The following is a 61,201-nucleotide window of genomic DNA, read 5'->3' as shown; positions in this document are numbered from 1 at the left end:
ATCATCATTAATCCTTCTTCTAGGATGAATAACGATTTGCCATTATTTCTATTATAATTCATCCATATTCCCCACTCTAGAAAGAATCATTTGGGTTGTTATCAAAAGCCCCCTTAAAAGTCAGAAAAACTCTTTAGGACTGTCCAAAGCGTGTCTTGCATTTAATGCTTTTCTATTAAACATACTTCCCCCATACCAATAGGAATGAGACATGTCATTTAAGTTTTACTACTTCTCTAAGAATCATGTTTAACTCGAAAACATCTTCCTACGTTTCATAAGCTAATGAAAGTGCTCGGGAGTCTAACTCAAATAACTCTCCTTTCTCGACTTATCAAAATATACCAATATTTTTAACTTGGACTTGATAATTTCTTATTATCAAGCTTCCTACGTACTCCATCAATTCTTTTACCGTCATTCTAGACATTCGCCACTTTAGGCTTTGTTCACCATTTTAAGCTTTATTCGCCCTTCTAGGATTTTGGGACTCTAGGCACTAGCCTTTTTAGCCTTTACTCATTTTCCAAAGTGTCTTTACTTTGTTGTTTTTTGTGAATGGGGATTTTTCCTAATTCGTTTAATTATTTGTCTTTTGAGCAGAGAATATATTCGTAGGTGGCGAACCTTATATCTCTTGCCTCTATTTTTGTTTGCAAACTTTATAATTCTTCATGTCCTTAAGGAGAAAGATTCGCCAATTAAGGCTTAAAACTTTTCATATCTTTGAGGAAAAAGATTCACCAATTAAGACTTTTTATTTTTCTATCTTTGAGGAAAAAGATTCACCAATTAAGACTTTTTTATTTTTTTAAGACTTTCGTTATTTTCTTATCTTTGAGGAAAATATTCACCAACTAAGACTATTTATTTTCCTATCTTTGAGGAAAAATGTTCGCCAATTAAGGCTTTTTATTTTCCTATCTTTGAGGAAAAAGATTCGCCAATAAGGCTTTTTATTTTCCCATCTCTAAGAAAAAAGATTCGCCAATTAAGACTTTTTATTTTCCTATCTTTGAGAAAAAAAATTCGTCTCGTCGGGCTTTTTATTTTCCTATCTTTGAGGAAAAAGATCCGTCAATTAAGGGTTTTTTTTTCTAAGTATCTATTCTTTGTGAAAAAATCACTTTTCATTTGCCAGTTGTAGATACTGGAATTCATACCCTATGATGATATACAACAATACGGGGATCAATGGAAGTATTTTGGAATACATTTGAATGAAAGTTGGAAAAGCCATAGAAAAGGTCAAACTATTTGAGGTAAAAATGTCAATATTTTAATTGGAGTCAAGTCAGGTCACAAATATCAAAGAATATCATGGTACTTTTCATAAGCTGTCCAACACCGTGTGGCACGTCTAAATCGGAGGTCTAACAGAAAAGTTATGACCTACGAAAGTTTTGGTCAAACTCGATATTTGATCCAAAACTTGACTTTTTATACAGTTGGAATGAGCTCTAGAGGTCTCATAGAGTAGTGCTCTCCTGGTCTTAATGGTTTCAACGCAATTAACCGTGCATGATTCCGATGTCGGACAAGAAAGTTATGACCTAGCGAAGATTTCTGGTGGTTCAGGCCCTATCGGAACTACACCATGTCGTGGCAGGGTATGTCCTAGGGGACACCCTGCCGTGGCAGTGTGTATGCAGTTTTGATAAAAAAAAAATCGAATTCTAAATTTCCCACCTATTTTAAGCTTATCTAATTAGCTTCCTGATCATAAAATCAAGGAAAATCAATCTATTTTCGGTTGTAGATTGATTTTAGGAGTTTTAATGAGATTTAACTCCATTTAATTGGATTTAAATGCCTTTTATTATCCTATAAATAGATAAGAACGAATTAAGGTTAAGTTTAGCTACATTTAATCACCTTCTAGTCTTCCTCTTTCCAGCTCTAAATTTCTTTAAGTCAGAAACACATAAGTTAAGAGGGTATTGAGTTTTAAAGTGAGAAATCCTAGGTTGAGTGACTAAAATCTATTCTTTAGGTTGATTTAAGATTTCGATTGTATCTATACACTTCCATTATGAATCCTCGGTTCTAGAGAAGGTAAATTATGAGGGTAACTCACGACTTTAGAATCAATTTTTTTGTACATTTTTAGCATCTCAGAGACACACCTTGCCACGGCAAGGTGCCCTATGAGCACTCATTTCCATGGTAGAGTGCACCCTGCCACGGTAGGGTCCATGTCTACAGGCACCCTTCCACGATAAGGTGCTGCGCAGAATGGGCCAAATCTCCCATTTTTGTTCGTTCTGCAATTTCTACCGAGCGTTTTTCATTCTTTTGATTTTTTAATGTTCATTGAGTGTTTTGAAGCATGCATGACATGTTAAATATCATTTTTGTTAACTTTGGTGGATGAAATTATTCTTAAATAAGGAATCTTTATGTTTCAATGGTTTTTAAGTATTAATCTTAACATGTTTAGTCGTTTGATTCCTTATCGTTACTTATATGTTGGAAGTTTACTAACATGTTTATTTTGGATAAGTTAAGGACGAATCAGAGGTTGTGGTACAAAGTCTTGCTCGTAGACAAGACCCTGCCACGACGGGGTATGACTAGAATGTAGATTTTTGCTTTATTTTTTTGTGTTTAGTATTGTTAATGGTTTTCATGTGTAGCCAAGTTTATTTCAATAGTGACAAAAGGGAAAGAAGGCTCGAGAATTCCCAGGTTTATTTGTAAATGTCAATTTAATTTTGTTTTGGTAATTTTTTGTAGGAGTTTAGCCTTTCTACTTGTTTCATCCGCTTTTAATTTGATAATTTCCAATTAAGATGAATTTGCAACTTGATAAAACTTACACATATCACACATCTCACGAATTTAAAAAGTTTCGTTTACAGGGAAGGTAACAGAGCAGCAGACTGGTTAGCGACCTACACATGATTTATACCCCTTGGACATCATGAGTGTGATGTGCCTCTTATAGGCATCCAGGATATTCTGCGTAACGACATCAACGGTGTCAGTTTAAGTAGATTTGTTTCTTCTTACTTTTTGTTCTTTTTGGGGATTCCCCACGTAGTTTACCAAAAAATTAATAGGCTGATTGTATTTAGAAATGCTAAGCAGGAGGTCGGTGGGTTCACCGGACACTTTTGGGGGTGCTTAATATTTCCTTTCGAGGGGATATTAATCTTCCACAGACGTACCTAACTTCCTGAACCCACTTACTTCCTGCAAGAAATCTCAATAACATTCTCGGACCTAAAATCTGGATGATGACTCTTTCTCCGACACCGGCTCTACCGAGCTAGTCGTTTTATTAATTGGACCCCGAGTCCAAACATTGTAGTAGTCATGATGGACCTCCCCGCAGGTGAAAGCATGTCGAGGTAGGATTCGTTTACAGTGACGACTATGATGGGGATATAGAGAAGTTGATTCCGAAAAGCAATTTCTTCTGTACATTTTGAACTATTCTTACTCTCTTTTAAGCTCGCATAGCATTCACATACAAAAGAAAACCTTTTGGGCTATTCTCATGAAAGTTCTCCAAGATCCATTCGATACTTGGGGCCTACCTAATGTCAATTCCCGCTTGTAAAAAGTTTTGGACTATTCTAACTCTGTTCGAAAGAAATAGTTTGATCTTTTCGCAATGGTCCCCATGTCCATTTGAAAGGAATATCTTGACCTATTCCGAAAAGCTTGTAATGGTCCCTATTTTAATCATACAATACTTGAACTACTTGGTGTAAGATCCCCACGAGGGTCTTCAGAGTATGTCGAAAGGCTGCACAAGACAATGATATAGATTTGTCAACTTAATGTAGATGGAGATGTAGAAGCCATGGCTTTCAACTACTGAAGCAAGGAAATGTCTAAATAACTTACAATAAAAAACCCAAAATATTTTATGATCTTATATGACGAGCTAAAAACTTTATGAAACGGGATAGGCACCGTCTAAATCCACTGTTACAAGATAGGTTGAGCCTAGTAAATACTCCAAAGGAATCTATGAATGATAAGGGCAATAATCAATGAAAATTTAGGGAGCAAGTGAGACTTCGTACCGATGAACACCCATCGAAAAGAGATTCTTTATTGGGTTGAGAAGAATAGGCAATACATCTAGTACCTAACAAAGCTAAAAACCTTTAGACATCACTATAATGGGACATATTGTGAGTTCCACAAGAGCGAGGGACATGATATGGAGGATTGTCATTGATTAGCCACAATGCTTAACAAAATGTTAGAGCAAAGCAAACTGGATAAGTTCTTGAAAACCCCCAAAAGGCACTTGAACAATATGATGGAAGCCCAATCGAACATGCACCGATGGGGGGTCATCGATGTTATTGTTGGGGATCACAAAAAGACAGATCAGTAAACCGAAAGAGAATTTTCGAAGGTAAGGAGAAATTTTTCCCCATTGTAGGGTCGATGGGTTCCATCCTAAAAGTTTCTTTGATCATCATCGAAGGATCCTTAATAACTTCAACCTTCTCTAGATTAGCTTCCTCTAAGGCTCGCAAATAGGCTAGCATGATTTCACGAACACACATGTTAGTAGAAGTATTTGTGTCAAAAATCGAAAAGAAAAATAAAGTAAAATCTAATCACATTCGTTGAGCTTTCGGCACCCTTTGGTATCTTTGTAAATAATCTTCCCCTTCTTGTTGAGAAAGGTTGAAGGGATTTTTAATCGAACCATATCCAACATAGTAAGGTAAAGCCATTGAGCAGAGTATTCTATCAAGAGCTTTGACTTTCTCTTCCTCAACGAAACTTCGTCATGGCTCCCAAGTACTCAAATTGCACCGATCTTCATTCCACTTGGTTTGAAAAGGAAACCATTAGAATAAACACTTTCGGAAAGGGAAGGATTAACCTTCAGCTAAAACCATTTTGGCTTAAAATATTTTATGATTTGTATCTCCCTAGAAAGAAAAGCTATTTGACGGGTGCTCATCTGCCAGTAAATCATATAACCCGTCGTCCTTTTCAAAGGCTTCCAACACGACCGATATAAGGGCCTTGTTAAATTGATGTTCAAATCTTCGCAAACCTTCACGAAAGCAAATAGCTCCAACCAAGTGTTTGGAGAAATTTGGCAGGGGCAAAGATTGAATTCCCTGAGCATATTCACCATCCCATAAGGGAAAACACAAGCCTTAATTCAAAAGTTGGAGAAAAACCCCAAGTATCCATGGGGAGGTCAAATGCCCTTTGGTCCTTAATTGGAAGACGTGCATCCATCTCATTCAACTCAGGGTAAGAATCCATGATCTTTATGAGACCTTTCGCTTGTCAAAGTTGAGGGTTGGTCATAAACCAATAGGTTACTTGTTTTTGAAGAACCAACTTTCTCAGATGATTAATCCTAGTTTTTCTTAACAACTTTGGCAAACTTAAATTTCCTAGGAGCAATGACAATATTTTATATTCAGAAAAGGAGTGGAATCTTCAATACTCTCAAAATCAAGGGTTCTGTTTGAGTTCTTTCGTCTCAAACCTTTCATACAACGAAAATATAAGAAAGAAAAAAAGTAGAGACTTACTGTTTAGAAACTCGGAAGAAGGAGAAGAGAGATGCAAGAGAGAGCAGAAAAACCTTCAAAAGGCCTTTCTCCACATTTTATAGGCTATTGAGGAAGATAAAGATGCGATGTAGTTAATTAAAGGGATTATAATAATCAAAGTAGCCCAAAGGCTTAAATAAGGGTAATAATGAGATTGATTAAAACTAAATGGCACGCGGAAGTGACACCTGTCAATAATTTAGAAGGACAACCAGAAAAATAGCAAAATGACATTATGCTTCTACACTCACGTGGTCGGATAGAACTTGATGACATCACATCACATATCCACCTATTACCCTTACCTTAACTAGGGAGTAAACAAATAATTAGTGATGATGTGTCACATCTCAAGAAGCAAAAGATAGAAATAAATGACATGTCACCTCCGATAACACACCTATCAACATCTAAGGAATTCACTTTTCGGTCACATCGTGAAATGAAACCCTAAAGCGCTTCAAATCGAAAGCTTTAAGGGATCTGATATCACACCATTCATCATGAATACACGTGGACTAATAAAATTGTCTTCTTCTTCTTCTTCTTCTTCTTCAGTAGTAACTGTCAAAGCAACGTGGACTAGTCAAAAGAGGTCTTAATGTCATGTACATTATGACCCACATTGAGCATCGTAATTAGCGGAATTACAGATACAACTATTGTAACCATTATTGACTTCATGATTGTATGACTATGACTTTTTACTCACATTTATTGAGTACATCATAGATCTTCTATAAATATAAATTACATAGTAGTCAAAAGGTATTCTGTCATTCTATTTATTGACCTAAAAGTTTGTATTGCCTTAGGCATTGGGAGGGAGAGTGAGGTCGATAAATACTAGGGATGTAAATGGGGCGGGGATTACCCGTCCCCGATGGGGCCTGTCCCGTTTTATTATGGGGCTGGGACGAGGACTAATATGTGTCCCGTTAGCTGGGACGGGGCGGGGATGGGAAACGGTATCTCCGCCCCGCTGGGATCTCCGAACCCGTCCCGTATTGTGCCCCGTGGGGATTCCCGACGGATTACCCGTTTAATCCCCGATAACATATTATTAATCATAGAAAATAAAAGATACACATAGAAAAACTTGAACCTATGATTAATCCGATTCAAATGCTTTACCTCTATTTCACTCTATATCTATTTGTTCATATTCTCTTTTTTTCTCTATTTTTTTCATTTATTTCTTTTTCCATATATTCTTTTAAACTTTAAATGGATAAACGAGGATACCCGCCGGGTCGGGGATTTTGTCACCATTTGTTTCGCGGACGGGTATAGAGATTCCCAGTTTAGTCGGGGAACTGGGATGGGAACTCCAATCCCCGCCCCGTCCTCTTTACATCCCTAATAAATACTATGGAATTTATTAATAGTAATTATCATTGTTAGACAGAGTGAAGTAGTATTAATTTAATGTTAGGAATGGCGCGTTTTTCTTGCTAAAATTCAAATTACATATTTACCTTTTCCATCAGAAGAAAGAGTTTTTATTTGTGCTCCCAAAGATGAAAATTCAGAGATATGATTTCGTTCTCAGCTGCCTCAAATTTAGGTATGCGTATCCCTTCCCTGTTCTTCCGTCTTGTCGTGTATTATTTTTTCTTTTCCTACCTTGTATCGTTTGAATGCTTGATGACATATGATAACTGTTCGTACATATCATGAGTTTGTTTACCTGAGATTTTTAAATCAAACAAAGAGATCTCCAATTTCGTTGATGGATTAGTATCAGATTCATTTTGCAATTTTAAGTTGAGGTTTTAAGCTACAATTAGGTATGACCTCCAAGATTCTGAAATTTTGAATAAGTCGTAAGCAACATCTCAAAACGAGTTGAAGCGAATGTGTTGTTATGGAGGAAGGATGCTTGAGAATCTCAAAACCAATTGATTGATTAGCATTTTAAAAGTAACGACCAATTAAGCTTTTAGAATGTCAGAAAGTTCCAGATCCCTCTGTTATATGTGTTCCAAGAAGTGCATTGAGAAATATAAATCAAGCAATCTTGAGGGGAAAGTGTCGGAATCAATATACTAGCAGATCGTTTTTGGTCAGTAAATAGTTTAGATATGTTAGGATATTGTGAGGTTATGCTCAAGAACAGGCCAGACTAGTCTACCTGTGTATCGTTTTTCTATCACTCGGGAATGCGAAGATTTTGAGTATTCCATAATCATCATCCGAGTGCTTAGTAGATTGTTGAAGGATTGACCTGGTAGGTCGACCTAATTTTATCCAGTCCTTTCGGATGAACAAAGAGGTTGAGCAAGAAGGGAAATGTGGTTTACCCTCTAGCGGGCAGTATCTTGTTGCCTTTCACTATTCAGTGAAATGTAATGCAAAAGGAAGAGGAAAATTCGCACTCCAACTATATATTTTCCACTCAAAGCTTAACTTCGTCTCTTACTGACTAAGTTCAAACCAATCAACTTAAAGAGTTTATGTTGATTGCATTAATATTTTGGTTTATGTTTACAATTTTAAAGTGACATATTTAATACTCAAATTCACAAGTACGGGAAGGGAAATGAAAAGCGAAAAGAACCCCAGTGTCATAAGAATTAAGGAAATGAAATGCTTATAGTGTCAGAAAACTCAAAGATACGTATTGCCCTAAGAATTAAGGAAGTACTAAATGAGGGTGCTCTCTAACTGAAGTTGGAGCAGCTACCAATGGTTCCTCTGTTTTCCTTGGAGTAAAATGTTTCTGAATCTGCATAGAGTCAGCTCAAAAAAGTTATAGCCTAGGCTTCCAAATTGAGCATTTCGCAAGGCAACGGGTTTTCCATTACTTTCTTGTGCATTGTTCAGAGTGGTGAAGGGTATATGCTGCCAGAGTTGGCATTGCAGTCCATTTGTCACAAATCTCATTGTCTAGTGGGCTTGGGCTGCAAGAAATGTGTTCTGAGAAATTCTTCAAGGTAAGTGGGAAAATGAAGTATTACTTTTGAGGCTTATTAAAAAAAAAAAAGTATTACTTTTGAGGCTTTGGAGAATCAATGCGGAGTAAATGCTATATTTTTTGGTGCCTTCTTTTACTATTTCAAATGTTGAAGAGTTGGAGTAAACAAAATTCATCAGTGTTTCTTCATATCCTTATGAGGAAGAGATGGGTGATTAATCTTCAGTTCCTGGATAACTATGTTTTAAAGCTACTTTGTCTGAAAAACAGGCAACCTTTTCTTTTCCCTCATTTAATGCATCCCGAGGTGTGTAATCTTGGAATTTAATGTGCATGAGAGGGAATATAGAACCTTTTTATGGAGGTGTACACTATTGTGCAAGAAATCGGAAAATTATTGGATAGGAGCCTTAATCTAAGTGTTTGATACGGAAGTTATCTACTAAAGTTCTCACTTTTTGGTTGTGGAAACTTTTAAGAAAATTTGTCTTGGCTGTTTATCTTTCTTTTTCATTATTGATGACACATGCACGCATGAATTGAACATTATTTTATTCCTTGTTTTAAAGTGGAATTAAATTACAGGATTCATGCACATGGTGACATGTATATTTTTAATGTGTATGTACCAACTGTGACAAAAAAGAGTAGGTATAAAGACGACTTATGAAATTTGCAAAGGCCAGCCTTTGTATCCAGCAACAGTGAAAATGGGGTTGAACACAGATTTGTTGGCCTTTGGTCTTAGGTTGATCAGGAGCTAGATTTATGGAGGATTCTGTAATATGCTATGAAGTTTGTCAATGACACCTTTCGGAATTAAATTCTGTAAGAATGATATGAATAGAACATGATGGAGAAAAATAGTTTCTGATAATAACAAAAATATGAGCTCAGCTGGACCTTCTACAAACTAGAGAAAGAATATACGTAGCCCCCCCATAAAATTCAGTCAAAGAAGCTACTGAAAAGCCAAGAAAAATAATTGGGTTTTGGTGCATCACCTTTTCATATGCTTTTCTTGTTATAGTAATTTATATTATCAATTTTTATCAAAAAATTTATATTATCAATTGAATCAACATTGCCCACCGCCATTTTTTTATGTCATTTATTTTATTTCCTCCCCCGTTCTATGATAACTGATGGAAATATTTCCTTTTTATGCATAAAAAATTGTATCAATATGATGCTTCATAAAGCTTGTGTCTCCATTTCAGGTCCAAATTTGGGATGATTGCTTAATTGTTTTTGGCTAAGTTCCTGACAAATGATTCCTGTGAGAAGATGACTAGTATCCCTTACAAGTTTTTAGCAGGTGCTGCAAACATTATCCTGATGCATGCACAAGGACACACACATATGCATATATATCCCTGTTTGTCTCTTTCTTTGTGAACCATTTTATGTTTATAGGTTAAGAATAAACAACCTGTATGATTTATGCGTTCTCATATAACTTTAGGAAAACCCAAGAAGTGTTAAACATGAATACAAGACATCAATTTGAGCAGCAAATTAAAGGATATGCTCAAAATGATGTTATTCCCACTTCTTCAATCTTGGACAGCTAAAGTAAGGCTAAGGCCTGAGAGCTTAGGATAGATCAATTCCATCACAAACAGGAAAAAAATGGGAAAAAAGTAAAAATAAAATAAAATTCTGCCACCTACTTAGCCTAGCAAATCTGTAGAGCTTGCGATGGACTGGTTTGAAGACTCAGCTCTAAGATAGGCAGTATTACAGGTGATGTCATCCAAGTCCCTTAATGCATTATAAGGGCTATTAAGTTGCATGTCACTGAGCATTTGCCGAAGTTCAGAGGCTTCTTCTTTGAGTTGGGCATTTTCTTGCTGAACTTGGTCATGACACTCAGCAACATGGTTCAGTTTATCTATGAGTTGGTGATTCTCGTTTCTGAGCCAAACCACCTGTGACCATAGCTCATCTAGGTGTTTCTGCTTGCGCATGCGTGATCGTCGAGCAGATTCTCTGTTAGATATCATCCTTCTCTTTTTCCTCTCATTAATAATGGAGAGCTGTTGTTCATCTGCTTCATCAGAAGTTGAGTTGTTGCTTAGGCTTGATGATTGTAGACTGAATTCTTGGAGTTGAGTAGGAATCTGAGAATTATATGGATTAGTGAATCTATTAAATTGAAATGTGGATGCGTTATCCTGATTCATGCTAAAGTAAGCTGAATATGGACATGGGTTTGAGGGTGCTAGATAATGAAGTCCTGTAACCTCACTGGGCTGCATGGTTTGAACTTGGGTGAAAAAAAAACGACGAAACTCAGCCTTTGGAGGAGAAGCTGAAGTAGATTATTTAGTTGGAATGAAGGAGAATGAAAGCCTGAAGAGAGGTGGCTTTATATAGAACTCAGAAGGTTGAGGTGACCCCATTTTTTTGCAAATTGGATCAAAAGTAGGAAAGCCTCTTAAGCACGAACCACTAGAATACGCATATCATATTTCCTTGTCTTTATGTGGTATTCATACATGTATGTATATGGACATAGGATTTACACCTTTTAAAGATTATGTTGTTGCTTTTTATGATCATGACATGCATGTACATGATGACATGCCCTCATTTTTTAAGTGTTGCAGTTCCTGTTGTGGATAATCTCTTGAGATCAAATTATGCTTACATCAGAGAGAAACAAAGAGTTTCATATCATGGGGAGTATAATTATATTAATAAGGAAATGTAGTAGCAAAAAAGAAAGCAAACAAAAGAAAGAGGGTACAAGAAGTCAATCTTTAAAGTGGAGTGTATTATTGCAAGCCAGGTTTATTTAGAATGGGTTTCAATTAAATGCTCATTAACTAATAGGGCCCTAGTGACATAAGGAATTGGAAGAGAAGGAAAGGACATCCTGCTTCTAACTATGATTAGAAAAGATTATACAAGGACTTGATGACTCGATAAACCACTTTAAACAACTAATAGAATTATAGTAGAGCACAATTAAACTAATTAACTGTTACTATTAATGGTCTGCAGTGTCATGGAAGTTATAGAATTTGTTTCAGAATGCATATTTAGCACCATATAGTAAGCTCTGAACATGCTGCACCAAAACTAGCTCTGGCAGACGAAAAAGCGATCTGTCTAAAAGCATTAAAATTTCGCAGGGATTTAACTCATCATCCAATGAAAATTGGACCAACATTTAAGACTTAATGCATGAGGAGACTCTGAACTTGGTCTCAAAAAGCTGTTTCCCCTTGAACTTACAAATTGTCGTGTTGGCCTTTTATAGTGGCTTAAAGTGACATTATTTAACTCTCTAAGTACACGTAGCGTAACAAGATTGAGGGCCCGTTTGGTTTAACTGCTGTTTGCTGTTGCTGTTTGTTGTTTGCTGTTTCCTGTTTCCTGTTTGCTGTTTGATTATTAGTGTTTGGTAAAAATATGATTGCCTGTTGCTGTTAGTATGTAAAATGACTAATATGGACATGTTTTAAATAAATATATAAAATTAATTATAAAAATAATACAAATAACTAAATAAAAATTACAAAAATAAAAATTTATAAATAATTTCATTTTTTCCATAAAGTACTATATATTAAAATTTAAATTACTATAAAAAAAATTTATAATATTTATTCACTTAAAAATCAATTTTTATCTCTAAATAGGATGGAAGCAATATGATCTCTCAAAACGTTCATTTGAGTTGCTCCAGTTTCCTCATGATTTTCATTTGTATCAACATCATTTAAACTAGTCAATGAGTCATATGGCACAAAATCCGGATATGCATCCAAACGTTTAAAGCCCGGATCTGCTAATGCGTTTCTTCGAATATAATTATGTAGTGCCATTGACGCAATCACAATATCCCTCTGTGTAGTAAATGCATAAGAAGGCATCGCTCGTAATATTCTCCACCTTGCTTTCCAAACACCAAAAGTTCGTTCAATACAACATCTAAGAGATGAGTGCCAACGATTGAAAGTCTCTTTATGCCCCTTTGGTCGACCACCACGTTGAAAATCGGGTAAATGATATCTTGTTCCCTTATATGGTGCAAGATACCCTTCAATTTGTGGATATCCAACATCAACCACGTAATATTTTCCTGCATATATCCTTAAATACATAAATAAAACAGTATATCATATATATTCTAAAATATAAAATAAAAAATTGAAATATGATTACCTAGAGGTGGTTTAGGAAAATTTACTTCTGTTTTATTGATAGCATATTGGAAAAGTCGTGAATCATGAGCAGTACCTTCCCAACCAGCCAGTACAAATGTGAATAACATGTCAAAGCTACATGCAGCCATAATATTTTGTGTAGGCACTCCTTTTCTACCAATAAATCGAATGATCTCTTTTTCTTTTACACAAGCTAGTATATGAGTTCCATCAATTGCTCCAATACAATCCTAAAATTTCATTATGTATATGTAGTTTATAAAATATGATGATATAGAAAATTAAGAATATAAATATAATAATAATTACCTTAAAATATGGCATGTATCTCTCATCGTTAGCTATTTCAGGCGGGATTGTGGAAAATGTTTGGTCCTTAGGTTTTATCAAGTCCCTTGAGAATTGTATCATTACTTTTAACACTTCATGAAAAATCCTACTAACTGTCTCTCCCGAGTGTTGGAAACGTTCTTGAACAGCTCGATTTGAAGCTCCTTGAGCGAGTACGTAAAAATATACAAACTTTCTCCAAAATAGACATTCTATTTGATTGAACTAGTCCATAATGCTCTCCAAGATCGTGAGAAAGATTTATCAATGTCTTCTTATCCATTCTAAACATATTAGTACATCTTGTTTCATTGCCTCTCATTATTTCCAACAACCATAAAATCCCTGTTTGGAATGAATCCATGCATGGTTCTTTTTTAATATATTTCAAATAATGTTGAGTTAGAACCTCAACGCTATATATTACTGCTCTTAACATATCATCGTCTTCATTGTCATCATCAAAAATAATTTCACGAACAACATCCATATCTATATAAAGAAAAAAGAAAAAACAATATCATAAAAAAATTATTATATAAATATAAAAAGTCATCAATGAACTAAGGAAAGTTTTGACAAATCCAAATTAATAGTAGTGTAAATAATTATAAAAATAATAATAACAAAACTCTCTAAGGTAAAATATAAAAGACATGAAATCGTTTCTTAATTTCTGCTACTTTTTCGAATTAAATTTATATTGAAGCCATTTAATATTCAAATCATCATTCTTTAGTGTTTTGTATAGTTCCCTGTGTGATTTATCAAGAAACAAATCCCCGCAAAAAAAATGAATATCAGAACCAATTTCTATCTGTGGCAAACTCAACACATCATCCAAGATCTCTTCCAAAGAATAATCACGAGGCCGTTCTCCTAACATTTTACCCCATGCAACAATTTTCTTTTCAGCAGTTACTTCAATGCTGTCCTTTAATGCATTAATAACATCAGTAACTTCTGTAGTACTAGACTTCTTTTTCCCTTTATCACCTATCTTTTTCTTTGTTGCTTTGTCTACAAATGTCATTTTTCTCTTTTGTTTATCCATGTTCTGCTAAGTATCAATTCTATCAGTATTCTCAAAGTTAATAGTATCATCACCAAGCTGAATGGGTGAACCTCCTAAAACAGAATCTCGATTCATCATCCTTTCTAACTGATCTTCAAAAGCTTCTTCTAAGTCATTGTTGTGCACCAAATTAATCACATTATTATAAATTGGATCCTCCTCAGTATCATTAGGCAAAATTCCAGAAGATGGCGCATATGCATATTCACCAGTAGCCACAGTGTCCATAAACAAGATTTCATATTTTTCATAGACATCTTGTCCAATCCATTTCTCACGTAATGGAGCATAACTTGAATTTTCCTAGACATTCCAAGTGGAAATAAAATTATTCATAAATCAACCAATTAATTTAAAATTTATTATTCAAATAAATGTTATCAGACTTAACTTACTTGTATCTTAGCATCCCACCACTCATCAGAAGCATCTTTTGTGCCTTTAATAGGATCCCATCCTAAACCAGTCTCTTTTCCCTTTAGATCTTTCCATAGTTTCCAATGTACTTTCATAGAATCCCATTTATGTCTCATCTGATCTTTAGTAAACGTGTGACCCACAATCTTCATTTCATTTTCTACCCATGGCCATCCTTTCGGACCCCATCCCCCTCCACTTCTTTTACCAAGAGTAGTGCCCCGGACACAGATATCAATAAACGCATTAAATTCTACATCATTCCATTTTTTTCTTGGAACCGTTTTTTTTTTGGCTCGTGCTAGCACCTATGAAAAAATATAGATATGTATGCAATGATCAATTCAAATTCATTCAAACTGTCATATGAATTCTTTAGGCTAGTTCTCAATAAAACCAAAAACAATTCAATTATATAATACCTATATTTGAAGATGATGGCGCTGCCATGAGTAAGAAAAATGGCAAAGTAAATTGATCGCAGGATAGTTCTGATAGAAACAAATAACAAAATTGTTAGTGGTAGATATTCATATGATTCTATCTAGTTCTCAAAATTGTTATTCGGTCTATTTGATTCGGTTTCTGTTACAATACATATAATATTTCGGTAATTTCGGTCGGTTCGATTTTTATGACGAAATTACCGACTTAACCAAACTGATCAAAATAAACTCTATATAGATTGAGAACTATAACCGGATGATTAATAGTTTTCTAAGTTTTTTTTTTTTGAAAGAGTTCTCTAAATTTTTAATGTTTCAATTAGTCAATTTTATTGTGATTAAAAAAGAAAAAAAAATCCAGTTCTGTATTTTTTTGTGATGAATTTGGTTTTATATTTTCACATAAATAAAACAATTACTCTAGTATTTTCTCTAACTCTACTATTGGTAATTTTCAAAAATACAAAATTTATAAATTAAGTATAAAATTTATTAATTTTAAAACAAGCTCATGTTGTCAATATCTTTTATCCAAATTTAAAATATTAAAAATAACTAAATTGATAAAAAAAAAATTAAGAAAGTCAACCTAATATAATAAAGCATGAATGAGCTAATCAATAGGTCTTGAAAACATAAATATGTAGCTGTGATAAAAAAGCTATGATAAAAATATATGAGGTACTCTGTACCTAAAAAAAATTAAAAAATATGTAAGGTACTCTGTACCAAAAAAGTTAAAAAGGATGAGCTACTCACTTGACAAGTTGCCGCGGCAGTAGTAGTTTGGTAATGATGAAGTCAGAAAATAAAATATAGAAAAAGAAGTTTGGTAGGGAATTATTGATTTACAATGGGGGTATTTATAGGATAAAAATCGTAAAGGCAGAAGTAGATTAGGAAAAGTAGCACAATGCTACTTTTGTGAAACGCAGCTTTTTCTTTATCAAATAGGAAAAGGCAGTTGTATTTTATTTTAACCAAACACCCTGTTATCTGCTTTTGAGTGGTGAAAGGTAAAAGGAGGTTGAAAAGGAGTTCGCCAAACGGACCCTGAATTTAGACAAATTGAAGTGTAGATCAGTGTAAATAAGTTCAGGGGCCAAGCCAATACAACAACAACAACAACAAAGCCTTAGTCCCGAAATGATTCGGGGTCGGCTAACATGAACCATCATATAAAACCGTGAAAATCAAGTCGTGTCAGCGACACAGATTCGCTCCCTCCACTCCGTCCTATCCACTACCATATTTTCCTCAATTCCCAATAAACTCATATCACTCTCGATCACCCTCCTCCAAGTTTGCTTAGGTCTTCCCCTACCCCTCACCACTACATCCCTTTGCCACTCTTTGGTTCTTCTAACCGGCGCATCAAGCGCTCTACGTCTCACATGGCCAAACCACCTTAGTCGGTTTTCTCTCATTTTATTCTCAATAGATGTGACCCCTACTTTTGTCCTAATTATTTCATTACGCACCCGGTCCTTTCTCGTGTGACCACACATCCATCTCAACATACGCATCTCCGCCATCGACATCTTATGGATGTGGCAGTGTTTCACTGCCCAACACTCCGTACCATATAACAATGCTGGTCTAATTGCCGTCCGGTAGAATTTTCCCTTCAATCTATTAGGCATGCCGGGATCACAAAGGAAACCCGTAGCACTCTTCCACTTCGACCAACCAGCTTTAATCCTATGGGCAACATCTCCATCTACTTCTCCATCCGTTTGGATAATAGATCCTAAATACCGGAAGCAATCCGAGGCCTGAACAACTCTCCCATCTAGGGTGATTGTCCCTGCCTCCCTACTCCTACGGCCGCTAAACTTACACTCCAAATATTCTGTCTTACTTCGACTCAACTTAAAGCCTCTAGATTCTAGAGTTTGCCTCCATAGTTCCAACTTCATCTCCACTCCTTTCGTCTCATCAACCAACACAATATCATCCGCAAACAGCATGCACCATGGTATACCATCTTGAAGTGAACTTGTTAGTTCATCCATAACGATGGCAAAAAGAAATGGACTTAGTGCGGAACCTTGATGCACTCCAATCGTAATAGGAAACTCTTCAGTTTTAGGCAATACGTTACTTTAAAAAATTTAAGGTGGTCAATAGATCATTTTAGGCAAGTTCCTGTAAGTTTAGGAGGCCAATATATCACTTTAAACAAATTAAGATGGTCAATAAATCATTTTAAGTAAGTTCATAGAACTAATGAGATAATGTGTAAGTTTAGGGACCAACCTACTTTTTGAGTGAAAGTTCAGGTGACACTGATAATGATGTATTAAGCCAACATTTTAATAATCTTAACTTAAACATATTACTATGTCCATGTAAACATGCATTTCAAATGCCTTGTTTATAAATACATACGATGAGTAAACAGTTATAATTTTTAATCCTTATTGGATTAGATATGAGAACACTACAGAAAAAGGGGTTTGGCAAGTTTTTAAGTGATAGTAATCAGTGGTCCCAGAAATTTTATATGTTAATGGGAAGAAAAAACCAGTAGTTTTTGATAGCCACATACCTATCAATTATAATCTAAATATTTACTATTTAGTAGGACAAAAATGCTGACAATGTAACGAAGATAGAGTTAAGTCGAGAGCTTTGTTAGTGGGAAGAGTGAGCTGACTTAATTTTGTTATAGGAATTTATTTTTAACAGAAGTTGTTTTAAACTATATTACAAAACCACAAAATTTACTGTTGATTTCCTTTGAGATCTCTCACAAAATATATCCTTTTGATTGTTATTTCTTTTCCATATAGTTGGATTCTAAGCCCTTGTTTTAGTTCTTTTGTTTCTTTTATAGAAATTGTTTTTTAACGCATGATCGGAATTGTTTAATTAGTTCTTGAATGACTCAGTTTTCCATAAGAACTTTTGAAAATTTGAAAAACTGAATAATTGTTTAGTTTTAAAAATTTACGAAATGGTAAAATGAAAACAGATCAACAAATTTTCCAATTTACGCTTGATTTAGAAAAATCAAATGAATTTGTTTTCTGTACGTTTTCCTTATATATATTCACTAGTGGAAAATCAAACTACTTTGGTGTCTTGGTGCTAATTTCACATCCCAGCACCATCATTCATTTTTTTAAAGACAAAAAGATTTACTTTTTCTTTCACTTTTTTTTCTTTCACTTTTTTTTCTTTGGTCATTTTCTATCTTTATATTACAAATTCAATTTGAGATAAACTTAACTACCTATAACATTTTTGTATGATCTTCCTTAACTTGTTCTAAGGATATTTTCTTAATAATTTCCAATTTAGAAAATTAGATGGAATTATAAATAAATGATTTATAAATCTTTACTGATTTTACAAATTAAGATATTTGATTATCTTTTTATCAAAAAAAGATTGTTTTTTTCAATAGTTCTTAGGCATGAACTATTCTTTATTCTGAAAAAGACAATTAATATAGTATATTAAGGATAACTTTGTTTCTAAACAAATGGTATACTGAAAGGTGTTATACAATAAATAATTAAATAATAAGACTAACAAACAAATCTTCAAAGTTTAATTTGTTCTGTATGGAAAATATAAAATTAGAAAATGCAAAAGAAAGCAGTAGAAAAATGTTGTCCACAATTAAAAAGCATCTAAATGTTCTCGTGAAACTCTACCAAGTACATCATTTGCAAATCTCTTTAAAATATTACATGTTGCATTAGAAAGGGCACACACAATTTATCTCTGTAGTGGGTTACTTTCATTCAATATGTTAACAGTAATGGCCACCAAATACCACTTAGTTTGAGAGTAGTTGCATATTTGAATTCCCATTCCAATTAAGCATGTTCCCAACTACCCATGTCAAAATGGTGCAGGCTCATGCTTAGTTTCTGATACGAGATCACGATTTGCAAAAAATAACCCGCACGATCATTAATTTTGTGCCATTTGTATTATATATAATCACATGGAATGCACATAACACGATTATGACATTGATAACTAGTTTTGACACTTCTAGAGAGGATTAGGTTTGATCTTTAGCCTCCACCAGTTTTAGCAAGTCTCTCAAGTGGCATAATCTTATTATGTGGTGGTGGTGGGGGTGGAATTATTAAAGGAGATGATAATATGGAACTACTTTGAGACTGAGGCTACTCCTCCACTAAATAAAAAGCTCTCTCTGTAACAAATCAAAGACCAAAATCTTACAGAGGGCAAATGCTTTCTTTCTTTCCTTGCTTAAGCTTGGGTGGATCAATTAGTCAACAATCTCATCAGACAGATTTAGACCTCCCTTTCTTTTCTTGTGTTCTGATTGCCCCCAACCTTGTTGCGTCATTTATTTATTTATTTCATTTGCATTGCAGATCTGTATTTACCTTGTAGGAATTCAGTGTATAAAGGTAGATGAATCATTTATGTCTATTTGTTGGATGTACTTGTATGGTACAATACAAAAGTAGGACAGAATGTTACTGGATAATGTTTCACTATTTGGGTATATCAGGCTCTGACTACACGTATCTCTGTATAAATCCACTCATAAACAGCAAAGTAAGATTTTCTTTTGGATGGGAAAAGAATCTAGTGTCAGGTTGACCTCTTAAGGTTCCTATATTTTATAATAAACATTTAACCGTATTGATCTCATGTTTTACTGGCTATTTTTTTCATTTTAAACCTTGTTCAATTAGTTTCTAAGTAATGTTCATATTTACTGTAGCATCCTATTAATTTCAGTAAGTAAATCTTAAAAGAAATTAAGGTCTTTCGTGCCAATGATTAGAGGTTGTAAATTGGTATTACTATTGCACTTTATAGTAGTTTAAAGGATTTGCAGTTTTGGAGTTTTAAGTTGAAGCATATGGAGTAATAGATAATGGCTACATCTTTATTCTAGGATTATGTATAAACTAATCATTAGGCTTAAGGCTCCTTGTAAGTTTTCAGGAAATTAATTTCCGAGAAAAACATCATTAGGACAATTTTAATTGGGTTTAATGAGAGCTCATAAACCTCCATATTAAACTTTCCCATTAGTGGGAGTTTAATACCATTGAACTCCAATTTCTTTTCATTTTTTCTAGGTGTGATTTGATAGTGCATTAATATGGTTTGAGTGGTTATAAAGTTGAACTACTAGAAAAAAAAATAGTCTAATGAAATAAAGTTTATTATATCAATGATATGTGGATAGTGTGACATAATTATTGAGTGGTTGGAAGTTTTTCAGAGCATTTCCAATAGACTGTTACTATACTCTTTTGAATTAAGGAGACACTAAGAGGTGGAGAATGGTTCTTTATTAATAGAGAAGACCCTCTTAGTGATTTGAGGAGCCACTAAGAGGCTCTTAGAATAAGAGATTGTTGGAAATGCTCTAACCATTAAAGTTGCTTGGTGCATATAACAAGTATTGAATTCAGAAGTTTAGGAGATTTTTCTACAATTTACTATAAATGATTTTTAGATGGATACAAATATTAAAAAATTTAATTATGAGCTTAGGTAGGATCATAGTTGTTAGAATCGCATGAGTTGCGATACGATTTGATCCGTTTCTATATGATTTCGAGTCGTATCTATGTACAACTCGAAATCATAAAGAATCGGACATGAATCGGCCACATCGGCGATGAATCAATTTGGTGGTGAATTGGCCGATTCAGTCGATTCATGAACTCCATTACAAAACTGTTTTTTTTTTTTTTTTTTTTTTTTTCATTTTTAAAGAGTAAAATATATGTGCAGAATTAAAACTAATTAAGAAGTTATGGAATACAAGTAGGGAGACTCTTTAGACTTTACAAATTCCACCTCTTTCTTTCTTTCCTTCTGTTTCTCTGTTTCTTTTCTTTTCGTTTGCTCTTCTATTTCTTTCATTCTTTTCAACTGTCATTCCCTATTCCTTTTATTATCTCTTTTCTTTTCGTGCATTAGTTTTGAATTTTAACTTAAGTGGTTGGTTGATAATTTGATATAATTTGTATTTGGATATTAAAATTGCATTTTTAGATTAATATTTTGCTTTTGATCCGAATCTTACGATTTGATTCGGTTCACGAGTCCAGATTCATACAATGGGGATTTCGAGTCACTAGTTGAATCTTGATTTAAGAACTATGGGTAGGATTGGGTACAACTTGCTATATTAATACAGCTAAGTAAATTAATTACTATTGCACCAACTAAACTACAATTTTATTAAAAGCTACAAATTCCACCATCCTAATGTGAGGTGATGCAATGAACATATTTAGTAAAAGGAAAATTGTCTCTCCTTTCTCAATGAGAGTTTTGTTTATTTTCTGTATTCTTTTTAACGATTTTGTTACAAATCTAAATATACAGGATGATGGGAATGAATTGCTTGATCTTGGCTTGACCCAATCTACCGTAACTATCATTGATAAAAGATTGTCTTATTGGAAGATTTATCCCTGATAGAGTGGTAAGGCTTCCCGTTATGAAGAATCAAATGCCTAATTTATGGAGGCCTAACCGTGGTATTGCCATGTAAGAGGTTATATCGAATCTTTTTCTTTTGAGTTTTTTCTCTTTTCTTTTAGGGTTTTCGCTGGTGGTCTTTGATTTTTTTTTTAATAACCATACCCTTATTATGAATGGTTGGAAAATGGGTATAAACCCTGAAGAAGTGGGTTTAAACCATATGGAGATCTAATACATAATTATAATTTATGTATCGGGTCTGTCTAAAAATATTGGCAAATAAATTGGGAATTTCATTGGGGAGTATAAGGATTATGATCTCAACAATAATTCAAGCCTTAGACGACAATATATGCAGATTAGGGTTTTGATTAGGGTTTTGATTGATGTTAGAAAACCTTTGAATGTTTTAAGAAGATTAAAAAATCGCAAAGTGATTGGATTTTTATTATCACTTTTAAGTATGAGTTATGAGTGCTTGGGTGTGTTTTGTTATCTATGTGGATTATTAGGGCACTCTAAGTGGTTTTGCGAGAAGTTAGTTGAAGTTCAGTCGTCGGAGTTAGTGGCGGAATGAGGAGATTGGTTGAAGGCATAATGGTGGTGATTGCAGTGGGTCACAGTGGTCGAGGAGGTTAGGGGCAGTGATGCGTAAGAGGGGCTATCCTTATAATTATACTATGTAATGAGGGGAGAGCGATTATAGTGTAGTATTGAAATATCGTAATGGTCGTTACCTACCTCGACTTGGTATAAGAAACACTATAGGGGAGTGCCTGTCATTTTTTTACTTGTCACTACGTTTGTCTGTGTTCTACCCTCTCTACTAGTTGCTCCCTTATTATTACGGGATGCGACCTCTTGGATGTATCCTTATTGCTTACATATGAATGAGATCATCTGCGTATTATTCACTCTTGTGTGCCTTATATATTGTCTATCATTGTGTGTGAATGTAATGGTTTGCCTATATGATTGTATTGTATGTATCTCCATTATATCTCCTATACATGGCTTATGTCTAACCTATTATGTGGGAGTATTGCAGATAGGGTGAACTATTTCTCTTGGCTGGCTTACTTCTGGGAGAACAAGTAAGCGCCACATGGGTCCCAATACCAATTGAAGTGGAGGGTTTCTTCAAACAACAAGGAGCTGGGTCAACTATTCAATCAAATGATATTGAGCATGTTTCCCATCTCTTCTCGAGAAAGAAGTGGGCTATTTCTTTGCAAAATTGTGCTCAATTTCATATGTGGAAATTCCGCCAAGATCTCTTCGTTAGTTGGGGGAATAATCCGCACGAATCGGATTTTTTGAGGAACATATCGAGAGAGAATTGGATTTGGTTAGACAATGTGTGGTTGGTAAACAAGGATCGGTTTTTTAGCAAGGCACGGAATATATCGTCAAATATTCAATATGATTCCACAAGATCTAGTTTCGTTCAAGGAAGGAATTCTAGCCAATTGAAGGGATCTTCTGATCAATCCAGAGATCATTTCGATTCCATTAGTAATGATTCCCTTAGACTGGTCCCGTGACATTTGGTATCAAAGCTTGATCCACGATACTCGAGAAACATTATGGCAAAAACTAATTTTGAATGCATGGAGGCTATTGAGAAGCGGTTCGAGGATCTTGATCTCGAAAATTTTATAGCAGTAATATTAGAAGATGGCAAACGGATTGAAGACCTAGAAGATGCAATGCTAAAACTCCATAGCGAAATCAGAGAAGTGAATTTGGCTAGTACTGAAGCAAATAGCCTACGCATTGATAGCTTTGAAGAGGTAGTGTTGAAACTCCCAAGCGGAGATGGAAAGTGAACCCGGCGGGGGCTGTTGTGTCAAAAACTATAACACTTTTGGCCACGGGGGAAATGTTGAATTATTTCAAGTTGTTTTGGCTAAAGTCGATGTCTTTAGGGCAATGATAACCAAACTGAAATTTTTGAGTTCGTGACGGCGAATGCCAATACTATTCAGCAAGTAATAGCAAAAAACGCTTCCCATAATAGTCGATCACTGAGGGGTGGTGCGACTTGGAGGGAAGGTGGAAACACAAATAATGAGAATGTTTATCTTGGAGGTGAAGAAAAGATTAATAGGCTTACGACGACAGTGGGCCATGAAAAAGCTACTCAGAAAAAGCTATTCGTCGTGATGGACAAAATACAGGTAGAATGAATAGAAGAATTTTGTTCCATTAGATAAGATCTGGAAGAAGTGCAGATGAAAGTTGAATCTATATCCTCAACTAGGGGAAGACACCAAAAGTACTCAAAACTCAAAATTTGAGAATCGAAACATTTCGGAGGAAATCGAGACATAAAAGAAGTATATAACTTTTTGTTCGACTTGGAAAGTTATTTTGTGGCTACGAATACAAGCTTGGATTCTGAATGTCTAGAAGTGGTACCAATGTATTTGGAGGAAGACGCCAAACTCTGGTGGAGACATAAAGTTGGTTCAAGATCGGTCAACACTTGAGAGGACTTCAAACGAGAGCTTAAAGCTCAGTTCTCCCCTGAAAATGTTCAATTCACTGCAAGATATAAACTAAATGATCTACAACAATGCGGTACTATTCGAGAATATGTACGAAATATCCATGCTATTACCCTAGAGATTTTGAAGATGCAAGAGGAGAAGTTCTTTAACTTCATGAAGGGTCTGAAGCTGTGGGTGAGAAACGAGTTGACTCGAAGGGGAGCCAAAGATCATTTTGTGGCGATTTCTGCGGCTGAAAGCTTAGATGATTTCGGGAATAATATAAAGAGGAAGTTTCCTTCTGGTGTAGGTTCGGATTTCAGACGGACATGGAATTTTAGTAACTCTGAGCGTCGAGCTTTTTTGGGGAATAACTCAGAGAGGAGAAACTTTCTACCAAGGACGATAGATCCCATTACACAACCTTCAATAAAATTTCCACCGAGAACTTAGTAATCCACACCTAAATCGTTGGCATCCTTCATCTGTACTGGACCGCACAAGATGTCAGATTGTCCGAAGAAGTCGTCCCTTTATGCATTGCATGCAATCTAGGAGGAAGAGTGTGTCGCAAGTGAAAAAGAGCAGGGACGTTCAGAACATTATATGATGGAGGCTCTTCGGTTCTTGGGAGCCTTGGAAAAATAAATGAAGGACACATGAGATAGTACAAAGAACAGACTCATGTATGTCGAGATGGTAATCAACATTAAGAACACGAGAGCTTTAATCGACACGGGGGCCATTGATTATTTTATTGAAGATACCGAAGCTTCTCGGTTGGGCCTATAGGGTTCACAGTTGCAACGATGGATGACTTCGATGTAGTTTTGGAGTTGGATTTTCTAAAACAAAGCTTCGTCGCCCCTATCCACATGGTGTTAGCAAGTTGTCTTCTTTTCATGAACCAAGATCTGTGCGTCAATACCGATCACAATGAGCGCAATTCGGGAGAAGAAGTGCATCTCGACAATACAATTTAAAAAGCGGATAAAGAGGGGAGAGATGTCATATTTGGTGGTTCCTACAGATGACGTCTCATAGGGGAGTGTCATTGTCCCTCGAATCCTTTAGGGGGCGATGAGGGAGTTTCAAGACATTAATGCCAGAAACATTACTAAAAGCTTTACCTCCACAACGAGACGTTGATCATACAATAAACTTGTTGTCGGGCACAAAAGCCCCAACAAAAGCTCCTTATCGAATGATGCCTTCAGAACTAGTAGAATTGAGGAAGCAGATAGACGAATTATTAGAGACATGCTTCATTAGACCAACAAAAGCTCCTTAAGGCGCTCCAGTGTTGTTCCAAAAGAAAGCAGACAGAAGTCTACATTTATGCGTGGATTATCGAACGCTCAACAAGATCACTGTGCGGAACAAATATCCCATTCCAGTAATATCCAATCTGTTTGATCAGCTCAGTGGAGCCAAATACTTCACTAAGCTGGACTTACGTTTCGGGTAAAGGAGATGGATGTGCCAAAAACTGCTTGTGTGACTCGGTATGAATCTTTCGAATATCTTGTTATGCCTTTTGGACTAGCAAATGCTCCGACAACAATAAATCAGGTATTCAGAAATTATCTTGACCAGAGTTTGGTGGTCTACCTTGATCATATCATCATATACAGTTCTACCTTCAAAAAACATCGGGAACATTTGAGATTAGTTTTCCAAAAATTACGAGAGAATAAACTTTTCTCGAAGTTGTCCAAATGTGCATTTGGACAGACGAGCATCAAATTCCTTGGTCATGTCATCGAAAAAGGGAAAATCTGCATGGACAAGGGAAAAGCAAAGGCAATTGTTGACTAGGAAACCCTTTCGAACACAATGGAGTTGAGATCCTTTTTGGGGTTGGTTAATTATTATCGGAAGTTCTTTCAAGACTACCTAGAGAGAAGAGAGAATTATTCCTGTTATCGATTTATTGAAGAAAGACGAAAAGTGGTAGTGGACGGAAAGTGAAGCAATTTGTTAATTGTCACGAGGAAAGTGATGATTGGTGTACTATTTTTTTTTTTGTTAATTTTTAATATTAATTTTTATTATAATTTTCTCTGTAATTTATTTTCGTAAATAAAATATTATATTTGTTTTAAGGCCTAATACATCACCAATTCTCTGAACTTGTCCAAAATATTAGATTGGCTCCCTGAACTTTGCAAATATCTTAACAGCTCCTTAAATTTGCTTATTTTATATCACTAGCTCCCTATACTTGTCCATAAAAGTATATTAGCCATCTGAACTTTGCAAGTGTTTCACCAACTCTCTAAATTTGCTTATTCTGTAACAATTAAATACAAAAACCATAATACTAACTGTTGATACTCATCCATTCAATCTCTTAAACATGCAACACTAATTCTTATAATAGGTTGAAAGGTAGTAGAAGCGAAAAAATTACCTCTCAAATAGATGAAGACGTATTTTTAGAATTTAGGTTTAATAAGTTTTAGTATTTAGTTGTTACAGAATAAACAAGTTTAGTGAGTTGGTGAGACACTTGCAAAGTTCAGAGAGCTAATCTACTTTTGTAGACAAGTTTAGGGAGCTGGTGATACTAAATAAACAAGTTTAGAGAACTGGTGAGACACTTGTAAAGTTTAGGGAACCAATCTTCTATTTTGGACAAGTTTAAGGAACTGATAATGTATTAGGCCTTGTTTTAATTTTTCTTATGAAGTTGCATAATTTTTTTTTCTAATTTGAGGAAGGTTTTTTTTTTTTTTTTTTTTTGAAAATTTAATGAAAGTTTCGAGTATGAGAAAAAAGAAAACTGAATAATAAAACAAAAAACATAATAGTAATGAAGTAAAACAGAAGTGATATAGAGTAGCGCAAAAAATTATATTGTCTATACCATGTCATTATCAAGAGGATTCTAACATATTTGCCATCTATCTATCTATCATAATTATATTTCTTCTGACAAATATCAATTTTGATTTACTCTAAAAAATCACCCATGATTTTTTTTCTTTTAATTTTTAACATCCATTCAATTATGCTACACTATAAAAATTTAGCATATAGATGGAAGTAGGCAATCATTCTTCATTAAATTCCGATTTGATTTTATTTTTCAATTTTAATTTTTCCCAAGCGTGATGTGTGTTACTCTCTTCCAAACTTGTATGTAATGATTATTAATTTTTCCATCACTCATTCATCTTCTCATTAAACCTACATATCTGATCATCATATTAAATCAAACTCCTTATCTTCAGATTTATCCCCAAAATACCCTTCTAAATTTGAAAATCATGAGTATGTTATAAAAAGTAGAAAGGGGTAATTAGGGAAAGAAGAGAAATATGAGGTGGAAGGAAGCATATTCCTAGAAAAAAGGTTGAGGGATGCACGGAAGGGTACTAGATTTGACTGCCTATAATTATTAACTTTGTTTAGATACCAAATAGAGTATGAAAGTGAGGGAAGAAAAAGACAAATGTGACCAAACACTGATCCTTAACTTTGTTACCTTTTTATTATATGAGAAAAACGCGGGCGCACAATAGATGTCACTCGTGGGCCCTTGCTAACAAGCGCGCATGGGTTCCTTGTGCACAACCCCACCTCCCTATTGGCCATTGCTTACTCTTTCAATTCAACTGCCCTTAAATTATTGCATCTTTACTCCATTTATATTTTATACATCACAACAATTATAATCAAATCTTAATCTTACTTAACGTACTTAATCTCTCCATCTTTATATCAAAATCTATGTTTAACCGTTCCATAAAAAAATCCATGTTTAACCATTAAATTTTGGATGTTGAACTTAATAACATCCAAAATTTAATGCGAGTGCGTTTTGGAGGGTTAGCATTGGGGTCGGTCACACCTAAAATTGCTGAGGAGTTGGCCCTTTGGCACGGGATCAGACATGCTCCAGGGCTTGGGTTTCACTCGATCCAATGCCAAGACTGTAGTTGATAGTTTCCACTCTTTCCATGACGACATTTCCGGTGTTGGCAATGTTATAAAAGATTGTTAATTGCTTGTTCTAGACCGATGCCATATCACAATATCTTTTTGCCCGCGATTAGCGAATAGGGTAGCTCATACTCTAGTTAGGAATGTCATTTCCAATGCTAATCCTTTTACTTCTTTTTCGATTCCTCTGTTTTTGGAATCCGCTTTGTATTTTAATATTATGCTTTCTGATCAATGAGTAATCTCAATTTCCAACAAAAAAAACTACTCAAACCAATCTTAATTGATGTACTATTAGATAAAAAAAAATGTTGTTGTATTTGAAATTTATTTAGAAAAGATATGTACGTAATAGGATTTTTTCTGTAGCAACCGATCTTCTATAGTTTTAGACAAGTTATGTATCGTTAGTTTTCATTGAATTTCATAAGCAATTAAAGCAGTCATCTAGAGACTAGATAATTTATCCTTTTTTTTCATGGCATTTTAAACAATGGTTTAGCTTGATGAGGAGATTCCTTTTTAATTTTTTTTTTATTTCTCTATGTTAATAAATAGAATAATTTAATGTTGTTTTCTATAGTTACTTTGTTTTTTACAAAGTAAAATTTACTTTGTTTTTTTTTCATCATTTGATGACGGTGGACTTTAATAAACTAAGTTCATCCAGTGGTGGTAAAAACAAAGTAAGTAAGCATAGCCTAACCCATAATTTATTTATTTATTTTTTAAATTTCTGTACGTAAAAGTTAAGCTTGAAATTGATTATGTTAAAAGAAAATACTTTATTACAAAACTTAAGGTTACCCGTTGGGTTTTTTTTTTTTGTTATTTGATTATTTTTATATTTAATTTTAAAACACATTAGTATTGAGTTAAAATCATGAAATAAAGTGGAATACAAGAACTTTAATTTAAAATTGACCTATATATGAAAGTATAGTAGATTTAATTCATTAAGAGAAGAGAACCCTACTGATATCTCTAGCTATGTCGAGCTAAAAAAATAAAGAGAAAAAAAAGGGTAATAAAGCTTAATGCTTTAAATGTTGAAAGTGTTTCTTTAATTTGGATGAGGTTCCCACGAGCAAATGCAAATGCAAATGCATTTAGAGATTGAGGGTGGGTGTCACTTGCATAATTTCTGCACCCCACTTCCCCAACCTATTCATATTTTCTTAGATTGTGATGCAAGGAAATTTTGAGGCATCCCCCTTTTCTTTCTATCACCATTTCTTTTATTGTCAAAATTTTCTTTGTATTTTGTGTGCTCTTCATTTTAAACATCATTCGAAATTGCTTATGGTTTTACTTTGATACTCTCAATCTTCAAAGTGTATCTCCATTTATTCTTTATCATATAAATCTGAATATAACATACGGTTTATTGAGAGCAAAGATTATTGTTGAGTTGTTGCAGCGGAAGAGGGGGATGGACATATGAAGAGAAGAGGGAGGCTATACAACTAACTTCTTCTCTTATGTATTGTCTATTAGGGTTAAGATTATATAGATGGCTATCTATTTATAGCCACTAATCAAATCAAAACACTAATACCCATATAAATCTGATCCGGCCCATCCAATTTACGAACATATTATATTCGACCTGAATATATGTTATATGTCTCTCACTCGCATATAAAGTCCTCATTATTTGTCTCATTCATACTTCTAGATAGTTTGTGTGACCAACACATTACCGAGAGCTCTAACCTTATATACTCGTTGGAGATATATAAATCTTTGATTGAACATGTATCGTAACAGGTTGTATGCTTTATCCTAGATTTCATATCACATCCACTGGTATTCCTTTAATCTCTACATTTTTCTATTTTCACAATTAATATGTGTATAATTATCCGGATGGTGAATAATAGAAACTTGAAGATGTGAACACATGAAAATATTTTCCTCTTACTATATTTCTTCCATCACAAATCTAACTCCCTTATCTAGTCGGTCCCTTCTAGGCCGATTCATTCATAACTCTTACATAACATCCTTCCAAGATACTCACATAAGATTATATTTTCAAAATAAGTTAAGGTCATAAGGATAAAATTTCAAAAAATCGTAGTTTTCGCGAAACCAAATCGTCATTTTTCTTCCTAACGCGATTAATTTTTTGAAGGTGGTTGAACACATAATATCCCTTTCAGGAAGGCGGTGTACTGGGATACAGAGAAGCTGACTTTCCTTTTGATACAGGGGGAAAATTCCCATCAAGATTGGTCATATTTACTTTGAAATGATTTATTAGGAGTTTATTGTGGCAATCTTGTTGTAAATTTTGATAATGTTATGATTTTAATGTTGTTATTATGACAACCTTATTGTAAATTTTGATAATATTATGATTTTAATATTAGAATCCCTTGTTGTTATGCCTTTTTTTGTTATATACCACTTCGTAGATTCTCAATATGCGAAGTTTGCGAAGATAAAAATGCTTAAAAATATGTCTTTTACCTTCACCGCCTTCGCATATTGCAAAATCTGCGAATTAAAATCATCTACAGAACCAGACATTATCTTCGCAGATTTCGCATATTGCGAAATCTGCAAAGTCAGACGGGAGGGAGAAAAATGAAAGATTAAAAAATTTCTAAGTGTTGTATATATATTAAGGATATTTTGGGAAAGTCACACAAAAATAGTCTATATATGTAGTAGATTGAATAAATGGGTTAAATATATAAATATGTCTTCTATTTGACCAAATTTTATAATTTCGCCGATTTTAAATTTTGGTCCATGAGCTAATACTCAAACGGGTAGAGATATGGAATGGTATGAATTTTGAGGAAGTTTACTAACTAATTCTTATTCAACGAGAAATTCAAAAACTTATTATTATTATTAAAATATTTTTAATAAATATTATATTAATTCCGATTTCAATTTCAATTCCAATTATTAGAAAACCAAACATGTTTAAAAGGAAATCGTTATGTTTCCGAATCTAATTATTTGGTTTTTTTTCATATATAGTAGTTATTTTGTTCTCAATTGTGTTGTTCTACACCTCTCGCTAGTCTATCTATGTTTTTTTATTTGTCTTTTTTTTTTTCAAAATGACTAAAATAAAGATTCTGTATATTTGCATATTCTTTTTAGTATTGACTGTTAAGTGTAATTTTTTCAATCAGGATTACCGATTGTTCTAAATTTCGTCCCCACCTAACTAATTCATGTTGTCATATCCGGGTCTAAATTTCTAGAATTTATACCTTGATAGTAATATATATTATAATTATTAGGTGAATGATTTTTATTTGGTGTTATAGAAAAAGTTTGGAGTTAATTTGAGGGTTTTATGTGTAAATTAAAAGTTAAGATAACTTTTAAAAGATTATATAAAGATGGAGGATCAAACTTGATTTTTTCCATTTGGATATATATATATATATATGATGAGTATATATATATGATGAGAAACGGTGATGATCTTTATTATTTTTTTTTGTTCTTTTTCTTTCTGCCTCTTCATCTTCTTCGTCATTTTTATCGTTTTTCGATCGTTTATCCACCGTTTCTTTAATTTACGGAGATTCGACCGTCCAAATCACTCGAAATTGAAACCATAGCATCCTTATGTATAGATCTAATTCCTAGCTGAAGAGTTTTTAAGTTTCGGCAGTGTTTGGAGGAAAATGTCTTAGACAGAGTTTAGAGGCGAATTGAACGGGTTTGTGGTCTTTAATTAGTAGCCAAGGTAAGTAACTATCAACTATATTTTGAGTTTTATATATATATATATATATATATATATATATATATATATATATATATATATATATATAATCAAAGAAGTTTCAGAAATTGATATTTTAGGGTTATGCAAGAATTTTGTAAAATTAGGGTTTTTCATGATTTTGCGTTTTATTGTGAAATTACGGTTCAAATGAAGCTATTGATTATGCTTCTATGTGAATTTCAGATTTTACTTGATTATGTGGATTTAAGGCTTAATTTGGTTGATTTACATATAGACATATATGTATTTGGTTTCAATGTATATCTATATTGAATAAAATTTATTTGATGATTTCTTACGAATTGTTTTTGGATTGAGAAATCTGTTGCGGTTATTAGTGTTATTATTTTGGAATGAAGTCCAAATGTGATTTTTATGATACAAAATGGCTAATTGAAGCCAAATGATTTTTGGTTATTAAATAGTTTGGAATTTGATTGTGAAAGGATATTTGAGCACGTTATGATTTTATATCCATCGAGAGTTATCCGGATCGGTGGTTTTATATTTGAAGACCATGTTCAGTGAGGGACATGACCTGTGTACACAGTCTGAAGACCTATTGGGTATGGCAGTGAAGTGTTGGGTAAGACCATATGGGATAGGCAATGTTAAGAGACGTCTCGCTTATATATGTGGTTATGGATTGATACTTAAGAGGAGAAACTCGAGGATGGATACAATGTTTTAAGTTCATTTGGATTATGTTTTCGGTTATGATTGATTTTGATATAAGGTTTTACGTTTGATTAAATACGAGTTGGTTTGATAAAAGACTTATTTGATTACCATATTTTATAAGGTTTTGAACTCAAGAATGAATACAAGATTATATTTATTTTTGGATTTTGGTTTAATCCTTTGACTATATTATGACTTTACGTTTTGAGTATATTTTATAAGGTTTTGATTAAATCCCTTTATAAATGTATATATGTAGCTATGTTAAATAAAGTTGGTTTTTATAGCTGATAGTTTCTTACTGAGATTTTTGTCTCACCCTTTTTAAATATTTTAATGTTTTTAGGTGAGAAAGTACAGGATATTGAGAAGGTTACCGACCGTTTAGGCGGGGTTTGGAAGTTGGCTGCTTATTGTGAGAATTATGGTTAGAACTTTGGTAGTTCAATTGTAATATAATGATATTTGGGTTAAATTGGAGACTCCTAAGTATTGATTATGATCTTTCTATTTCATGCCCGATACCGATTGAGGTCATCTAGGGTCGGGTGTGACACATGTGCTACAGTATTATGTCAACGGCTTTCCATACGATAGAATACTCTCATACTAGACGACCCGAGAAAAATTGTAAATTAGAAGTGAAATAAAATATATATATTGATTTGTAATAAATTGTTACATAAAAAAGTCAAATATTTTTTATATTTACCTTCTCAAATTTTATGCTAAATTACATTATTGTTTATCTAATAAAATAAAATTTGTACATTAAAAAAATAAAAAAAATAAAAATTGACTCATTACATAAGATATATAGTAAATAAAGACATGTTAAAAAATATTGCAAGCATTTTTATTATCATAATACAATAATATAAAAGATTATTTATTAGCCGAGCTCTACTTCGGGCTTAAAATGGTTTGGGATAGAAGTTACAGAAGGGTTCAAGTGGAACTTGATTCAAAACTGTCTTGGCAATGATACATGGGGAGATTGGCAGGCACCACCGATTAGCATGGCTGTTGACGAGATGTCAGGAGTACAAGAGTCGAGATTGAGAGCTAAGTCTGATTCATATGTTTCGTGAAGGTAATCAGACTACTGACTGGATGGCGAACTTCGCAGGGTCATTTCCTTTGGGTCATTATGAGTGTGATGTGCCTCCTGTAGGCCTCCGGGCTATTCTTTGTGAGGATCGAATTGGCCGACACTCATATAGAATAGGTCGTTAGTTAGTTTTCTTTTCCTTATTTTGTTTGGGTTTCACCCTTCTTCGATTACCAAAAAAATTATCGTGAAAAAAATAAAAAAAGTTATAAAATTAATATAATATTTAAATCAATCATAATATTTATTAAATAATATTATACATTCCGTGCAACGTATGGATCTTCAACTAATTTTTTTTTTATTAGAAAACATAAGACTGTTGTTAAAAATTTATAAATAAAGACCTGAAGTATATTCGATTAGCAAATAACTTTTTTCTTTAATAATACCTTTAATTTTTTATGACATGTACAATTGACTAAAAGTTGACCAAGTGCATATTTTTCTTAATAAAAAAAGCATATAAGAATCGGAAAAAAAAGCCTCCATCCAAATTATATTCATAGTTCTTACCAAGACTGATACTTACTAATCGATTCGAGTGAGGGTTTTTTTTCAATTTTTATATATCTTATTTTTTTATTAAGACAAATATACCATTTGTTAATATATGGTTAATTGTACATATCATCACAAATTGATGACATTATTTAAAAAAATTATTGTTTTCTTAATGGAGAAGATTGGTCTTGACATTTTACAGGTTACATGCGAAATAAAAGATAAATAATTCTTAATATAAAAAAATATACTTAAAATTTTAAAAAATAGAAATTGGTCAGCCGATCCGACCGGTCGAACTAGAAATCGGTAGGAAAACTGTTCCGAACCTGTCCAGTTATATGGTTGGTAAATTAACCGGAGAGACTTGGGACCCGACGGTTCGCTCGGGAACCGGTATAACCTTGGGTCTCTAACATTTACGCGAGAACGAAGGAGTGGCAGGCGAGCTGGTTTGAAAAAATTTGCAAGGTGGGCCGGTTTTGAAAGAAAGCTTAAAAAGTTTTAAATTCGTAATTAATCTTGTGTGATTCAAAATTATTAAAATAAATGCATCAAAATAGTGTAAATTTAGAGAATTAAATATGAAAACACGACCGTTGGATTGAAGTTTACCGGAATTAAAACATACAAAAGATGGCTCCTAGCCATTCTTTGGGATCAGAAATTGGGATTTGCATCAAAGTCATCTTCCTTGGCAAGCGCTCATTCAACTAGACACCATTAATGTCACGACCAAACCTACCTTGGAGTCCTTTAGTGTTCTTCCTATCAATAATAATATATCGATCGAAACCTTAGAGATGCGCCTTGGGAACAATGATTGGCGTTAGTTGGAATTGTCGGAGACTTGAAAACCCCCAAATAGTTTTAGCTCTTCAAGGTCTTGTTAAGAGTTGTAAGTTAGATTTTATTTTTTTCATTGAAACTCTTGTTCATTCAGTTCGTATTGATGAAATAAAAGGCAATATTGGTTACTTTGGTTGCTTTTCTATTGATTGTGTGGGTATAAGTGGTGGTTTAGCAATTTTATAGAATCATTCAATTGATGTCTTAATGTCTGGCTTTTCTAAAAATCATATTGATTTGCTAGTCTTGGAAGTAATTTTTCTACATGGAGAGCTACTGGTTCCAAATTAAGCTCGGTGCCACATTACCTGGAATCTGCTTCGCTCCCACCATCCCATCGCTTCATTATCTTGGTGCGTTTTGGGAGACTTTAATGACATTCTCTACTCCTTGGAAAAGAACATTGTTCATCCCCACCCTAAATTTCTATTTTGTGGTTTCCGAGAAGCTATCAGTGACTAGGGGTTTGTTGATATTGACATTGGGGTAAATTTCATCAATGGTGTACAACCTTTGCCCATTTTACAGTTTGGTGTACAACCTTCAATTTGTCTCACTAATATATACGAACTTATAGGTGACCTCCCAATATGGTGTACAGTAGGTAAAAATGACCGGTCAACGCACAATCAACGTGCCAGGTCAGCAGTTTGACCGGTCAAAAAGTCAAAAACCGACTCACCATATAAAATACCCTCCTTTCAATTTTCTTCCTAAAATTACCTTTCTCTCTCTTAAACCCTTTCCATAAATTTCACCATCTCTCTTTAAAACGAGTGCTTTCAATCCTTCTTCAAATCTTACCAGAAATCCTAAGGATATCCGCAAAGTTGTTGCCTTCAATCCTCAACGGTATCTGATTGATCATGGAGAAACAAAGCAGCAAATTAAAAATCACAAATGGAGCAATTTGAAGCCTAAGTGTCGTCTCCGCAACACCGCGTTTGATCCCTTGTGTCTCTTTGGTAGATTGGTTGTGAATGGAGCTATTTGGGCGCCTAGGATCCGTGCGACTCTTCATTTAGTGATTTAGGTTTCACTGTTTGTGGCTCTTTTGGTAGATTGGTTGTGAATATTATGAGTGTGTTGTCTCAGGGTGGGTTTTGTGTTGGGTATTTGATTTTTATAGCTATCACTTTAGCTAATTTGTTTAATTCCTCATCTACCATGGCTTTGACTTCTTCTGAAATCATGGATTTGAGATGAATTTAGTGCTAATTTGTTTAATTCCTCATCTACCATGCCCTTTCCATCTTAAAGGGAGACCTAAAGGCTGCCCAAGATAAGCTTGCAGGAGTATGTCCAGCCATGAAGGAAGCCAAGAGAAATTAAACTGAAGTTCTGAAGAGATTCTTAGATAACGGAAAATATCGGAGTAAGCTTTTTGGATTTCTTGAAACCGACGTTTCATCTCTCCAGCCACCGTGAGATTCTTCATCAACTTGGATGAGAGAGATGGAATTTGAAAAGAGATAATGAATAACATAAAGAGTTAGGGAGATAAAAAAAAACAGTGTTAAGAAATGAGGAATTACAGGAAAGGGAAAGGATGAATGAGGGAAATCTATAAAAAGGTATTTTAGTAATAGTACATGTGGTGGGTCCTACTTTTACTAATGGATGGGATGAAAATTGATGATGTGGCAGTTTGACCAGCGTTGACCGGTCATTTTTACCTGATGTACACCATATTGGGAGGTCATCTATAAGTTCGTATATATTAGTAAGAAAAATTGAAGGTTGTACATCATACTGTGAAATAGGGCTGTTGTACACTATTGATGAAATTTACCCAAAACTTTGTTGACGAACATTTGGACCATTGTATGTTGAATTCTGATTAGCTTCATATGTCTCCAACTACTTTACTCAACTCTTTGACGTGGACAATTCCCATGCAGTTATGCTTGTCAATTACATTCGTACCAAACTTGATACCTATATTGCTGACTTGATCTGCACTTTTTCCATCGATGAATTTAAAGCAGTGGTGTTCTCTGTGCACCCTGACAAGTCCCCAGTAATGATGTTTTGAATCCTGACTTCTTACAAAAAAATTTGGAGTACCATTGGCAATTCTTTCTTTACTACTTCTATGAGTTGGCTTGAGTCGGGTTCCTTTCCTAATATTGTTAATATTATGCTAATTGCTTTAATCCTTAAAAAACTCTCCGACCTCATTTATGATTTTTGCTCCATTTCACTATGCAACGTTCTTTATAAAATTGTTGCTAAAGTGTTGGCTAATCGACTTATTGTGCTCCCCAAGCTTATTGGTGAAGAACAATCAACTTTTGTTGTATGTCGCTCTCTTCTTGATAATGTGTTAGTTGCTTTTGAGGATACTCATTGTATGTGCAGACGGACTAGGGGTAAAAAGGGCGAGGTTTCTTTTAAGATCGACATTAACAAGGCTTAACCGTGTTCTCTAACCCTATCTCTGGACAGTTTTTTTTGTCTAATTGGTTTCTCCAAAATCTACTTTTGTTGGGTCATGCAATATGTGACTGATGTGCATTATAAAGTTTTCTTTAATGGTAATTAGATAGGTCATATCATACCTAAGTGAGGCCTCAGGCAGGGGTGTCCACTTTCCGCTTACTTGTTTATCTTGTATGTGGAGGTTTTATCCACACTTATAAAAAGAGCTAAGCTGAGAGGTTCCCCACACAATGTTAAAGTTTCACTGGTGCTCCTTTAGTGTCCCACCTTCTCTTTCTGGATAATAACATGCCCTTTTTAAAGCAAATGTTGTTGAAAGTCGTGTTATGCAAGATATCCTTAACCAGTTTGAGAGAGACTCGCACTAAAGTGTTAACATTTGCAAGTAACGAATCATGTTTAGTGCCAATGTCCCATTGAACCTTTAACATGATATCATGAATACGTTGGGCTTCCCTAGTCCCCTAAACACTGGGTGTTACTAAGGTTTACCGTCCCTCATTTACCATAATAAGAAAGCAGTCTTCAGTTACTTGCACTCTATGTTTTGGAATCATATGAATGGTTGGAAGAACACATTCCTTAAGCAGGGAAGGGTCCTTATTAAATCTATAATTCAGGTTATCCCCTCTTTCTGCATGAGTGCATTCATCCTCCCAAGATCTTTATGTGAAGATTTAGAGAAAATTATATACTCCTTCTAGTTGGGTTCAAAAATAGACGGTCCTTGTCAGATTCATTGTGCCCCGTGGATAGATTATGTGATTGTAAGGAGAACATCGACTTTAGTTTTTGTAACTTTATTCCTTTAATTTCACTATGCTCGGCAAACATGTATAGAAATTCATTATGAACCCTAATTCCCTATATAGTAGACTTCTGAAAGCGAACTATTTGCCCAGTAGGGAGGTTTTAACGACGTCTTTGTGTTGGGAAGCAAGTTACGCATCAGAATATTTAAATTTTTATAACTATTTTCCAAAGCCGAGGAACTTCTTGATAATAATATAACATAATTTATATTGAAATAAACTTCATTGTAAGTATAATATTCCAATATCTCTTTAATATTTTATTTAATATGTCTCAAACTTTAATGAACAACTATCTTGTGAAACTTTATATCTATTTGTACCAAAATGCATAAAAATAAAAAAATACAATCCATATCAATTAGCTAAACTCAAACTAAAAAAATGAGTGGATTTCAACATGTTCCGAATTAGAAAAATTAATCTAAGTTCAATTAAAACTAAAAATTGAGTTCATAAAAAGCCAAAAATCTAAATTTTAGTTAGAGTTAACAATCAAAACGATAACACCTAGGAACATATACTAAAAAAGAATGCAAATATACAAAATCTTTTATTTTAGTCATTTTGAAAAATAAATAAATAAAAAAGGAAACATGGATAAGGTAGCGAGAGGTATGAAATCTGGATAACGACAGAAATGGAATTTCATCTCTGAAAGATGAAACTATAACAACAATTGTTTAATAAAAATAAAACAACAGCACAATTGAGAAAGCCAAAAATTGAGTTTATATAAAGCCGAAAATCTAAATTTTAGTTAAGAGTTAGCAATCAAAACGATAACACCTAGCAACATATACTAAAAAAGAATACAAATTTACAAAATCTTTATTTTAGTCATTTTGAAAAAAAAAGACAAATAAAAAAGAAAACATGGATAAGGTAGCGAGAGGTATGGAACCTGGGTAATGACAGAAATGGAATTTCATCTCTGAAAAATGAAACTATAACAACTATTGTTTAATAAAAAGAAAACAACAACACAATTGAGAACAAAAATAACTACAACATATGAAAAAAAAATCGAATAATTACCTTGAGAAATATAAGAATTTATTGTAATTTTTGACACTTTTGTGTTTTCCGGTTTTAGTTGTTCATGCATCTTCTATTTCTGTCGGATTTCTTCAATTGAAGCTATCAGTTTGGAAAAAAAAAGACAAATAAAAAAGAAAACATGGATAAGATAGCGAGAGGTATAGAACCTGGGTAACAACAGAAATGAATCTGAAAGATGAAACTATAACAACTATTGTTTAATAAAAATAAAACAACAACATAATTGAGAACAAAATAACTACAACATATGAAAAAAAATCGAATATTTACCTTCAGAAATATAATACTATCTATCGTGACCAATGAATATAATGGTGGAATACTATCTATCATGCTTTATATAGAAATTTATTTGTGACTTCTGGATTTCCTTTGCTTTGTGTTTTTTCATCTTCCCGTAACTCTTGCTTTCTTTTATTATTTTAATTAATAGGCTAGTAATTATTTAATATATTATAAATATAAATTTGTTATTTTTAATTAATTAATTAATTATTTATTTTTAATTAATTAAATATTTTTAATCTGATTTTTTTATTACGTTGACAACTCATTAAAAAGACCTTTAAAACACTTCTTCTCATTTCTCTCAGCTTCCGTAATTATATATAGTATAGATGCAGGTGGCTAATGATTGTTGGTCCGAGTTATAAATACTTGAACTTACATTTATTAGATTTGAGGTTCGATTACCCACTTCGTCCAAAAATTTAGCCTTATTAATAAATAATATGTAATTTCCACTTTAAATTCTTATTGAGATCTATGGTTTGTCATGCCATTGGGAGTAAATAATCCTCTCTTACCTAAACTTTTAAGTAACCAAAAGAATCAAATAATACAGATTAAAATGACCCGTTTTTAATCCGACCAAAGAATCCATGAAAGAAATACCTATACATGTAATTATTCAGGGGCGGAATCAATGGGGGTTAGGGGGCTTGAGCCACGGCAGGCGGCCGGAGAATTGATAAAAAAAAAATAGTAATGGTGTGTGGTAATATTTTAGAAAGAATTATATTGACTCTATGTAGTATTATTTTAATGTTTAAATGTAAATGAGATGGTTAAGGATGCTTACTTCTATTTGAGAGGTCCTATGTTTGACTCCCTTCAACCTCATTTTTTAAAAAAGTTTTTATTTTATTTTTCAATAATTATAAAAATATGTTACCATTATTAATTAATTTAAATGGACTCTTTATTCTTATTTTGATATCATTTTTTAATTCATTTTTAATATGTCTTTACCATTAAAAAAATATACATATTTAATATTCATTTTTATTATATCTTTACCATTAAAAAAAATAAACATGTTTAATTTTCTATTAGTTCAATGCTAGTTTCTAAAAAAATGATAACATTTTTACAGTTTTAATGCGTTGGAGGCTAAAACAATTTTGCCCAGCCCTAACGGGCTGGATTTTAAAAATTTACCGTCAACCTCACAGTTAATTTCGATTTTTTTTTACGTTTTGAATTTTTTTTACTAATATATTTGAGCCCTGTGTCACCCGGGGTCCTGGTTCCGCCACTGTAATTATTTGAATAAATAATACATGGATAAAATAATATCGTATAACCACCCATAAACTGAAAAAGAGGGCAAGAAAATATGGGTGGGTATGGTTCGGTTAACCGGTCATCGGAATATTTTTTTTTGAATTTCTAACTGATTCTATCAAATTTTAAGGGCCAAAACCATATGCAGCCCCCTGAACTTGTCACTTTTAGTCATTTTACCCCCTGAAATTACGGGACGACCCATTTGCCCCTTCAACTATTTAAAAGTGGTATTAGCAACCCCCTATTTTCATTATAACGTAAACAATTATGACATTTCTCATTGCAAGCACCAAGGTCATAATAAAAAAGGTTGTGCACTACTAAAATAAGCTCCAAATGAGGTTAGTATAGACAATACACAAGTTCTCTTGTAAAAATTGCATATATGGTTATGTACTACTAAAACAAGCTGCAAATGAGGTTATATATGTGCAGGCTAGTTCCAATACTTCCATGAACATTTGTGCTAATGTTGGAATTTCATTTTGTTTCTGTTATAATGAAAATATGGGGTTGCTAATACCACTTTTAAATAGTTGAGGGGGTAAATAGGTCGTCCCGTAAGTTCAGGGGGCAAAATGACCAAAATTGACAAGTTCAGGGGGCTACATATGGTTTAGACCATTTTTAAGCCATTAAAATTAAATTAGTCCAAATATATCGGTTAACCGTAATTAATTAAGTTTTTCGGTTAATGGTTTAACCATTAACTCAATACCAAAAATAATGATCAACCATATTTTTTTTAATCCAAACCTAAATATAATGATAATAAAAAAAACTCCAAACCTAAATATAATGATTGACAAAAACACGGTTAATCGTATTTTTTGATTTACACACATTATTTTACCTATCAAAACAAATTTAATTCATTAAAAAAACAAATTTAATTCATGTAAAATAATACAACTGATAGTTTATTCTTAACTATTATTTTTTTTTTGGTAAGAAGGGAAGAAAAAAAAAACAAACAAACAAAAACCTAACCCGGGATCAGTCTAGGAAGACTGACCCCAATCCTATCCTCAAGAAGAGAAGGTAATAGAAAAGAAGGAGGAACGGAAAGGGTAGAAACACCTAACATCCCCCCATGCCCAGCAGCTGCCAAGCGATCCGCCACGCGGTTTTGCTCCCTATAAATATGGGAGAAGGTAAGAGAATCGAAGGCAGGACGAAGCCTCAAGATGGCTTTAATGAGATTCTGACTCTTAAGACAAACAGCCTGTCTATCCGAAATCCTGTTGATAGCCTCCAAATTGTCAGACTCCACCGAAAGTCTTTTAACACCCATGCGAATGGCGAGTTTAATGCCAGACAAGATCCCCCAGAGCTCTGCAGTAAAGGAGGAGCCCGTACCTAAGTTATGGGTAAACCCAGCCAGCCAGGCGCCACCAGCATCCCGAAGAACTCCACCAGCAGCAATTCTGCCATTACTAAGGCAGGAGCCATCCGTATTCAACTTGACAACCCCTTCCCTGGGCTTCCTCCAACCAACTAACTGGACCTCTTTAACCGGGGAGGGGTGAACCAGGGGCTCTCCTTCAAAACTCTTTGTAATAACAGAGAGTTTTTTCGAGAAGTAAAACTGGAGGTCAGGAATAAAGACAGTCTTCTCAGCAAATAACTCTTCATTCCTCCATTTCCACATTTGGTGACAAATAATAGCGAAGAGAATAGCCCCGTGCTCCATACTGGCCAACAAATTCCCATTAACGCCTTCAGAGAACCAGTCAATATCAGAGAACCCCATAAAGGAAGGAAGGATGTGGTGAGGAAGGACCCCTTCCCAAACCTTTCTACTATTCGGGCAATCCCTCAAAGCATGGCACAATGTTTCCACATGGTCGTTGCATCTGCTACAGGCACCAGATACAGCCAAGTGCCTTCTGTGTCTATCTGCATTCGTGAGGAGCCTGTCTTTGACTCCCAGCCATAGGAAACTCCTAATGCGGTAGGGGACTTTGAGGGCCCAAATGGAATTCCAAATTTCCAAAGGAGGATCAGCCCTATTAGGGGTAAAAGCTTCATAGGCCGATTTGCAAGAATAAGAACCATTATTAGTCAAGGCCCAGCAGTGTCTGTCCTTATCCTCCTCCTGATTACTAATCTTCACACTTCTAATATTAAGGAGGGTCTCCAGGCTAAGAAAGGAGTCGAACTTAGACCAGATCCAGTCTCCCTCCGAGTCCACCACATCAGCAATTCTCCAGGAGAGGAGATCATTCGGCGGAGGGGCGATGCACACCTCAATCAACGGTTTGTCACCAATCCAGGTGTCATACCAGAAACTAATGGATCTCCCATTACCCACCTCCAAGCCAATCCCCGTACAGAACTCAGCAAAAACAGCACTAAGCCCTTTCCAGAGGAAGGAACAGCTGACAACCCTCTCCTTCGGGCCACCAAAGATTCTATCTTTCCTATACTTGCCGCACAGAAGACGAACCCAAAGGGAGGAGGGGGATTGCCACATTCTCCAAAGAAGCTTCATTAACAGGACTTTATTATTGTCCTTAGCTTGCCTTATACCAAGACCCCCCCTGCTCTTAGGCTGGCAGGCTTCCTTCCAAGGGACCAGGTGAATCTTCCTCCCATCCCCAGACTCTCCCCACAGAAAACGCCGATTAATTTTATCAAGGTCGTTGAGGACCGGCTCAGGGAGCTTACAGGCTTGCATGATGTGATTTGGAGCAGCGCAGTTGATAGACTGGATTAAAGTAAGGCGACCTGCAAGGGAAAGAGAATTAGCTTTCCAGCTAGCACATAAACCGTTAGATTTGTCCAAAATATCTTTAAAAGAGGCTTTGGACACCCTGTCACTATGAAGAGGGACCCCAAGGTATTTCCCAAACGATTGAGTCAGGGGAATGCCAGACATCTCACTCAGTCTTCTACACAAGCTATTATCCATATTCTTGGAACAAAGCATACGGGATTTATGGATGTTAATCTTCTGGCCAGAAGCCTCACAAAAGCAATCGAGGATATCCATCACAGCCTTAATTTGTTCCTCATTACCCTCCACAAAAAGCATGACATCATCAGCAAAGAGTAAATGGGTAACAGGGGGGCAATGTCTGTTGATGGAAACAGGGTGGAGAGTCCCTTTGCTCACCGCCTCTTGGATCAGGTGAGACAATCTTTCCATGGCAATAACAAAAAGGAAGGGGCTCATAGGATCCCCTTGACGAATACCCCTGGATGGAGAGAACTCATCCGACATATCCCCATTGATCATAACCTGGAAAACAGGAGAGGAGATACACTTTCCAATCAAATTCCTCCAGTTCTCCGGGATACCAGCTTTGGCTAAACTATCCAGAAGAAAGCTCCAGTTCAACCTATCATAGGCTTTCTCCAGATCCAGCTTGAGAGCCACGATCCCTTTCTTGCCTTTCTTAATCTTCATAGAATGGACAACCTCCTGGGCAATAACAACGTTATCCATCAATTGTCTTCCAGGAACAAAGCTCCCTTGATTTTGGCTGATAATATCCGGAAGGATCTTCCGGATTCTATTAGCCACAATCTTAGTAATAGCTTTATACAAGACATTACAAAGACTGATGGGTCTCATCTGGAGAAAGGAAGAAGGCTTGGCAACCTTAGGAATCAAGACAATGAGGGTTTTATTAACCAAACTGATATCGTTCAAACCACCAAAGACACCTAACACAAAGCTGTATATACCCTCTTTAACAGTGTCCCAGTGTTTATGATAGAAACTAGCGGGGATACCATCAATACCAGGAGCCTTAGTGGAACCGATGCTGGAGAAGGCCAGATCAATCTCTTTAAGCTCAATGGGATGGAAAGCATTATTAATAGCATCCTCCCCCAAACGAGGAAAGGAAATGCCAGAGTGGGCACTCTCTAGGTCCACAGCTTCCTCTCTGAACAGGTCCTTGTAGAAATCAAGGGCAAGGCGCCGAATGTCCTCCTCCTCAAAAATCCACTCACCACTTTCGTCTTTAATAGCCTCGATCCTATTTCGCTGTCTCCTAATGATCGTTGAGAGGTGGAAAAACCTGGTATTCCGGTCCCCGTCTTGAATCCAAGCCTTCCTAGATTTCTGGAACCACAGAAGCTCTTCCTGTCTAAGCACAGCTTCCAACTCGTTCTGAAGAGCTCTTAGGTGACCATTCAGGCTATGATCAAAACGAACCTCCAAGCAACGCTGAACACCTTCCATTCTCCTCAAGAGTTTGTTCTTCCTCCTGATAATATGACCAAAAGTATTTTTATTCCAAACAGCCACATTCCTCCTGAATTCCTCAGTAGCGAGGAGAACATCAGAGTGGGGATGCCAATTTCTTTTAACGAAATCCTTAAACTCGGGGTGAGACTCCCAAGCCACCAGATACCTAAAAGGTCTATTACCTTTCAGCCGATTTCCTTTGACCAAATTAATGAGGATAGGGCAATGGTCTGAGTGACGGAAAGGGAGATTAAGTACCTTGACCTCAGAAAACCTATAAATCGCTGCAACATTAGCGTACACCTTATCCAACCTAACAAACACACTATTCCTTTTCCAGGTAAATTTGTGGCCAGCAGCACCCAGGTCCGAAAGCCCACACATATCCATACTTTGCTTATGATTAAGACACCGGTTCACATAATGATTACCCCCTCCTCTCTGATCACTCAAGAGGGCAATGTCATTAAAATCCCCGGCAACCAACCACGCCTCCACCATGTTAGAGCTAAAAGAATGAAGGATCTCCCACAGCCTTCTTCGGTTAGTCGAAACAGGATCAGCATAGACGAAGGTAATAAAGAAGGGTTTATTACCCGGGTAACACACCTTACTATGGATGAATTGACTGTCCATAGTAACAATATCAATATTGACTTGACCTGGCTTCCAAAAGAGCCAAATCCCCCCTGCCCGGCCAGTAGCCTCCGACCTGACGCAATTCCAATTCTTAAACTTTCTAACCACCTCATCTGCTTTGGCTCCACTAACCTTGGTCTCAAGAAGGACAAAGCAGGAAGGGTTAAACTGTTTAATGAGATCATTGACATGAATGCGGGTAGCCTTGCTCGCCGCACCTCTAACATTCCAAACGAAGAAGTCCATCAGAGGGGGAGACTACAGACGCAGGCCCAAACCCTAGATCAGGTATTTGTTTGGGGCTCCGGAGAGCCTAGAGGCGGTCCTAGAAGGACCCCTTTTATCCAAAGAATTCAAACCATGAAGGTTCTTTTTAGGTTTCCCTTTGGGATTCTTCATGTTTAACTTACTCACTCCTATAGTCTTACCAATAGGAGCATCAACAGGAGGATGTAGAGTACTCGCCTCCCTACTCAAACCCTTCCCAGCTGACAGGATAGACTGGGGAATCTCTTTGCCTTTAGCAGAAGCATTAGAGACAAAGAGAGGATTAATAGAATTACCCAGACTAGAGGCATGCTCTACCGACTCCAGACCAGGCATGCTTAAATCAATCTGCTTATCAGAAGGATCCGAGTCTTGATCTTCCTCCATAGACAAAACACCGAACCTTGACCCGGAACCCGAAGCTGAGTCCACTCCAGTCTCAATCCCCTTCTTAATATCCGGGGGTCTGACCTTGATCTCAGGAGCAATCTGGAGAGTAGTCATCTTCGTACTGATATCTGGTGAATGATTAGCATTAACATTAGCCTGTGGCTTCCTTCTCACTGGTCTCTTGGCAAGCATCCATGGGCCAAAGCTCCTTACTTCCCCTTGACTCTTCTCAGCTTCGCCTATAATAGGTTGCACCAACTCCTCCACGTCCTTCCTCCTCTTAGGACAACCCTCAAGGGTATGGCCAAACATACCACATTCATAGCAGATGTTGTGTATACCTTCATATTCAATATGATAGACCTTGTTTTGAGTACAGAACTGAGAAAGAAGAGGCTTAGCGAGATCAATATCGATACAGACCCTGGCAAACTTGCCTCTCACTGCCCCAATGGTAGTCTTATCAACATGGTGGACTTTCCCAACAAGGCTACCAATCTTGTTCAGGAACCTATCACTGTAGTATTCAAGAGGTAGGCCCGGGAACCTAACCCAAGTAAGGATCCTGTTAACAGAGCAATCATGGGGATCAAAATTTGGGACCCAAGGTCTTAGAGCCAACACATGATTGGAGATAATATACGGACCACCATTCACAACAGCATTGAAATCCTCAGCCCTTGTGAATTTAATGACATAATAGTCATTTTCAAGGTCTGTGATAGTAACCTTTCCTTTCTTTGCCCATTGAGCCTGGATCCTCTGGGCAAAATAATTGAAACTGATCCTTTTCCCCAACACAGTGACGATTAACGCCAATTTCCACTTTGATCTCATGACCCGCTTGTCATCTGAGGACAGCCGGATCCTAGGACACAGCGGGTTATCAGGCTCTCCATCCTCAGAATCGGAATCAGAGAGAAAATCCCCGGAATCATTCTCAAAAGCATCCACCTCCATCATGGGATCCTCCTCTGACACCCCTAGCAACTTATCCCTCCAGGAGGGCCCTCCCAAATCCACGGAAACTTCCGCTTGAGCGGCTTGCGTAGTCTGTGCGGCTTGCGCGGCCTGCGCGGCCTGCGCGGCCAACGAAAGTCGCACGGCATGCTCATCCTGCTGGGGAGAGACGGCCGGTACTCCCTGTGTCCCAAGCACCGGAAGCGGCCCTCTAACTCCGGAATCATACGCGTGTCCCTCCGCGAAAAACGAGTCCAAAGCCGCGGCCGCGGCACCAACACCTTCCAGCCCCCGATCGGCCGCCGCATCCCTAGAAGCCCCCAACGACACCGACGCACCCCTAGCACCCCCCGTCGAAACCGCCGAATCTGCCTCCCCACCATCCACCCACTCCGATCTACTCCTATCCCTCGACCGATCCCTCCGAATCCCGCTGCTCCGCCTCCTCCCCCGAGGAGATCCCTCGGATCTCCCATCATCCGCCGCCGCCCACGCCTCATCGATCCCGGAGCCATTGCCCCGCCCGCGCCCCGCCACCACTATTATAATTCATATTAGTTAAGTATTTTTTAAAAGTACTTTTATTAATAAATAAAGTAAAATACACTTCAAAAAAAAAGTAAAGTAAAAAATTAACCAAAACTCTTGAAATCATTAATGCAGGAGCAATGTTTTCGCGTAACCAAGAAGATAGGGGAGCGGCCGTTCGCGAGTGGTGGGAAGTGGGAAGGTTAGGGGTATTATGGAAAAGTCACACAAAATCAGTTTAGATATGTAGTAGGTTGAGTAAATGGGTTAAATATATAAATGAGCCTTCCATTTGATCCAGTTTTGTAATTTTCAATGATAATAATATGCGGCCACTCGTCCGATCGATCATTCACCAAATATATATAATTATAGGTGCCTTCTATGGTTACTTTGTATTTAACAAAGTATCATTATTTGGTGTGTTTTCACCATTGGATGATGGATTAGAAAATTAATCAAATGGTGAAAACACACAAAGTAAGGCTTACTTTGTTAAAAACAAAGTAAGCATAGTCTAACCTTATAATTATAATAAGATTAAAGATGGAACCTTATGTCACGCGCGTGCATTATATTATTTTGGCCTATACATACAAGTCTACACATTTACTCTTTCTGTTAATTTTAAGATATGTCGTTAGTAGGTAATTTACATAAGTGGTAAAAATATTAGATGATGGAAGGTAAAAATATTAAAGGTATTTATAAGAGAGAAGCTAAAAGATGGAGGAGATAATGGAAAGAAAAAATATTAAAGGTATTTAGGTAATTATATATTTAATGGGTGTCTTTTTAGGGTAAATTACAAATCTAACAAACTGAAGGAGTCTATTAACATATTTGATCCACTTTGTTTCCATTTCATCAAATTAGACATTTTCATCCTTTTTGGACAAATATACCCATAGTTCTTCTTCTTCTTCTTCTTCTTCTTCTTCTCAACTCAAGGAGTCTAAAGGATTATTACTCAGCTTCTTCGCCGGATAATAAACAAGATACGGTTGTTGCTGATAAATTTCTTGCCGTTCATCGGCGTTCCTCCACCTCCGGTTGATGATTGATCTGAGTTTCCTTGGACGAAGTTGCCATGGTTGAGTGTATTTCTTGATTTTCCGGTTGTTTCACTGGTTGATTATATGGAGGATTTAGCAGCAGTTTTGATTTTTTAGTGGTGAAGAAGAAGAATTATGTGGAAGAAAATGATATCGTTTCAATTTCTTCCATTTTTATCGTATTTGTGACGAATTTTTTTACATTTCGTCACAAATGTGACAACAGTTATCGCATCTGCAATGTCGCAGATGCGACAAATTTTGACACAAATGCGACAATAATTGTCGTAGATACGACAACTATTATCACATTTGTGACAAAATGTGTCGCAGATGTGACAACTGTTGTTATATTTGTGACGAAATGCGATAAATTTTGTCATAAATGCGACAAAATGGAGGAAACTGAAACAATAGCATTTTTGTAATGGAGTTTCATAATCTCTTCTTTCTCTCTATAAACCACCGTCTTTTCTCTCTTTAGATTTGGCGGTAATGCCGCTTTCGTCGGTTTGGGATGACGAAGAAGACGTTGAAAGTCTGAGGAAGAATGTGAATTGAAATAAGGGTATTCTTGTCCAAAGTGGATGAAAGTGTCTAATTTGGTGAGATGGAAGCAAAGTGGGTAAAATATATTAATAGACCCCTTCAAATGAGCTAGATTAGTAATTAGCCCGTCTTTTTTATTTTTAAGTTGTTAAAAGTGCTTTAGTGTCTTACATGTTGTACACTTTAATGGGAGGTAATTAAATTGTGCAAATATTATACACTATGTAATATACCTTATTAGTATTTCTAATAATCTATTGGCTTCTATAAAAAAAATTAAAATAACATATTCGTCATTAAATGTTTATAATATTTTTATGGATTATGATATATACAACCCTTAGGACTGTATATAAGCATTTAATAAATTGATATATTTATGTGTATTTCCTATATTTGTATATATTACTAGTCGAAAATCCATGCGATGCACGAGGTATGAAACTTTTATATAATTTAGATAAATAAATAAATTGACATATTTACTTTTAAATAATTTTATATCATGCTATGAAAAAAATTTATATTATGTATATTTGAAATTAATATATATTTTTTAATGATAATTCAAATTAAATTAATTTTAAAAGTAATTGACTACTTTTTTTTATAGAATTTTAACTAAAGATGAATGATTTATTTATTTTTACAAAATTCAATGATTTGTACTTTTTAGGAATTTTAATACATTTTCATATTCCAAATATTTTGTGAAACAATAATAATAAAATAGAAGATTAATTAAAAAATATATTAGAATATAATAAAAAACCAAAAATTGAATTAAAACTATAATTAAAATTAAATATTATATTTACGATACAAAAGAATTACAATATAGGTTAAACAAAAATTGAATTAAACTACAATTAAAATTAAATATGATATCTACGATACAAAAGAATTACAATCTATGTTAAAATGGGAGCAACATCAATATATTATTCTATAAACTATTACAATCAATACTTTTCTAATGTTGCATATGAAGAAACTTTATCAATTCAATATGTTACATATAAAAAAATAAAATTCGTAAGAATTAGTCACAAATTCATCTTGATGATAATTATTTTGGTTGATGGAATTTCATGATCACCAAGTATTCGAATTCAATTATTCATTCTGCTACAATAACCCAGTATATCTAATTGAATCAGTTTAAGATGATGATTTCTTCTATTTTCATCTTGTAATATCTCATCAAGACATTCGATCAATTTGTTCTTCATTCTTTCATATATAGAATATCAGTCAGACTCGCAGATATCACTTATTTGACTTCATTAATATTTTCTAATAATTATATATTCTTGAATTTTGTAAGTAAGAAAAACAAACAAAAAATTGAAAAAAAAAATGAAGGGACGAAAAAGATAATTAGGAGAGAACCATCTTCCTCTCGGGGGTTTTTTTTTTTTTGAAAATAAGAGAGAATGTCGAGACATAAGCATATAAAGAGGAGAGTGAAAATATTTTTTGCCCATTAATTAAACATTTTATTTTTTCTTAATGAAGTAAGTCCATAAATTAATTTTAGTTAAATAGAATTAAATCGCAATTGTAACCATTCAGTACAAAAAAAAACGTTTTATAATTAATATGTGAAATTAATTATATTAATTAGAATCATTATGCTCAACATTTGAGAATTTGAAGAGATTCAAATAATAATATTTTTTTAATTAATATTTTTCAATAATTTGTCCTATGATCATATTTCATTTTCATCTGTTAAAAACTCTTGAAATACTAACAATTTTATACGAACCATAATATAATAGTTAAAAATTATATTTCAATATCCATAATTAATGTACATTTTTAGGATTTTGAGCATCAAAATTTATTTTTGTTTACCTTGATTTTGAATTCGTATCTAGCATAATCCATATTCTTCAAGAATAAACATCTTATCAATCGTATTAGATGCTTACAATCTCCTTGTCTAGAAAATTGGGAAAAAAATAACTTCTTGATAATAATATAACATAATTTATATTGAAATAAACTTCATTGTAAGTATAATATTCCAATATCTCTTTAATATTTTATTTAATATGTCTCAAACTTCAATAAACAACTATCTTGTGAAACTTTATATCTATTTGTACCAAAATGCATAAAAATAAAAAAATACAATCCATATCAATTAGCTAAACTCAAACTAAAAAAATGAGTGGATTTCAACATGTTCCGAATTAGAAAAATTAATCTAACTTCAATTAAAACTAAAAATTGAGTTCATAAAAAGCCGAAAATCTAAATCTTAGTTAGAGTTAGCAATCAAAACGATAACACCGCAAATATACAAAATCTTTATTTTAGTCATTTTGAAAAATAAATAAATAAAAAAGAAAACATGGATAAGGTAGCAAGAGGTATGGAATCTGGATAACGACAGAAATGGAATTTCATCTCTGAAAGATGAAACTATAACAACTACTGTTTAATAAAAATAAAACAACAGCACAATTGAACAATTCCCTCGGTCGGGTATCTCTTACGGGGGGCTTAGGGAAATAGTTAGTAAGCTTATCAACAAGATTCGAAGACACCTAAAAGATATGAGGGATAAAAGCTAGTACGCATTCAATCCAGATTTATAAGGCTGGCTCGGCGGATCTGTGGGCATTAAAACAAGAGTTTCATCGAGTGGCCGATAAGATCGAAGAGTTTTCCTTACGGATAAGAAGAAAGAGTTAAACAGCACAATTGAGAAAGCCACAAATTGAGTTCATATAAAGCCGAAAATCTAAATTTTAGTTAAGAGTTAGAAATCGAAACGTAACACCTAGCAACATATACTAAAAAAGAATACAAATTTACAAAATCTTTATTTTAGTCATTTTGAAAAAAAAAAGATAAATGAAAAAGAAAACATTGATAAGGTAGCGAGAGGTATGGAACCTGGGTAACGACAGAAATAGAATTTCATCTCTGAAAAATGAAACTATAACAACTATTGTTTAATTAAAAGAAAACAACAACACAATTGAGAACAAAAATAACTACAACATATGAAAAAAAATCGAATAATTACCTTGAGAAACATAAGAATTTCTTGTAATTTTTGACACTTTTGTGTTTTTCCGGTTTTATTTGTTTATGCATCTTCTATTTCTGTCGGATTTCTTCAATTGAAGCTATCAGTTTGGAAAAAAAAGACAAATAAAAAAGAAAACATGGATAAGATAGCGAGAGGTATAGAACCTGGGTAACAACAGAAATGAATCTGAAAGATGAAACTATAACAACTACTGTTTAATAAAAATAAATCAACAACATAATTGAGAATAAAATAACTAGAACATATGAAAAAAATCGAATATTTACCATCAGAAATATAATATTATCTATCGTGACCAATGAATATAATGATGGAATACTATCTATCATGCTTTATATAGAAGTTTATTTGTGATTTTTGGATTTCCTTTGCTTTGTGTTTTTTCATCTTCCCCTAACTCTTGCTTTCTTTTATTATTTTAATTAATAGGCTAGTAATTATTTAATATATTATAAATATAAATTTGTTATTTTTAATTAATTAAATATTTATTTTTAATTAATTAAATATTTTTAATCTGATTTTTTACTACGTTGACAACTCATCAAAAAGACCTCTAAAACACTTCTTCTCATTTCTCTCTGCTTCCGTAATTATATATAGTATAGATTGCATCAAACTGTTAAATAAATTAAATACAATTGTATATTTCCAACATTTACATGAATAGATTTTGTTGTATTTAAAACTTCAATGTAATGTAAATAATACAATAATAAATATAAATATACTAATCTATTAAATGCTTATATACAATCCTAAGGGTTGTATATATCATAACCCTATTTTTATTAGCCTTCTAAATTTACTCAAAGCGATAAGCATTTTTACTTATTTAAAATTTATTTTTGTTCTATCATACAAACTTATGTAAACTTAGGGTCCGTTTGTTTTACTTACTGTTTGTTGTTGATGTTTGTTATTACGATTTGCTGGTTGTTGTTGTTGTTTGCTGTTTGCTGTTACGGTTTGCTGTTTGCTTTTGGAAAAGCTGCTTTTTCAAAAAGCAAAGATTCTCTGCTTTTATAAAAGACTGCTTTTCGGGTGTAAAAGGCAAACAGGAGGTCACTAACCAAATACCTAATGTTGCTTTTCAAATGTAAAAGGCAAACATGAGGTCACTAACCAAATACCTAAAATTCTTCATTTTGAAGTGAACAGTGAAATAGGAGCATGAAAAGGAGCAACCAAACACCATTTAGAAGAATTAATGAGACATTTCAAATAAATTTAAATAGCTAATGACTGCTTTTAAAATTTAAAGGACTATGATTTTGCTAACCAAATTCAGAGAGCTATTAATGTATTATATGCTTATTATTATTTGAACTGGCTATTATCTTATAAGTAAATAATTTATTAGTCCTCATCTTTTTACCTAACACATTGTTTAGTTCTTCTATTTTGAAAAACACATATAAAGTCTCTATTTTTTTTATCTTTTTTTTTTGGTAAGAAGGGAAGAAAAAAAACAAACAAACAAAATCCTAACCCGGGATCAGTCTAGGAAGACTGACCCCAATCATATCCTCAAGAAGAGAAGGTAACAGAAAAGAAGGAGGAACGGAAAGGGTAGAAACACCTAACATCCCCCCATGCCCAGCAGCTGCCAAGCGATCCGCCACGCGGTTTTGCTCCCTATAAATATGGGAGAAGGTAAGAGAATCGAAGGCAGGACGAAGCCTCAAGATGGCTTTAATGAGATTCTGACTCTTAAGACAAACAGCCTGTCTATCCGAAATCCTGTTGATAGCCTCCAAATTGTCAGACTCCATCGAAAGTCTTTTAACACCCATGCGAATGGCGAGTTTAATGCCATACAAGATCCCCCAGAGCTCTGCAGTAAAGAAGGAGCATGTACCTAAGTTATGGGTAAACCCAACCAGCCAGGCACCACCAGCATCCCGAAGAACTCCACCAGCAGCAATTCTGCCATTACTAAGGCAGGAGCCATTCGTATTCAACTTGACAACCCCTTCCCTAGGCTTCCTCCAACCAACTAACTGGACCTCTTTAACCGGGGAGGGGTGAACCAGGGGCTCTCCTTCAAAACTCTTTGTAAGAACAGAGAGTTTTTTTCGAGAAGTAAAACCGGAGGTCGGGAATAAAGACAGTCTTCTCAGCAAATAACTCTTCATTCCTCCATTTCCACATTTGGTGACAAATAATAGCGAAGAGAATAGCCCCGTGCTCCATACTGGCCAACAAATTCCCATTAACGCCTTCAGAGAACCAGTCAATATCAGAGAACCCCATAAAGGAAGGAAGGATGTGGTGAGGAAGGACCCCTTCCCAAACCTTTCTACTATTCGGGCAATCCCTCAAAGCATGGCACAAGGTTTCCACATGGCCGCTGCATCTGCTACATGCACCAGATACAGCCAAGTGCCTTCTGTGTCTATTTGCATTCGTGAGGAGCCTGTCTTTGACTCCCAGCCATAGGAAACTCCTAATGCGGTAGGGGACTTTGAGGGCCCAAATGGACTTCCAAATTTCCAAGGGAGGATCAGCCCTATTAGGGGTAAAAGCTTCATAGGCCGATTTGCAAGAATAAGAACCATTATTAGTCAAGGCCCAACAGTGTCTGTCCTTATCCTCCTCCTGATTACTAATCTTCACACCTCTAATATTAAGAAGGGTCTCCAGGCTAAGAAAGGAGTCGAACTTAGACCAGATCCAGTCTCCCTCCGAGTCCACCACATCAGCAATTCTCCAGGAGAGGAGATCATTCGGCGGAGGGGCGATGCACACCTCAATCAACGGTTTGTCACCAATCCAGGTGTCATACCAGAAACTAATGGATCTCCCATTACCCACCTCCAAGCCAATCCCCGTACAGAACTCAGCAAAAAACAACACTAAGCCCTTTCCAGAGGAAGGAACAGCTGACAACCCTCTCCTTCGGGCCACCAAAGATTCTATCTTTCCTATACTTGCCGCACAGAAGACGAACCCAAAGGGAGGAGGGGGATTGCCACATTCTCCAAAGAAGCTTCATTAACAGGACTTTATTATTGTCCTTAGCTTGCCTTATACCAAGACCCCCCCTGCTCTTAGGCTGGCAGGCTTCCTTTCAAGGGACCAGGTGAATCTTCCTCCCATCCCCAAACTCTCCCCACAGAAAACGCCGATTAATTTTATCAAGGTCATTGAGGACCGACTCAGGGAGCTTACAGGCTTGCATGATGTGATTTGGAGCAGCGTAGTTGATAGACTGGATTAAAGTAAGGTGACCTGCAAGGGAAAGAGAATTAGCTTTCCAGCTAGCACACAAACCGTTAGATTTGTCCAAAATGTCTTTAAAAGAGGCTTTGGACACCCTGTCACTATGAAGAGGGACCCCAAGGTATTTCCCAAACGATTGAGTCAGGGAAATGCCGGACATCTCACTCAGTCTTCTACACAAGCTATTATCCATATTCTTGGAACAAAGCATACGGGATTTATGGATGTTAATCTTCTGGCCAGAAGCCTCACAAAAGCAGTCGAGGATATCCATCACAACCTTTTCTATTTTTTTTATCAATATTAACATTTTGGTTTTTGTCTTTTTTTTTTTTTGTTAGATTTTTAACCGTTATATTTGGGGTAAATTTCATCAATGGTGTACAACCTTTAGCTCATTTCACACTTTGGTGTACAACCTTCAATTTGTCTCACTAATATGTACGAACTTATAGGTGACTTCCCACTTTGGTGTACAACAGGTAAAAGTGACCGGTCAACCCAAAGTCAACGCGCCACATCAGTAGTTTGACCAGTCAAAAAGTCAAAATTTGACCCACCTAATATAAAATTACTATTATACCCCCTTCTTTCTTCCCCTTCCCTTTTTGTTTTTCCCTTTCCCTTTGTTCGGTGTAAAAAGAATTAATATGGAATTAGCTCGAATTCATAGCCTCCAATGATCTTTCTCATATCGTTATAGGCAAGCATACCAAACTCCAACGCCCGTCCTCGCCGGACAAGCCGGCTCCAGACCAAGCTACCGTCGCTTCTAGTTCATCAAGCAGATGTGGCGGCGGAGATAGAGATAAAAACAATAATATTGCTGTTTCGGAGGAATATTACGGCTCAATTTCTTCTCCAACGACTTCTAGTGAAGTTTATTAGAGCACAGAAGAAGAAGATATGGCTTATTGCATGATTTTACTAGTTCAAGGCGACAGAAAATCTCAACCGGCGCTTCATCATCTCCAGAAAATAGTTGTAGAGTGATAAAAGTTAGTGCACGAAAGGTGTTTGATGTTTCGTCTGAAACAACGACAACAAACAAGGCTGGATTATTTGTTTATGAGTGCAAAACTTATAATCAGAGTTTTTCCGTCGTTTCAAGCGTTAGACGGACAAAAACCTAAATCTGCAATTTCCGATCAAGAGAAGAAGGTCGTAACGGCTCCGGTTTCGGTTCAGACACCAACTATGGAAGATCATGATCTCGATTTTGATTCTTAATTGAATAAACAGATTCATCGGCAGCGGTAGTTCTGTCTACAATTATCGGCGAGCAAGGTAAATAAGTCTTCAAAGATTCATGAGTGTTCGATCCATAAATCGGAGTTCTCTTGGGCTAAGCACTCTGCGGTCACAATAACTGGCAGGCTCTCGCGTTTGACAATTTTAAGTTGGTGAAGAATGTTATAAATGATGTGAGTGAGTTCACTTCTTAACATATTTTTCCTAAATAAAGTGAAATGATATAATTGGTTTGGTGGTGCTATGTCTGAACCTAGTGTTGATAACAATGGTGAGCTCTGCAAAATTCACAACAGATGCACTAAAGTTCAAGCTATGTGCGAATGTGACAAGGATTCTAGAAATTTCACCAAATGAACAATGTTGTTCCTTAATTTCTGGTCTAGTGGATCTTGATGCTCTATTTTCCTTTGCATCTCATCATGGATTAAACTAAAAGATAAAGAGAAATAAGCCAGTGAGAGGAGGTAGAGAGGGAGAGGAAAAAGAGAAAAGAGAAGACGGTATAATAGTAATTTTATATTAGGTGTGTCAAATTTTGACTTTTTGACTGGTCAAACTGCTGATGTGGCGCGTTGACTTTGGGTTGACCGGTCACTTTTACATGTTGTACACCAAAGTGAGAGGTCACCTATAAGTTCGTATATATTAGTGAGACAAATTGAAGGTTGTACACCAAAGTGTGAAATGAGCTAAAGGTTGTACACCATTGATGAAATTTACCCGTTATATTTGGCATAAACAGATAAACAGAAAATAACAGAGTAATATGTTCATTTTGTATTGTACTATGGCTGTCCTCAAAACTAAGATATGTTGGGTTAAAAATCTAAAAAAAAATAGACAGAACGACCAAAAAGTTAATATTGGCAAAAGATAGAGGACTAAACAGTGTGTTAGATAAAAATAAGAGCACTAATAAATTATTTACCATTTTCTTATTCTTCAAAAAAAATCACAATTATCTTTTTTATTATTATTATTATGAAAAGGTAATCAACTTTTGATAGTATTTCAAAACTTTTTTGTTTTTTTAAGAAACCAGTTTATTAAGAATCTAAAGTCATTACATCAATAAGTAGGCATTCTCACTCTCCACAAAGAGACTTTGAAATAACAGGTTTAGTAAGAGCGTGGATTACCATGTTCGCTAAACACTTTACAAAAGAAATAGTATACTCAACTAAATTCTCTAAAATTAACTGACAATCGGCTATTTAACTCTGAACGATAAGGAAAATGGAGCTCCAGATAATTGATAACCTATACAACAAACAAACTATCACATTGAACATTGCCCTTAGAAATGCTTTTGTTTTTGAGCCAGCTTAAATCCTCCTGTATTGCCATTATCTCCGATGTGAGAGCACCATACAAGCCATCCATCGAAGGCTCCGTGTGCTGCTGCTACATAGTCGCCATAGTGGTTTTGCAGAATAAACCTGTATGAACTATGCCCTTCCTCATGAAAATTGCTAACATCAACATTTAGGCCACGAAATCCCTTCGGCAAAGGTAACCACCACTCAACCTGTACAGTGCGTTGCTGTAGACTTGAAGACCGGTAATAAGTGCCACTGTCCAGTCAATCCAAGCACTTCGGGGCGATGTATAAACCTGTACTGTTGTACTCTGTTTATTTTAGAAATTATTACATAAGAAAATACAACATTATCAATTTCTATTTGGACAACGTATATTTAAGTTCCTAATTAATTGGATTGGTAATAAATAAGTTTTAATCTTTTTAAATAGATATATTAGTTTAATCAATTACACACTTTTGCATCCATTAAATACCTTTAAAAGGTTCAGTTATATGTGTGATACAAGCGCCATTTCATATGAACGAAAATAGTAACATGTCACTATACCGATGAAACTATTAATAATATGTCATTGTTTTAACACATCACTAACACATATTGATCATAGTGTCAGATAATTTTTTCATAACCATAATACCATTTCAGCTTCCAAAATAATCATACAACATCAAATCTAAACTAACTTTACTCTAATCTTTAAAGTAAATGGGTAATTACTAATCTAGCTCATTAACATATTTGATACGCTTCCCTTCCATTTTACAGATCTAGACACTTTCATCCACTATGGATAAGAATACACTTACTTCAATTCGCGCTTCTTTCTCGGACACTCAGACGTCTTTTTCGCCATCTCTTCGTTTCATCTTCTCTTTTTCATTCCCTTCTTCATCTTCAAGTACGCATTTGGTTAGTTGAATTCTTTTTCGTTGAACCCGTCATTTCCGATTGATATGCCGCATACAGGTTGCATTTGCGACAGGAGCATACTGTCCCAAAGGCAAGAAATATTGTCCCAAATGCAACAAAAGTTGTCATAAATATTATCGCATGTTGTAAATGTAGTAAGTATTGTCGCAAATGCAACAAATTGTCACAAATGTAAGAAATATTGTCGCAAATGCAACAAATTTCGTCGCAAATGGAACAAATTTCGTCGCAAATACAACAAATTTCGTCACAAATATAACAACTGTATGCGACATATCGATAGAAATAGAGGAAATTGGAAATGACGGGTTCAACGAGAAAATATTCAACTAACCAACTGCGTACTTGAATAATATGTATGTAAAATGAAGAAAAAAAATACTTACATGAACTTAAATAATGTATGAATATGCTTAAATCTTGGGTTAGATTGTTGAATTTTGTTGTAAGAATTTGAAAAAAAAAAAAAGGAGAAAGAGGTTGCACTACAAAAAAAACAGGCCTTTAGCAACACTTTTGTAGCAGCACTTTTCTAAACTGTCCATGGGCTTTGTTAATGAACAGCCCATAATAGTCTATTTCACTTTAGTAACAGCCCATATTGAGGTGGCCGAACAAAATTTTTCATGCTCTCAAAAATCTGAGAACCTAAAGAATCTCACTCATCTCTCATCGTTCAACCTCAACGCCGGTAACTCTTTCTATGGCGTTCTATCTTAGTTTGGGACCTCTGCTTCAGGGCGACATCATTGCTATGGTACCACCTTCCACTGTGAATCTCTTCTCTGGTAAGTTTTCCTTCTTCGATTCTCTTTTAGTCTGTCGATTTCTCACTTCTTCTTCTAACCCTAGCTTCTTTTTCAGTTCACTTCTCACCGCCTCTTAAAGGTGTTGGTGATCTAACAATGACAATGACGGTGATCCTTCTGATTAAGGATCTCTCTCGGTTTCTCTCCTTCAAAGGAAGAACCCGTATACTCTCTCTCTCTCTATCTCGATGGCCTTAAACTCTACCTGTCAATTTCGCATATCCTAGGTAAAGATTAGTTGTTGGCTGGTTTTGCTGGGTCTGTAGAGATTAGAAAAATACACCGTATATCCACATGAACTATTGAAAAATGTTACAGAATTCTAACTCTTTTAGCTCAGCTTCTTGATAGAATACACGCCCATGAAGCATCCAAGGCTTTAGATGATCTCACTCTATGTAGAAAGCATTAAATAAATAAGTACATACAGTTCAATTTGGTTTTCATTGACCCTTTACGGTTGCTTGTTTTGTGCATAAATTGTTTGTTTGTAGCATAAAGGAAGGTAAGGTTAGTGTATGAATATGTAGGTTCTGTTTTGATTATTGTTAGTGATGCTAAATATGAGTTAAAAAGTGAACATTTCTTAACATCAATTTTTATGTGTTTGATTGCACTAAGGTGCTATCCCATACATACAAATTACAATTGGACTAACAATATCCATAGTATTGAACTCTTTCAAAAAATTTGTAGGTTCTGTTGGTCCCTTATAACGTTACAAGTATAGTTCCAGGGAGGGTTAGGAACTATTTAAACTTTTTAAAGATTTAGGGCAGACTTCTTTTCTCAAGAGAAAAGGTTTTAACATCGGCGCTGAGTAATCAGTAAGATGCTGGCTTAGTCAACTGGTGACTAGGTCAGTTTCTTGACTTGAGTCAGGAGATATCACTTAAAGTCTATTCCTGAGCTCAGATGTTCGATGCGCACAACTCAGCTTGACCTCTTTACTTGGTCAGTTTTTGGTTATTTAAGCAAGCAATATATATAAGGAGTTTAAGGTAAGAAATACGTTACTCAGCAGATTTATCCAGGTTCGGCTTCTTCTAAGCCTACGTCCTGTCCCCGGAACACGTTCTGAGATTTCAAATCCTCTACTGAGCTCTTTAAAGGTAGAGCCTCAAACCTTTTACAATCTTAGCAACTGAGTATAACAAGAGTACCTTCCTCTATACCTCTACTCAATCCTAATCTCTCGCTGAGTACTATAACCGAGTACTCAACCTCTCCTTTCTAATCTCTAGAAATGATAAGTGTTTGTCCTAAATAATGATTGCTAAGACACCTTAGATGGTTGAATAATCATTCTAGACTTTTACACAAATATATGAACTGTAGTGTAAGATTTGCTTTGCTTTTTGCTTGCAGAACTTGCGTAGAAATTTGGTCAGCGTAATGGCTTGATCA

At 35.0% G+C, this 61,201-nt stretch overlaps 1 protein-coding gene and 2 long non-coding RNA genes across 3 annotated transcripts in view; 2 read left to right on the top strand and 1 right to left on the bottom strand.

The window, feature by feature from the left end:
* The first annotated feature begins 7,023 nt into the window (after positions 1-7,023).
* LOC136211798 (uncharacterized) lies at positions 7,024-22,090 on the top strand. The gene is made up of 3 exons (XR_010678993.1): positions 7,024-7,116; positions 9,687-9,784; positions 21,261-22,090. It is a non-coding gene; the product is annotated as an uncharacterized lncRNA (long non-coding RNA).
* Positions 9,886-10,815, bottom strand: LOC136211782 (basic leucine zipper 43-like). The gene has a single exon (XM_066002736.1). The coding sequence runs from the start codon at positions 10,725-10,727 to the stop codon at positions 10,140-10,142; it is 588 nt and encodes a 195-aa protein (XP_065858808.1). The 5' UTR covers positions 10,728-10,815; the 3' UTR covers positions 9,886-10,139.
* Positions 22,091-59,607: 37,517 nt separating the features above from the next.
* Positions 59,608-61,201, top strand: part of LOC136211771 (uncharacterized) — a 14,564-nt gene continuing 12,970 nt past the window's right edge. Inside the window, exons 1-2 of the long non-coding RNA XR_010678967.1 lie at positions 59,608-59,773; positions 59,850-60,021. This is a non-coding gene — a long non-coding RNA (uncharacterized lncRNA). The remainder of the gene's footprint in view (positions 59,774-59,849; positions 60,022-61,201) is intronic.

Source organism: Euphorbia lathyris, chromosome 1, assembly GCF_963576675.1.
Source record: "Euphorbia lathyris chromosome 1, ddEupLath1.1, whole genome shotgun sequence".
In the NCBI taxonomy this organism is placed as follows: domain Eukaryota; kingdom Viridiplantae; phylum Streptophyta; class Magnoliopsida; order Malpighiales; family Euphorbiaceae; genus Euphorbia; species Euphorbia lathyris.
Note: the sequence above shows the minus strand (reverse complement) of the source record. Positions and strands in the feature narration are given on the sequence as shown.

What these genes read in the sequence shown, in the direction of transcription:
- LOC136211782 (XM_066002736.1), bottom strand. Translation starts at nt 10,727, where the DNA reads ATGCAGCCCAGTGAGGTTACAGGACTTCATTATCTAGCACCCTCAAAC.